Source organism: Trifolium pratense, linkage group LG5, assembly GCF_020283565.1.
Source record: "Trifolium pratense cultivar HEN17-A07 linkage group LG5, ARS_RC_1.1, whole genome shotgun sequence".
Classification (NCBI taxonomy): Eukaryota; Viridiplantae; Streptophyta; class Magnoliopsida; order Fabales; family Fabaceae; genus Trifolium; species Trifolium pratense.
The window spans coordinates 524,298-585,245 of NC_060063.1; the positions used below are offsets into that span (position 1 = coordinate 524,298).

Sequence of the window (60,948 nt, forward strand, 5' to 3'; positions counted from 1 at the left end):
GGGTTTCATCTAAGAACTCTTTTGGATATTTTTTTTTACATTGTCCATCCTTCATACATGGAGAGTTTTTGTTGAGTCTACCGCAAGGTCCATGGATCATATGTTTCAGTACTGCTTGATGTAAATGTGGTTCACATTCTAATTTAGGTATTTCAGCCCTGACAACACTATCGTACTCTTCTGGATCACGTAATTTGTCATTACTTTCTAAGACTAACAACATATGGACATGCGGCAATCCTCGTTTTTGAAATTCAGTTACATACATGTAACTTTTAACCTTTCCTAATACCCCTTTGTTGATGACATCGTCTTTTAATTGCTCAAATTTGGAACGAAAAATTCTTGTTAGCAAATCTGGACGATCTTGAGGAGTTTGAAAAGGTAGAAGTTCTGATGTTATCTCACTCCAAGAAGGATTGCATGTCATAGTAAGAAAAATATCCGGTTTACCGTCTTTAAGCACAATAGCCATGCCATCTTCATAACGCTGTGTCATATCACGACGACCGCCAATAAATGATGATGGCAATATTGTTCTTTTTCCGACATTTTCTACCATGATAAATTGAATGCATTAGTTTTGAAGAACATGACTAAATACAATAGTGTATTTACATTCAGTATGCTACAAATAATAGGTACCTGCATGGATTTCTCCAACATGCAAAGCATCTTGCAAACCTTGGTATACTTCAGCACGTATATCTTTTTGGTGTTGCCGGTACCACCTCAACTTCCCTGATTCAATCTTCACATAATTGTCTACAACATATTGTTGTAAAAGTCTTCCCGCCTTTAATAATATTGATTGATCATTTGGTCGAATCTACAATTCATGTAAAAAGTGGTGGATAAGAAATTTGATATTTTTCAAAGATTTTTTTAGCTCTATATAGTAGTTAAAATGTACCTGAAGCATGTAACAGTAATATTCTCGACATGTTACTTTTTGCCCATTTCTGCTTCTTGTGTTGATGTCCCAACCTTGCGTCCCAAAAGGTAACAATAAAGGATATTGTAGGGGATCATAATACCCTTTTGTTTCCAGAACCTTCTTTAGAGTTCCATTATGACGTATGGCATTTATATCCCTTCCACTTTCAATAGATTCATCATCTCCACCAACAATAATTGCCGCGACTTGCGAAGCAGATGGGAGATTATATTGAGGCTGGTTAATTGGACGCTCTTTAAGTAGGAGTCGACATTCACCAACATTTGGAAGTTGTGCAAGTTGTTTGAACTTTCTTACATAAGGATTGTATTGATGGAGCATCTGTTGTAGTTTATAAACTACAGTCTGATGTAGTTCAGGATTCTCCATCATCCTATTTTGTAGCTCATGTTCTGTATCATAGATATATAACTGCATGTATCTCGGTCTACTACCTTCATTTGGATAAAAACCTCCTATGTTGTGATAAAAAGAGCCTTGAGCACGAAATGTGTATATTCCACGACCAGTTGAAAGTATACTTTCATCGACATGTACACCAATTGAAGTGAATGAAAACACATGGTTGTAACTTCTAATATGTTGTCTAAAATGAATTCCGTCAGCAGAACCATCTAAAAATAGTTGTAGCAATTCTATAGGAGCACTAACTATTGAAAATGACACATTTCCACCATTACAGCACATGGCACGTGATTCATGGTAAAATAACCTTGCATTGCAATGTCTGCATGATGTTGGGGGAGGTAATTGACATGTTGTCATTCTGGCATTACTTTGAAAATTTCTCGCAGCATTGTGTCTGGCTCGGTAATTTCCCCACGAAGCTGTTTGTTGTGGAGTTTAATTGTTAATAATAATTGGTAAAGTGTAACTAATTGAACCTTTAATATGTAAATAATTGTTAATAATTGTTTGGTGTGTATATAAATATTTTCTTTTTAATAACTAATTCATTCATATGTTTTAGTTGTTATATTGTTTGTTTATTTATGAATTGATCTTTTGTGTGAATATGGGGAATTGTTTGGTTATCTATAAGGAAAAAAATCTATAAGGAAAAAAATTAATTTTCGTCTCTTAAGACTAATATATTTTACGAACTTTTTATTATTGGAGTTTTAATCAACTGTTGATTTTTTATTGTTAACAACCATATATGACCATCTATTTTTTTTGTCTGCATCATAAAAAATATTTGGATAGCACATAATTTTATCCCTGAAAAAGTGTGTGGTTAGTTTACAATTTATTTACGTTAATAGAATAGAAAATGCGGATCACACAAACAGGCGCGAAACGCGTCTGTTTGGCCGCTAGTAAGAAACTAAAAGGATAGACTAAAGTGAAATTATAAAATGGCATCTTTTAAACAAAGAAGAAGTAAACCAAACAACAAAAAGAAAAACATTAGTAAATTAATTAGTGTCAAAATTGATGAGTAAATCTTAAATAACGAATTGCTTTATTTTATTAGATTACATTAGATTATTTAAAGAATAAATTGTTATTATTGTTAAAAAAACGATATTTTGAGGGTGCATACTACTAAATTTCTTTATCATATCATATTGATCATGACATTTTTCTTTGTCATGAAAATGTGTAGTGAATGTATGAGTCCACAATTAATAGTTTTGTTAAAATGTTTTTGGTGTTCATAATTTCTTATTTTTGTTTATTTAAATATATTTAATATTTCATTATTAATAATAAACACTTAAATGAATTGTAGTATATCAAAATGTACTTTTTTAAAAATGAATTGGACCGGGTTGCATTGAGTGGCAGAGGTATACGTATACATACGTGAAAATAGTAATATATAGTTAAGTTTAAAAAATAAAAATAGGAAAAAGATGTCAAATAAAATTCAATGAAATTAGATAAATAGTGTAAGAGAATAGAGGGAAAGAAAAACTACAGGTTTGAGAAAAGGAGTAGGCTTTTAAAAACTAACACTAAAAAAATAGTAAATCAAACAGAAAAAAAAAAAATAATGTCAAAATTTATAATGTGGATTGCTAAATTTTATGAGATTATTATGAAAACTAAATATTTGTTGGAATGTGATTTTGTATGTCTTGATCAGTCCTCATTTACATGACCTTAGGATTTGTTGGAATGTGATGGTTTTGTTCCTAACATTACCTATTGAAAAAAGGAGTACTTGAAAAAAGGAAAGATAAGCAAAAAGTTTACATTCCTTGTCAAATGAGATTTTATTAATTATGGTGTTTTAAAATTTGTGTCTTTTAGATAGTGAGAGACCAAAGTATATATTATAAGTATAAATTGTAAGATTAACATTAAAAGGTACTAATTGTAAGTATAAATTGTAAATAAATGTTGAAAAATAAAGAATATTTGAGTATCTTAGGAAAAATTTGAAAATACTGAATAATGTACCTTGACGACGACGGCGTGACGATGTAACATTAGCGGCGCCTTCTAAAGCCACTTCAAGTATTTGAGTTTCATCAAATTCCATACTATCTGCTACAATAGTTATAATTAAATAAATAATTAAGTATCTCTAACCAAATTTCAAATATATTATAGGTAGGTAGATTATAGATTGGGGTAAAAGAATTGAAGTTACCATGTACAATGTCATTAATATCTATTCCGCTTGATGCTGCTTCATTGTCATCAGTTTCTTGAAAATTTGACGGAACACTACGACCTGCAATAGTGAAGGACCAAACTATATATAATTTTTAATATCTAAAGAGGTTCAAATAGATGATTGAACTTTATAATATTAAGATTAAAAGGTACTAATTGTAAGTATAAATTGTAAATAAATGTTGCAAATAGAGAATATTTGAGTATTTTTGGACAAATTTTGAAGTACTGAATATTGTACCTTGACGACGATGGCGTGACGATGTAACATTAGCGGCGCCTTCTAAAGCCACTTCAAGTATTTGAGCTTCGTCAAAATTTTCATCAAATTCCATACTATCTGCTACGATAGTTATAATTAAGTATCTCTAACCAAATTTTAAATATATTATATGTAGGTAGATAATAGATTGGGGTAAAAGAATTGGAGTTACCATGTACAATGTCATTAATATCTATTCCACTTGATGCTTCTTCATTGTCATGAGTTTCTTGTAAATTTGACGGAACACTACCACCTGCAACTTGTAATAATTCATATAGTTTAACATTTTAATCTTGAATATGATAAAAATAAATAATTTTTTATATCACTAACCAAGTGTAGCATCATTTATACGTGTAACGTTACTTGGTCCAGCTTCGTGGTCATGGGTTCCCTGAAAGTGAGATCTTGGAAAGTTCATAATTGTGAAATGTTGAGAAGGCACCCTAGGCTGAAGATTATTTGATATATTGACATTTGTTCGTCTTTCTTTTTGTTTCTTATAATTTTCCCGCCTTCTGAACAACCGTTCCTGTGTTTGTTCGTTGTTCATTCTTTCCTTTCTTTTCCTTTCATATGCTGCCCGTATTTGCCGTTGTTGTTCCCTTGAGAGTTGATTTCTGTTTTTCTCCATTTAGTTACAACAACTGGCAACAATATATGAGATTATTAATAATGTATAAGTAAACAAAAATCACCTGAAAATCTATATTAAAAAAATACATGATGCATTGACAACAAAAAAGAAAAGAAAAAAAAAAGTTGCATCATTGCAATGATGGATAAGAGATGAAATATGTATATCTATATATGCATGTGCCAATAGGTTTTAATGTCTATCCTCGCGGTGCCCTCCTATAGCTGTCAATGCTTCATATATATATATGTTTTCAGAGATATTAAAAACTCCATAAAATTAGAGGCATAAACTGTGAGTATAACGTTCATAAAAATAAAGATAAAAAAAAATTCTTCTCAAGTATGTTTTAGTATTGCTTAAGCTAATGTACACATAGTCGAGACACTGTATTGCGATTTCTAATGAATCTAAGTACGGTATCCAAAAGATTTCATCCTGAACAAATTTTTGGTGATTCGCATTATTCAAGCTATATTCCCTTATTGATGATATATATACTACTAATCTGTTTACTATATGGTCATAGATGGTGGGTCAAGTTAAGAATAAGATGGAAAACTATATGTTGGGATTCACATCATACGACAAATAGTTTATGATTATCATTATTGTCACCAGCAATAAAAAGTAGTAGTAGTTTTGGTGTGAATTGAGTACGGCACAATATATTTGCATAATGAAAGAGTATCGCACAATGAATTGAGGAGCAGTGTATGTTTACTATGAATTGAGTATCGCACAATGGATAAAATGTTTTTTTGAAGAAGACAATGGATAAAATGTTACTTTTCAGTTTAAGTAATTATAAGTGTCGGTGTCGTGTCGCCGTCTTAAAAATACAATATTAGCATGGACATTTCTCGGATTAGGCATATTCCGGTGTCGGACACCGACACAACAACGACATTTATAATTACGTTGAATATAGTGGGTAAATTTCTTAAATTATTATCGGTATCGACATGTCGGTGCTTCATAGTTATATTGAGTAGGTTCAACTATAATAGTCTATACAAATCATAGGCCACCCAGAGTAGTTATGTAATATTAACAGTAACTATATACTGTTATAGGCCACCCAGGTTTTTGTCTTGTTTTTCTTATTATAACTTTAAGATTGTGGTGACTGGATTAGTTGTTTGCTTGATTCTCTTTTCGTTGGTTGAAATTGAGGGGATGGAGGAAAATTGGTTAGATAGAGGGAGAGAGAGAAGCTTGGGTTTAGAAAGTATTTATCATTCACGCTTGCTGTAATATGTATTCTTGATTTTCTTAGGTGAAATTTAGGGGATGGGTGAATTTGAGGGAATTATGGTTCTTTATTTTTATTTGTACCCATGTTGTTGCAATAAAGAGAGTATGCCGGAGTTAGATCTACATATTTTGCTTGTACAGAGACCACTTGGGAGGTGAGGAGATTTCCGTTGCTAAATTTTAGTTTGGGAAGAAAATGAGGGAGGTCGATAAAATAGAAGTTTTCTTCTTGGCCAGTGTCGAGCTTTGCTTTTGAGTTTCTTCTTGTTTTGATGAATTTTCTACTATTGTAATTCCTCTCATAGGCAGAGACAGTCCTTTCACTATTTTGTTCCCTCATTGGCCAAGTTACAATCTTGGGACCCTTTTGCTTATTTGGGGTTTAGTTAGGTCCACTTCATTCTTAATTCAAATATTATTTCAGAGCCTATTATGTTTTTCATGCAAGGTTTTGTGTTAAGATCCTGCCTATATTTTTACTTATGAAGACTTGGTTAATCATCCTTCCTTGAGCAAACTTTAGGGATTTAGATCTAATTCATTCTCAAAATTCTATTATTTAGCAAGTTATCATTAGCTTTAAAATTAACAATGCACATTTATGTAGTATTTACTTGATTTATTTCTTCAGAACTCTTACTTCATCTTTACATTCACTTGTTTTTTTGCACAATTCTTTGGTATAATTGGTTACCATACACTTCTGAATTCTGAATTCTTTTTTTATTTCATCTGGTAAAGAAAAAAAATTAAAACAGGCATGTTCATGTCCAGTAGGTTTTTTTTTTTTGAAGCAGCAGTAGAAAAAAAAAATAAAACACACATGTTGAAGAAGAAATGGTTAAATACTACATCAATGAATACACATGTGCAAATTTTTAGTATATTAAACAAATAGTATGCACCTGTATTTGTATAATAGAGAGCAGAGAAAATTGGTTGATTTGATCTTCTTTAACTTCCACAAAGAAATTGTATGGCACAATGAATTGGGTTGTTTGAATTTTACAAATTTTTTCTCAATGAATACCTTGATATTTGGTTAAGAAGAAGAAGTATAACCAAAATAAGTATAACCTTGATGGGTTGTGTTTCAATTATCAGTGTATACTATTTGATGCAATTTGTATGCGGTTCTTTTCAATGAACACCTTGCTAGTTAGTTTGTTTACTTAAGTGCAATTTTATTAAACTTGAATAACACAACTGTGGTATGCAGTTACCATATTTGATGGGTGTGTAGTTTGATAACCAACCAAGTAAGTGAGGGTAAAATAGGTATTAATAAAAATCCAGCCCAAACTCTTGCATCCTTTTTATAATTGTTATAGACTAGAGAGAATATAGATTTGTTTTCCTACTATTTAGATACACATCTCTCAACAAACTATATTAAGTCCAGAAAAAAAAATCTCTCAACAAACTATTTGCCGAAAATCAATCAATCATTACTATATACTTCCTCCGTTCATTTTTACGACCCGTTTGGATTGACTTATTTTAAGTTTATGTGCGCTTATCTACCGATATAAGTGGTTATATTAGTGTTTGGGTAAATTAACAAAATTGTTTATCACAATTTCATAAGCCACTTATGTCATATTTTAGAAAAAAAATATTCTACCCCAATATTTATCACTCTACCCCTACAAACAAACAAATATTCCCATTTTACCCTTTCAAAAAAATTTTAAAAAATGAGTTTTGAACATTTAGCCACGGTTAAACTGTGGCTAAATGGAAGAAGAAGTCACCATATTTGAGTGATCAAGATTATAATCATCATTGAATTTGGGATTTCATGTATTTCCCTTTTTTTCTTCTACATAATCCTCATCTATGTCCCCTCTAATGTCAAGTTCAATGTAACTGAACCTTCTCTATCAAAGTTTAACCTCACAAGCAACAACACCTAACAAATTAGAAGCTAACATCACATCAAGAAATCCCAACCAAGAACGTCGAAGTGTACTATGGATGATCACCACAATGAGTTCTTATTAGGATTTCTTGAAGTGATGTTGGTTTCAAATTGATAATATAAAGTGTCGTGGCTTTTGAGGTCGATCTTTATGAGGGGTTTCATGAGTTATGTGGATGGGAAAATTATGGGTTTTGTGTAGTTTTTATTTTATTCAATTTAAACAGGCTGATCATTGGAATGGAAGTATTACTACTCTGAAGTTTGGAAGCAAAAAGATCCATTTGAAGTTTCATAATTTTGTGCTAGAAATATCTATAAATATAATATAAAGAGAATGGGGTACGCAGCACAGGACGAGAGAGAGGAGAATCTGCTTGCACTTTGGAGAACAACTCTTTCGACCATTCAAGTGCAATTGTGTAATTCTTAATTCCTCTTTTGATTGTTATGAGATTAGGGATGAGTAAATCTATATGACTATTCTTGTTCTATGATTTGATTTATGATTATTGAAGAAGTTTATTGAGTTATTTTTCTTATCTCTGTGCTTAATGCTTTTATCGCTTGGCCGCAGTTAAATTGATTTGTGGTTCATATTGTGATACAGGAGTTGAATTTATGAATGCTTTGAAATCAGAAATTCTTGCCTTTGTAGTCTAGGAATAGATGCAAACCCTTAATTCTAATCTTAAATTCACTAAGGAATTAGGGGTTATTTTAAAATTAACGAGTTTGTCACTAAGGAATTAGGGCACGAATAATTTAGAGAATTCGGTAATAATTTGATAAATAGATTCAATAGTTATAATCAAGTCAGAAACTCAAAATAAGTTTCTAGTGAAACTCATCCTTTACGGTTTCTTCATTATTAAAGTTCAACCAATTTTAGTCAATATAATTTCATTATTGCAAACGACCAACTCCGAACCTTTTGTTCAGTTAAGTTACAAAAATATGATTCGATGGTATAACGCGATCCTTGAGTTCGACACTCGGTCTTACCGTTTTAATATTACTACTTGCACGATTTCGTACACTTGCGAAAATCGCCATCATCACTACGCCATGCAAAACTTGAATTATTACCAAGACTAGACTCAATTAGAGAGGAACGGAGAAATTAAAATACCTAGCTTTGAATATACTCGCCACCAAAGTACTTGGCTTGTTCGTTAGATTCCACTCGTTTTGCAACCATCGCCATGTTGAGACTTTGGAAGTCCCGAAATCCTAATTTCCTCCTTAGGACATATCATTGTGTTCCAAGCAAGCCATCTTATGCCTTTATTATTACTACCACCACTCCACCAAAAAGCATTAACATCATTTTTATATCATTTATCAAAGTTTCAGGTAAAAGGTAGATATTCATAATATAAACTGGGATAGCTTGTAAAACCGACTTAATCATTACTTCCTTACCTTACCGGCTCTAGAGAGCGGACGACTTCTCCAAGAGTTTATTCTTTTCCATATCCGGTCCTTTATGTATGCAAAAGTCTCCTTCTTACTTCTCCCCACCATTGAGGGTAGTCCTAGATAGGTGCCACTTACTAATACATGTTTAACCCCATTATGTTAGAGAGTTTAAATCATACCGTTGAACACTGTTATCTATCCATTGATATTTTTGTGACATACTGAAACCAAACAACAAAAAGAATTTAAGACTCATGGACCAAAATTCTTGCATATTAATGTAGCAATGAAATAACCAAAGTAATGCCAAAATTATCATGCAACTCTCTTCATCAGAGAGATAGATTAGCCATTGGAATATCTATAACAATATATAAAGGGAATAAGGGAGTTTGGGCTGGATTTTTTTTGGTCCATTTTGCCCTTAACTTTCTTTATGATTTTTTAATTATTCCATAATTGCCCTTAACTTCCTCTCTTTTTTTTTATGGTTTTTTCACATATACTATAATATATAAAAAGAATACATGAGTTTTAGGGTAAAATTTTCATAATACCAACATTACCCTTGCTTTTTTTTAGTAGCAACAAAAATCTTTTATTAACAAACTCACCATAACATAAGGCGTATCTTTTTTTTTGGGTACATAAGTTAGACACAGGCAGGCGCGGAACGCGCCTGCCTGGCCCGCTAGTAAAAGTATAAATATTATTGGTCCATAAAGTATGACTCTTCATAACTTAATCCCTAACTACAGAAATTTAATAAATAATTCTAAAAAGAGACTAGTTTGATTGATTAATGGAAGTTTAGTAACTACATATTGGGCATGACACCAATAGGGTTGCTCACATGTTACCCATCTTGCTCACTTGGAGCTTAATAAGGCTTTGGCTTGAAGAAAGTTTCAAGATTTTTTTTGACGTCTCTCATATTTATTTCTAGTACGTTCTGTTCAATTACATTTTTATTTTTCCTGTTGACGTTATAAAAATTAGAAATTTAACACCCCTGTAATTCTACTTAAATTAAATAGCAGCTGCAATTCTACTTAAATAGCAAACGTGTAAATCTTAATTTTTTAAAATTTTACATTGTTTTCTACTTAAGTAGATAACGACATTAGCTATTTGACCTCTTAAAATTATAAGAGACCAATTTGATTCTTGATTTCTTGATTAAAAAGGAAGACTTGATTATAGTTTTACCCACTATTTTTACACACTCATGAAATTGGTCCCCTATTTTAAAATCGAGTAAACAGCCACTTTGGTCCTTGAAAGTGGCACTCGCTGTCATAATAGTCCCTGAATTATAAAAAAACATTTTAAAATCCTGAATGTAACTTCTGTTAGTCAGAATAGTCTCTGACGTTAATTTTTAGCAAAAAACCGTTTCATAATGCTGATGTGGACGATATGTTGACTTTGTTGACCAATAGGTGTCACTTCTCTTCAAAATTTGATGCCACGTAGGCAGGGACCATATTGAAGGCAAAATATAACAAAAAGGAAGATGAACGTTGAGGGATTAAAGTGACTGTTTTAGATGAATCTTGAAGGACTAAATTGACTGAAAGAGAAAATTACCCCCAAATATATAACCCCAAATCAATCTCCATCTTCTTCCTCTTCTCATCTCCATCTTGTTCCTATTCTCATTAAAATTTTATCAATCATAATCTCCATAACCATTTTTGAAATAAATGACATTAGTTTAAATTCATAATCCAGTGACATATGTTTAATTTAAACATATAAATTTTGGCTTTAGAAAGTTAGGATCAGATGCAATAGCAGTGTGTTAGCAAGTTGATATTGAAATTGCTTACCCAATTGATAATTTTCTCCATCCTAAGACATTTTGAAGTCCTAAAGTTGTTGTTTGGTTAAGCAAAGTTTGACCAAATATATAGGTAGTGACGAGTTTGCAAAATTTTGAGAGAATAGAAATTTGAACTGATTTGTGTTCTTATTGTTAAGGAATTGGTTTTAATTTGGTGGCTCTGTTAAGTCTAATGTAACAGTTGGAAATGGTGTTGATGCCGAGATAATTGTTATGTTTGATGAATAAAGAAGGATTGCTTGATTTAGGGTTTATATTTGGGGGTGATTTTCTCTTTCAGTCAATTTAGTCTCTCATCGTTCATCTAAAATGGTCAGTTTAGTCCCTCAACGTTAATCTAAAACAATCACTTTAGTCCTCAACATTCCTCTTCCTTTATGCTCTATTTTGCCTTCAATATGGTTCCTGCCTACGTGGCATCAAATTTTAAAGAGAAGCGACATGTATTGGTCAACAAAGTCAACAAATCGTCCACGTCAACACTATCAAACAGTTCTTTGTTAAAAATTAGCGCCGGGGACTATTCTGACTAACAGAAGTTACATTTAGGGATTTTAAAATGTTTTTTGATGATTTAGGGACTACAATGACAGCGAGTGCCACTTTCAGGGACCAAAGTGGCCGTTTACTCTTTTAAAATCACGCAGTTTTGATTTTTGTATTAAATTTTTATACTTAAAAATAGTGATTTAACATTTTTAAATTTTAAATAATGCAACATACAACCTTATGATATTGAATTACTAAAAGTCATAAAATTACAAGAAAACCCATTTAAAATTCTGGTTTGAATTATTTATTTCTATAATTTATTTAATAAATTGTAATACACATCTTATTTGAATAATGTAGCGGTACAACATTGAGGTGAATAATTTTAATAGATTTATAGTGACCTATCAAAATTATATACATCAACGGAGTACCGATACATAAACAAATAAGATGTGTACCAGAGTGGTAATCTATATAATCAGATTGTATGCGTCAATTAAAATACATTAAATTAACATTTTTTTAAATAGAACAATCTTATAGATGAACTAAAACTATGTGACTTTAATATAGGGGAGATCAATTTCGTGAATTAACAAAAATAAGGGAATTAAAATTATAATTAAGCCATTGAGCTCAGGTGATTAATGAGCTTCACCATAAAGTGCGGATCCCGAAAAAATCCATGTTTAATTCTTGGGTAGAACAATTTTTTGGTCATGCTTTACTTACCTCACAGCTGAACTCTGGACTACTAAAACCTTTTTTTCCAAAAGAATCAGAGGGTTATAAAAAATTATAATTAAGCCAAAAAAAATGTTAATCAATGCTCCTAACTCCTTTAGGAACTAGTTAAGAAACTAGCTAACATGATCTGTAAAAAATATTGGAAATGGAAATGAAACTAGTATCCGGACCCGTGCCAAGCACGGGTAAAATGAGACTAAAAAATTAATATTTTAATATTAAAATTTTCATCATTCTGAAATAAAAATGATGAAAAATGAAAAACTATAACATAAAAAAAGTAGGATCCCGTATTTGTCAAAAATAAAATAAATTAAGATCTCGTATTAATATATAAATATAGTCAATTAAAATAGTTTTAAAATCATTTACAATTCAATTAAAATTGTACCTCTGATTTTTTATTTTACCGAAAATTAAACGTACAATTTTAATATATTTCCCGCGTGAATCACAAAAAAAAAGAAAAAGAGTAGGTCCCGTATAAATTACAAAAAAATAAATCATGTCTCTTAATATATACGTAAAAATATAGACTCGTGTGTAAACTTTTTTAAAAAAAGCCCCCCAAACAAACAAAACAAAGTTAAAATAATCTCATAATACCCATAGTAAAATAAATATGAAACAAAAATACCCTAAAAAAATTATTTGAATATATCTTATATTAGTTAATTTAATTTCCACATCAAAATCCTCCAAATAAAATAAATATAGAACATCGTATAAATTATTGGAAAAAAATATGTCTTTGTGTTAATATATGAATAAAAATAACGTATTTATTGTAATATATTTTTTTTGGTATTAAGTAGTATTAACACTCTTGTTCTCATGGAAAAATTCGCTGATAATTCACAGTTCGACTATCAGGTAAGTATAGCCCCAAAGTAATACATGTGCAAAAATATATGCGCATGTAAATTATAAATACAAAAATCTCACGTAAATTATAAAATAAAAATAGATTTCCGTCTTAATATATGAATATAAATATATAATCTTCATATAAATCAACAAAAAAAAAAGTTATATATAAATAACAAAAAAAATGAACACAGACCCGATAAAAAATACAAAAAATAGATCAATGTATGAATATATGAGTAAAAATATAAAATCTCGTATAAATATCTTAAAATAAAGCCCCGGAGCAAACAGAAAAAGTTAAAGTAATTTCATAATATCTAAAGTAAAATAACTATGAAAAAAATAGGAAAATGCTAACTTGTTCCCTTAAAATTAATGTAACACATATAATGATTTAAATAAAAAAATATTTTATTAAAATTCATGCGGTTAATTCAAGTTTAAATTTTCATAAATAAAATGCAGAAAAATTTATTATATAAAAAAAATCCACAAAATTGAAGAGAATATTTTGATATTTGGATTCTTTAACATGTACTCTAAGAATTAACATGACCGAAAAAATTAGTCACAAATTGCGGACATAATTTTTTATTATTTAATCGTACACATTAATAGTCTACACTAATTTAATTGCGCGACATAATTTTTCTAATTTTGAGTTTTTAAGAGACTTGGGGTTGTTGTTGTTTAACTCCAGGAACACGATGTAGTGTGATGGGATCCTCTTCTTCTACTTTTATATTATATGACTTTATTGGACGGTGCGAGTGTTCCGATTTTAGCATATCTTATGCCTTGATTAATAAAACCACCTTATGTAATAAAAAATTATCATAAATAATGCATTCGACACAAACATTGAAATTAAAAAAAAAAAATTATATATGTCTACATCATAAATCAAATTACATTACATTGCAACAACTGAACATAAATCTCCAAAACGTAAAAGTAGCAAATTGAAAAGACAAACAAAACTAAAAAATGTAAAGAATTATTCTTCAATGTCTTAAACACATGCCTTAGATGAGTCCGTCATCATTCTACCAAACAGATCTACATATAAAATAGATTTAAAAATTAAAATGAGTAATATGAATTTACGATAGAGAAATCGTTTACCACCCCAAGCTTTTATTAATCCCTTAATTTTTGAAATTGCCTTAATTTATGAGGTTCATTCTATATTTAACATTTCCAAAAATATATTGCATTACCATATTTTTCAACTATTTTAAATATACTACGGTCAATAATTATATACTACTACGGTCAATTTTTTTTTAATGTATTCAGAAAAAGAAATTAGTGTTGCTATAATTATTTATAAAAAATATTTCATTTAAAAAAAATATTTTGATTTAATGTACCTATAGTTTTTTAAAAAATAAAATTATTAAAAAGCTTTTATTTACAATATAAAAATTAAAAACCTTTTCCTTACAATATAAAAAAATCATTTAGATAAATACTTCTTTTAATTAGTTTTTTTATTTTATGTCAAAGATTAATACAAAATTATTTAGAGGATTTTATTTTATTCTTTGAATTCGAATTTACTATAATTATAGAGATTGATATTTCTATTTTTATTAAACAAAACGTGTGGCTAATTTACGCCCAAATAAATATATTTCAATTTCAAATTCATTTTTTTTATTTGCTGAAAAAAATGAGCTAGTAAACATTTATTAGAATTAGAATTCTTTGAATTGTTGCCTTATATGATTTTAATTCATTCTATTTTATTGATGAGTGAATCAATTAATTAATATCAATCAATTAATTGATATTATAAATATAGAATTGAAAAATGTATTTGCATTAAAAATATGCTAAAAACGTATTTGCTTTAATTGGTTTAATAATCTTATTAATAGAAAATATGCTAAAAATATATTTTATGTCAAAGATTAATACAAAATTATTTAGAGGATTTTATTTTATTCTTTGAATTCGAATTTACTATAATTATAGAGATTGATATTTCCATTTTTATTAAACAAAACGTGTGGCTAATTTACGCCCAAATAAATATATTTCAATTTCAAATTCATTTTTTTTATTTGCTGAAAAAATGAGCTAGTAAACATTTATTAGAATTAGAATTCTTTGAATTGTTGCTTTATATGATTTTAATTCATTCTATTTTATTGATGAGTGAATCAATTAATTAATATCAATCAATTAATTGATATTATGAATATAGAATTGAAAAATGTATTTGCATTAAAAATATGCTAAAAACGTATTTGCTTTAATTGGTTTAATAATCTTATTGATAGAAAATATGCTAAAAATATATTTTATGTCAAAGATTAATACAAAATTATTTAGAGGATTTTATTTTATTCTTTGAATTCGAATTTACTATAATTATAGAGATTGATATTTCCATTTTTATTAAACAAAACGTGTGGCTAATTTACGCCCAAATAAATATATTTCAATTTCAAATTCATTTTTTTTATTTGCTGAAAAAAATGAGCTAGTAAACATTTATTAGAATTAGAATTCTTTGAATTGTTGCCTTATATGATTTTAATTCATTCTATTTTATTGATGAGTGAATCAATTAATTAATATCAATCAATTAATTGATATTATGAATATAGAAATGAAAAATGTATTTGCATTAAAAATATGCTAAAAACATATTTGCTTTAATTGGTTTAATAATCTTATTAATAGAAAATATGCTAAAAATATATTTGTAGTACAAATAAGCTAGTGCAACATAATGATATATATGGTAGTGCCAAAATAGCCTGTAGTACATTTTTTTTTTGTTGCATTATAATTTACTAGCGGCCAAACAGGCGCGTTCCGCGCCTGTTTGTGTGATTCGCGTTTTCTATTTTATTAATGTAAATAAATTGTAAACAATGGTTTATTAAAAGTTTGATTTTTATTTAAACTAATTTGTGCATTTTCAGGTTCCCTCAAAATAAAAATTGTAATATACGTGTATTAGTCCGCACCATAGGTAAAGTAACGTTGAAGAAAAAAAAATCATAGCAACATGAATTATGTAAGTTTGTTGATAAAAGTAAAACTAAAAGAAGACATTTTTTCTTGACAGTACCAAAAGAAGCATATAATAGATATATTGTGTTATTAAAACATAGTTACATAGAGACGTTGAATCCAATGTAAAAGTCCTTTTAATGACGAAATGTGACGAAATAAGACTAACATTAACACAAAATTTAAACATGTCTTAATTCAATCAAATAACCGGTAGAGATGATAGGCAATCTCAAATTAAACATCAAAAGTTGAAATTACACCATAATCATATATATATATATATCCGTAATAACAACGACAACATTTGGTTACAAACTTGGAATCCCTGCTACTGACTAATTCAGTCACTCTCTTGCTGACATAGTCATTTTGAAAATTCAATTCCTAAGCAGTCCATTGGATTTACTCAAGTATTCTACAACCATAAACATATATATATTACTTTGGTTTCATTGATTTTTATTAGAAGGCTAAACATGAAATATATGTTAATCAACCATTAACTTATTATTAAAGTAAAAAGACAATATTGTTAGAAAATAATGAATAATATGTAATCACTTGAGTATAGTGTTGTTTACCTTGCAAATATTCTCACCAGTTCTCCATATATTGCTTTATCAATGAACTGTTTACTCTTGAAAAACTACAAATTAAATCACAATTAATGATTAAAATAATATCATATTAAACATGTTATGGAAAAATATATATTTATTACATGAAATAGTATATATATAGATTTTGATATTAAAAAACCTGAAGAATGGAGATGTCTTGCTTTAATTTAAAAGATTTGTGTGAATGGTTACTAATACTTGCTGCAACATTTTGGATATTCCTAAAAAATGAGAAAAATAATTAGTATATTGTTATTGATGGATGATTAGTATATTGTTATTGATGGATGAGAGTAACTATATATATATATATATATATAGTTGTGTGTGTGTGAAAGTTAAATCATTTCTGAATAATAATGAATTTCATGTATAATAAGATATTTTTATAAATAACTGCAATAAATACCTAGTCGTCCTTTGAGATAATATTTCTCTTTTCACCATGTTCCACAGTTGTGTTTTATCTGTTATTACTGTGGCACCCCACCCAACAGAGTAAACTCTTAGACGATGAACCTTTTAATCAGAAAATTTAAGTATTAGTAAATCACACAGATATACTATTATAATAATTTTGTAATGTATACTTTAAACTTACCTTATTATCAACTTTGTTGATAGATGATATTGATTGTTCATCCTTCCATGTGTTCCATCTCTTTTGAAAGTCTCCCTCCTAAAAGTGTTATAATATGCTTTGATAAATAAATGGATCAAAAATATAAAATGAATAATGAAATATGATTAAGTATAACTTACATGGTTATCGAAATATGCGTCAAATTTTTTGGTTTTTAACTCATGACAAAGTTGGAAGATCTCGCGGTAACGTATGTTGTCTGTATATATAATCAAAATAAGACACTATTTAATTATTTAATAATCTATAACAATCTATAAAGACAAACTGTAATAGTGCAATATAATTTGTAAGAATTAAGGCATAAATGTGTAATTGGTGTAACAAATTTTAAAATATGAAAATACCTGTGTTTGTGATAAAAGAATGTTTTTAAAAACTACATTTTTTGTAAACTCTCCATCTTCACCTTGTAGTTTGCCATCTCTGATGAGTAGCTTTGTTGAATTTTGTGAAACACCTCTAGATAAAGCCACATATAGCTGGCCATGACTGAAAACATGGCTCGGAAGATAGATTCCGACATTTGGAATGGTTTGTCCTTGTGACTTATTTATGGTTATTGCAAAACTTAGTCTCACAGGAAACTGTTTTCTGCTAAGCACAAAGGGAAGACCTGAACTTGCTGATGTTTTTGATTTAATTCTTGGCAAAAAAGCTCTTTTTCCAGCATTGCTTCCTGTTAGAATCTCGACATCCAACATGTTCATAAACAAACCACGACATAATAACCGTGTCCCGTTACACAGGCCATATCTAGGGTCAAGATTCCGCAACAACATAAGTGGTGCACCTTTTTTTAATTTTAAAATATGCGGAGGTAAACCACCCTGGTTAATGGAGTTTAAGAATTCCTGTTGATATAAGTTGTGGGTGTCCCCTTCAACCTCGTCGAATGACAACAAATTATGTTCTTCTCCTGGAAACTGGTTGATAAGTATATCATTCAACTTTTGGACGTCATCGTTTTTAGGTGTAAGTATGGCTCTTTGTGTCATATACGATGCATCCCAACCATGCAATTCTAATTGGGGGAAAATATGGTCGATAAGAACTTGTATAGAATGTTCTCCTTCCCATGGTATTGCAATTTGGGGAGGTATCTTCACCATATCATCAGGTTTGGTAGGTTCAACTCCATCACCAATACGCATAAGAAATGATGCAAACTCATGATCATGCATCGATCGCATATTCTGACGCAAACGTAGGACCTTGGTATGAGCCCATAATTGAGACTTGATGATACATGCAGAAATCGTTTGTGCCTTAGTACCTTTAGGTATAACAGGAAGAACTTGGCGAAAGTCTCCACCCATGATCATAACTTTTCCACCAAATGGAGCATTGTTGTTTAATACATCCTTCAATGATTTGTCTAAGGCTTCTAAGCAATATCGGTTTGTCATTGGAGCTTCATCCCAAATGATTGCAGCTGCCACTCTTAAGAGATTTGCAAGATGGGTTTGTTTGCGTATATCGCAATAGGAACCTGGCGTTGCTTCAAAAGGTAGCTTAAATCTGGAGTGTGCGGTTCGACCACCAGGTAATAATGTTGCAGCTATACCAGAAGATGCAGTCGCTAGGACAATTTGTCCTCTACTTCTCAAAGTTGCCGTCAATGTTCGATAAAGGAATGTTTTACCTGTTCCACCTGGACCATCAATAAAAAATACCTGACTTTGTTTGCGTTCGATGACATCCATAATGGTTTTGAAAGCATTCATTTGGTCGTTATTTAATTTTGAAACAGCTTGAATGTCTTCAGCTGGGATGTGTACGGATAACTCTTCTTGTATAACACTTGGTATTGTATTTTCTTCTGTTGCATCTGTAGGTAAAGACGGAAGATCATAATCTTCAGTGCTTTTACCGTGTATTTCTAAGAGCTCATTCAAATCTTTCAACAACCTATGAGTTAAGTTTAACCCCACGACATTGTTATTAGTTTGATAATCTTCTGTCATGTGCGTGAAAAACTCATTCCAAAGGGATCTAACATCTGTAGGTTCACAAAAAATTAATATATGTGCAAACAACATCCTTATAGCATATGGCAGTCGGACACATGTTGCATCAACCAAACAATCTCGAATACTACTATCAGTCTCTAGAAATCCTCGATCCTCCGCAGCTTTTTTGAAAGTATTGAAGGGAATGCCATTATTTGTAAGAAGATCTTCCCAACTGGTTGGACCTTTTACATGAGATAACAATACTCGCAGGTAAAACTTTTCTCCTTCTGAAGGCGAAACTGTATAGATTCTCCCAATAACCTTTCTTGATGAACGTCTTCGTTTCCATTCCTTATCCTTACCGCTCCAGCAGTAATGCTCTGGAATCTGTCTATACAAATAAGTTCTTGATTGTGGATCTCTTCGGTTAAGTGCAAAGAATTGTGTCAGCATTGTTTTGGAGTTACGCTCATCATTGAGCACATCTGCAATCCTTTGGTGATCATAATATCGCACTTGTTGACGATTGGGCAAATGGATCTGTAATCTTTCAACAGAGGGATATAATCTGTAAAGGGTGAATCGAAATATTTTCCAAATTGCCTCAGGAGCACATATCCATCTTGCATCCACATATTGTTGAATCTCATCGATATTTGATCGTCTATGAACCTCCATTTCCACTCTATCAGGGCCTTTGTAGACATATTTATACAAATATTTTATGCTTTTAATGCTACTGCAAACCTCGACATTGATGTGGCAATCATATTTTAACAACAACCAAGGATTATATGGAACCACCCAACTATTATCGACAGACTTATCTCTATTTATAGAAATAGGTTCGTGAAACCTTCTTCTATATTGTGGATAAGAGTCGTTGCCTCGACGGGTTTCATCTAAGAACTCTTTTGGATATTTTTTTTTACATTGTCCATCCTTCATACATGGAGAGTTTTTGTTGAGTCTACCGCAAGGTCCATGGATCATATGTTTCAGTACTGCTTGATGTAAATGTGGTTCACATTCTAATTTAGGTATTTCAGCCCTGACAACACTATCGTACTCTTCTGGATCACGTAATTTGTCATTACTTTCTAAGACTAACAACATATGGACATGCGGCAATCCTCGTTTTTGAAATTCAGTTACATACATGTAACTTTTAACCTTTCCTAATACCCCTTTGTTGATGACATCGTCTTTTAATTGCTCAAATTTGGAACGAAAAATTCTTGTTAGCAAATCTGGACGATCTTGAGGAGTTTGAAAAGGTAGAAGTTCTGATGTTATCTCACTCCAAGAAGGATTGCATGTCATAGTAAGAAAAATATCCGGTTTACCGTCTTTAAGCACAATAGCCATGCCATCTTCATAACGCTGTGTCATATCACGACGACCGCCAATAAATGATGATGGCAATATTGTTCTTTTTCCGACATTTTCTACCATGATAAATTGAATGCATTAGTTTTGAAGAACATGACTAAATACAATAGTGTATTTACATTCAGTATGCTACAAATAATAGGTACCTGCATGGATTTCTCCAACATGCAAAGCATCTTGCAAACCTTGGTATACTTCAGCACGTATATCTTTTTGGTGTTGCCGGTACCACCTCAACTTCCCTGATTCAATCTTCACATAATTGTCTACAACATATTGTTGTAAAAGTCTTCCCGCCTTTAATAATATTGATTGATCATTTGGTCGAATCTACAATTCATGTAAAAAGTGGTGGATAAGAAATTTGATATTTTTCAAAGATTTTTTTAGCTCTATATAGTAGTTAAAATGTACCTGAAGCATGTAACAGTAATATTCTCGACATGTTACTTTTTGCCCATTTCTGCTTCTTGTGTTGATGTCCCAACCTTGCGTCCCAAAAGGTAACAATAAAGGATATTGTAGGGGATCATAATACCCTTTTGTTTCCAGAACCTTCTTTAGAGTTCCATTATGACGTATGGCATTTATATCCCTTCCACTTTCAATAGATTCATCATCTCCACCAACAATAATTGCCGCGACTTGCGAAGCAGATGGGAGATTATATTGAGGCTGGTTAATTGGACGCTCTTTAAGTAGGAGTCGACATTCACCAACATTTGGAAGTTGTGCAAGTTGTTTGAACTTTCTTACATAAGGATTGTATTGATGGAGCATCTGTTGTAGTTTATAAACTACAGTCTGATGTAGTTCAGGATTCTCCATCATCCTATTTTGTAGCTCATGTTCTGTATCATAGATATATAACTGCATGTATCTCGGTCTACTACCTTCATTTGGATAAAAACCTCCTATGTTGTGATAAAAAGAGCCTTGAGCACGAAATGTGTATATTCCACGACCAGTTGAAAGTATACTTTCATCGACATGTACACCAATTGAAGTGAATGAAAACACATGGTTGTAACTTCTAATATGTTGTCTAAAATGAATTCCGTCAGCAGAACCATCTAAAAATAGTTGTAGCAATTCTATAGGAGCACTAACTATTGAAAATGACACATTTCCACCATTACAGCACATGGCACGTGATTCATGGTAAAATAACCTTGCATTGCAATGTCTGCATGATGTTGGGGGAGGTAATTGACATGTTGTCATTCTGGCATTACTTTGAAAATTTCTCGCAGCATTGTGTCTGGCTCGGTAATTTCCCCACGAAGCTGTTTGTTGTGGAGTTTAATTGTTAATAATAATTGGTAAAGTGTAACTAATTGAACCTTTAATATGTAAATAATTGTTAATAATTGTTTGGTGTGTATATAAATATTTTCTTTTTAATAACTAATTCATTCATATGTTTTAGTTGTTATATTGTTTGTTTATTTATGAATTGATCTTTTGTGTGAATATGGGGAATTGTTTGGTTATCTATAAGGAAAAAAATCTATAAGGAAAAAAATTAATTTTCGTCTCTTAAGACTAATATATTTTACGAACTTTTTATTATTGGAGTTTTAATCAACTGTTGATTTTTTATTGTTAACAACCATATATGACCATCTATTTTTTTTGTCTGCATCATAAAAAATATTTGGATAGCACATAATTTTATCCCTGAAAAAGTGTGTGGTTAGTTTACAATTTATTTACGTTAATAGAATAGAAAATGCGGATCACACAAACAGGCGCGAAACGCGTCTGTTTGGCCGCTAGTAAGAAACTAAAAGGATAGACTAAAGTGAAATTATAAAATGGCATCTTTTAAACAAAGAAGAAGTAAACCAAACAACAAAAAGAAAAACATTAGTAAATTAATTAGTGTCAAAATTGATGAGTAAATCTTAAATAACGAATTGCTTTATTTTATTAGATTACATTAGATTATTTAAAGAATAAATTGTTATTATTGTTAAAAAAACGATATTTTGAGGGTGCATACTACTAAATTTCTTTATCATATCATATTGATCATGACATTTTTCTTTGTCATGAAAATGTGTAGTGAATGTATGAGTCCACAATTAATAGTTTTGTTAAAATGTTTTTGGTGTTCATAATTTCTTATTTTTGTTTATTTAAATATATTTAATATTTCATTATTAATAATAAACACTTAAATGAATTGTAGTATATCAAAATGTACTTTTTTAAAAATGAATTGGACCGGGTTGCATTGAGTGGCAGAGGTATACGTATACATACGTGAAAATAGTAATATATAGTTAAGTTTAAAAAATAAAAATAGGAAAAAGATGTCAAATAAAATTCAATGAAATTAGATAAATAGTGTAAGAGAATAGAGGGAAAGAAAAACTACAGGTTTGAGAAAAGGAGTAGGCTTTTAAAAACTAACACTAAAAAAATAGTAAATCAAACAGAAAAAAAAAAAATAATGTCAAAATTTATAATGTGGATTGCTAAATTTTATGAGATTATTATGAAAACTAAATATTTGTTGGAATGTGATTTTGTATGTCTTGATCAGTCCTCATTTACATGACCTTAGGATTTGTTGGAATGTGATGGTTTTGTTCCTAACATTACCTATTGAAAAAAGGAGTACTTGAAAAAAGGAAAGATAAGCAAAAAGTTTACATTCCTTGTCAAATGAGATTTTATTAATTATGGTGTTTTAAAATTTGTGTCTTTTAGATAGTGAGAGACCAAAGTATATATTATAAGTATAAATTGTAAGATTAACATTAAAAGGTACTAATTGTAAGTATAAATTGTAAATAAATGTTGAAAAATAAAGAATATTTGAGTATCTTAGGAAAAATTTGAAAATACTGAATAATGTACCTTGACGACGACGGCGTGACGATGTAACATTAGCGGCGCCTTCTAAAGCCACTTCAAGTATTTGAGTTTCATCAAATTCCATACTATCTGCTACAATAGTTATAATTAAATAAATAATTAAGTATCTCTAACCAAATTTCAAATATATTATAGGTAGGTAGATTATAGATTGGGGTAAAAGAATTGAAGTTACCATGTACAATGTCATTAATATCTATTCCGCTTGATGCTGCTTCATTGTCATCAGTTTCTTGAAAATTTGACGGAACACTACGACCTGCAATAGTGAAGGACCAAACTATATATAATTTTTAATATCTAAAGAGGTTCAAATAGATGATTGAACTTTATAATATTAAGATTAAAAGGTACTAATTGTAAGTATAAATTGTAAATAAATGTTGCAAATAGAGAATATTTGAGTATTTTTGGACAAATTTTGAAGTACTGAATATTGTACCTTGACGACGATGGCGTGACGATGTAACATTAGCGGCGCCTTCTAAAGCCACTTCAAGTATTTGAGCTTCGTCAAAATTTTCATCAAATTCCATACTATCTGCTACGATAGTTATAATTAAGTATCTCTAACCAAATTTTAAATATATTATATGTAGGTAGATAATAGATTGGGGTAAAAGAATTGGAGTTACCATGTACAATGTCATTAATATCTATTCCACTTGATGCTTCTTCATTGTCATGAGTTTCTTGTAAATTTGACGGAACACTACCACCTGCAACTTGTAATAATTCATATAGTTTAACATTTTAATCTTGAATATGATAAAAATAAATAATTTTTTATATCACTAACCAAGTGTAGCATCATTTATACGTGTAACGTTACTTGGTCCAGCTTCGTGGTCATGGGTTCCCTGAAAGTGAGATCTTGGAAAGTTCATAATTGTGAAATGTTGAGAAGGCACCCTAGGCTGAAGATTATTTGATATATTGACATTTGTTCGTCTTTCTTTTTGTTTCTTATAATTTTCCCGCCTTCTGAACAACCGTTCCTGTGTTTGTTCGTTGTTCATTCTTTCCTTTCTTTTCCTTTCATATGCTGCCCGTATTTGCCGTTGTTGTTCCCTTGAGAGTTGATTTCTGTTTTTCTCCATTTAGTTACAACAACTGGCAACAATATATGAGATTATTAATAATGTATAAGTAAACAAAAATCACCTGAAAATCTATATTAAAAAAATACATGATGCATTGACAACAAAAAAGAAAAGAAAAAAAAAAGTTGCATCATTGCAATGATGGATAAGAGATGAAATATGTATATCTATATATGCATGTGCCAATAGGTTTTAATGTCTATCCTCGCGGTGCCCTCCTATAGCTGTCAATGCTTCATATATATATATGTTTTCAGAGATATTAAAAACTCCATAAAATTAGAGGCATAAACTGTGAGTATAACGTTCATAAAAATAAAGATAAAAAAAAATTCTTCTCAAGTATGTTTTAGTATTGCTTAAGCTAATGTACACATAGTCGAGACACTGTATTGCGATTTCTAATGAATCTAAGTACGGTATCCAAAAGATTTCATCCTGAACAAATTTTTGGTGATTCGCATTATTCAAGCTATATTCCCTTATTGATGATATATATACTACTAATCTGTTTACTATATGGTCATAGATGGTGGGTCAAGTTAAGAATAAGATGGAAAACTATATGTTGGGATTCACATCATACGACAAATAGTTTATGATTATCATTATTGTCACCAGCAATAAAAAGTAGTAGTAGTTTTGGTGTGAATTGAGTACGGCACAATATATTTGCATAATGAAAGAGTATCGCACAATGAATTGAGGAGCAGTGTATGTTTACTATGAATTGAGTATCGCACAATGGATAAAATGTTTTTTTGAAGAAGACAATGGATAAAATGTTACTTTTCAGTTTAAGTAATTATAAGTGTCGGTGTCGTGTCGCCGTCTTAAAAATACAATATTAGCATGGACATTTCTCGGATTAGGCATATTCCGGTGTCGGACACCGACACAACAACGACATTTATAATTACGTTGAATATAGTGGGTAAATTTCTTAAATTATTATCGGTATCGACATGTCGGTGCTTCATAGTTATATTGAGTAGGTTCAACTATAATAGTCTATACAAATCATAGGCCACCCAGAGTAGTTATGTAATATTAACAGTAACTATATACTGTTATAGGCCACCCAGGTTTTTGTCTTGTTTTTCTTATTATAACTTTAAGATTGTGGTGACTGGATTAGTTGTTTGCTTGATTCTCTTTTCGTTGGTTGAAATTGAGGGGATGGAGGAAAATTGGTTAGATAGAGGGAGAGAGAGAAGCTTGGGTTTAGAAAGTATTTATCATTCACGCTTGCTGTAATATGTATTCTTGATTTTCTTAGGTGAAATTTAGGGGATGGGTGAATTTGAGGGAATTATGGTTCTTTATTTTTATTTGTACCCATGTTGTTGCAATAAAGAGAGTATGCCGGAGTTAGATCTACATATTTTGCTTGTACAGAGACCACTTGGGAGGTGAGGAGATTTCCGTTGCTAAATTTTAGTTTGGGAAGAAAATGAGGGAGGTCGATAAAATAGAAGTTTTCTTCTTGGCCAGTGTCGAGCTTTGCTTTTGAGTTTCTTCTTGTTTTGATGAATTTTCTACTATTGTAATTCCTCTCATAGGCAGAGACAGTCCTTTCACTATTTTGTTCCCTCATTGGCCAAGTTACAATCTTGGGACCCTTTTGCTTATTTGGGGTTTAGTTAGGTCCACTTCATTCTTAATTCAAATATTATTTCAGAGCCTATTATGTTTTTCATGCAAGGTTTTGTGTTAAGATCCTGCCTATATTTTTACTTATGAAGACTTGGTTAATCATCCTTCCTTGAGCAAACTTTAGGGATTTAGATCTAATTCATTCTCAAAATTCTATTATTTAGCAAGTTATCATTAGCTTTAAAATTAACAATGCACATTTATGTAGTATTTACTTGATTTATTTCTTCAGAACTCTTACTTCATCTTTACATTCACTTGTTTTTTTGCACAATTCTTTGGTATAATTGGTTACCATACACTTCTGAATTCTGAATTCTTTTTTTATTTCATCTGGTAAAGAAAAAAAATTAAAACAGGCATGTTCATGTCCAGTAGGTTTTTTTTTTTTGAAGCAGCAGTAGAAAAAAAAAATAAAACACACATGTTGAAGAAGAAATGGTTAAATACTACATCAATGAATACACATGTGCAAATTTTTAGTATATTAAACAAATAGTATGCACCTGTATTTGTATAATAGAGAGCAGAGAAAATTGGTTGATTTGATCTTCTTTAACTTCCACAAAGAAATTGTATGGCACAATGAATTGGGTTGTTTGAATTTTACAAATTTTTTCTCAATGAATACCTTGATATTTGGTTAAGAAGAAGAAGTATAACCAAAATAAGTATAACCTTGATGGGTTGTGTTTCAATTATCAGTGTATACTATTTGATGCAATTTGTATGCGGTTCTTTTCAATGAACACCTTGCTAGTTAGTTTGTTTACTTAAGTGCAATTTTATTAAACTTGAATAACACAACTGTGGTATGCAGTTACCATATTTGATGGGTGTGTAGTTTGATAACCAACCAAGTAAGTGAGGGTAAAATAGGTATTAACAAAAATCCAGCCCAAACTCTTGCATCCTTTTTATAATTGTTATTGTTATAGATATAGAATAGATAAATAAGTATAGTTTTTTTTTTTTTTTTTGTATGTCAATTTTCATGACTTGTTATTTGGTCTATTTATAAAATTTAAAAATACAGCATGTTTTAAAATAATAAAATAAGGTTCTTTATTTTTTATTTTTTTAAAAAAAAGTTCCTTATGATTTGAAGTGGAAGTGGAGATGTTTAAATGACTCGGATCATGAAATTATAAAACAACACTAAAATTGTATTTTGTTAGTAGTTTTATGGACTAAATTGATTAATACAATTGAATTAATTGATTGTAAATCACGTGTTTCAGTCTATTAAATGTCGCGTAGATGATGGTGGTCAGTAATAATTAGCTTGTTATATGTGATAATATTTTGGTACCGAAAAATAAACTTGTTTTTTTAGCAAAAAAAACTTGTTATATAAGCAAATTTTTGTAAAAAAAATAAATGCAAATTTCTATCATACTCCCTCCATCCCATAATATAAGCAAAAAAAAAAAAATTCACACTTATTAAGAAAAGTGGAATATGATGATTTGAAGTATGATTTTTTGTGTTTTTCTTGAAATAAGTTTCATGGGAAGATGTAAAAAGAATTTTTATTGGTTATTTATTATTGAGGAAAGAAGAGAGAGTAAATTAAATGCAATTTGCATTTAATTTTATGAGAATAAATAAAAGTAAATCTTGAAAATGATAAAAGTTAGTTTTTTTTGCTTATAATTTTGGACATAAAAAAATAATTTTTTTTCTTATAATATGGGACGGAGTGAGTAGTTGAATGTAAAGAGAAAACTTTCAATCAAATATTAAAGAGGAAACCTTTTTTTAAGGCACCAAAGAAAAAAAAACGCCAGAAATTGACCGATGTACACAAAAGTAATTTTTATTAATTAATATTTGACAACAAATGTGGTTTAGTTTTTTTTTTTATAGGCAAAATCAAAATAAGATGCAGGAAGATGTACTTCAACCCATTACAACAAATGATTAACAATGAAGACAACTAATATGATTATTACACTATCAAGCAAAAGAATAAACACTATTAGCATCCAAATTAAGAAGTTAATTTGAGGCCCCATAAAATGTTCTCAATATTCTTGCTTTCTCCCATGAAAATAACTTTGTTTCTCGTGTTCCACACATTACTGAAAAATAGAAGAAGAGAGAATGATCAACAAAATAATAGAATAAAGAAGAAAAAGTTGAAGAAAATTATAAAGACAACAAATATGATTGATAAAAGAGAGAATAAATTAAAAATTCAAGTAATTCAAGTAAATAAATAACAATGAAAATAACTAAGAGAAATAACCAAAAGAAAAGATTTGAAAAATTGTGAGTTGTAGTATTCACACAAAGATCGTATATATATATATATATAGAAAAAAATGGAGATATGAATAATTTTGTCTTTAATATGAAATTAAAATCATTAATATCAAATATGACCAATTAGTCAAAATAATAAATTACATGATTCATCAACAATCAAAAACAATCATATATTATCACATCTTTTTCAAAAAAGAAAATTCCATGATTTTTTTTTTTTTGGTCAAGCCATGATTCATTTTAAAAAAATATAAAATATTATTTTCACGTTTTTTCATTTTGTTTAAATCATTTCATCCACAAAAATAAATAAATAAATAAAAATTGGTTTTTAAAATTATTTGAAGTTAGTAAAAAAATAAAATATTTGAAGTTGAAATAGTAATAAATGAAATATTATTATTATTATTATTATTTTTAAATCGAATATTTTAATTAATTAGAATTATTTCATTATGAATTATTTCCTTTTTAAGTAGGCAATTTAATATAAGACATATTTCATTCCTTTTTGAAATAAGGCATATTAGAATATTACTGTTTTTAAAAAAAAGAATATAAGGCATATTCCATTTTATTATAAAAAATTGAATGTTTATGGAAAAAATTGGACGGGGGAATGTTTATGGAAAAAAATTGGACAGCTATATTTAATGTTTATGGAAAAAATTGGACAGCTATTATTTTTCAAAGTAATTATGGTCATTTTTCAAAGTAATTGGACAGCTATTGAATGTATATCAACATTAAATGTGAGGAATGAGTCTGGCTTATTACATATTATAGATAAGGTAAGCGAATTTTAATTTACATCGATTAACTCCTTGTAATATCAATATTTAATCCTTTTAGCATATGCTTAGTTTAAGATTTCTCATAATTGATGACGTGACATGTTTAGTCAGGGGAAAATCAAAATTTGCCAACATTTTAGGGGGGAAAAATAACGGAATCTCAAACCAACATATTCAATGAGGACTATACAGACATAATCTTAACATTACACGATGTAATCGAAAGACAAGGTAAATACTACTCCCTCTGTTCCTTATTAAGAGTCTTTTTTTTTAGAATAGTAAAACCAAATTAACAACATGTATTTTTGCACCATATCTTCCTATTATACCCTTATTTTAATTCACTAATAAATTTCTTTGTTTTTATTTGAATTTGAACGCACTTTATCTTTTCGATAAATTTAATCTATTATATACAAAAACAAAAATGTTATGTACCAAATTAATTTTTTAAAACAATAAACTTTAATTTTTTTAAATATAGAACATTAATTCGTCAAAAAAAATATAAAACATTAATTAATTTTATTGAAAAAATAAAAATAATCGACAAAAATATCCTTAAAATACCAAAACAACGATTAAATATAAACGCTCAATTCAACGTCATTTAAAAGGGAACTGAGAGATAATATTTTAATTGATGGGAATATGATTAAATCAAAATTAAAAGATTCAAAACTTAAATTAAAAATAAATAAATTTAAAAGAAGATCCAGCTTGATCTGTTAGATAGAAACCCAAACAAAACTCATATCTCTCACAAACAAAACTTTCTCTATCGTTCTCAGTAATCACAAAAAAATAAAAAATAAAAGTGTTCGTGAAACCCAAAACTCACTTCGTTCATTCGTTACTGATTCATTCATATTCTCGATCTCGTGTTCTCGATGCGAATAGTAACATTCATTCATTCGTTCATTCATAGCTATATGAACTAATCAGATTCGAATTTTCATTGCGGATCCAAAAAAATGTTCAAATTTCTCAAAGAAGTTGTTGGTGGATCTGGAACTGGTATCAAAGATCTTCCATATAACATCGGTGAACCTTATCCTTCTGCTTGGGGCTCTTGGCTTCATCATCGCGGTACATCCAAGGTAACAATCGATTAATCATCGATTATCAATTTAATCTTGTTTTACTTTCAATTTCAACACTAATTTTGATTAATTTTGCTTATGTGTTGGTTAATTAAATTGAGTTAGTTTGATAATTTAAGTTGTGTGAGTTATTTTGTTAAGTATATAGTAGTTGATTATCCTGATTCGGTTAATTAAATTGTGTTAGTTTGATAATTTACAATGTATGTTATTTTCTTAATTATATATAGTTGATAGTTGATTTGACGTGTTAATTTTTAATTTCAGGATGATGGTTCACCGGTTTCGATTTTTTCATTATCTGGAAGCAATGCTCAGGATGGACATTTAGCTGCTGGTCGTAATGGTGTCAAGCGTCTACGAACTGTAAATTCACTTTATCTAATCTAATTGTTGCAATTTTTTTAAGTAAACCACCGAATTCGTCACTCACTTTGCCGAAATAAATGAATAAACGTTCGTATGTTATTGTTTGCTTACTAGTTGCTGTTCTAACAATAGGATTATCATTTTGTATGATGTAAGCTCATAAGATGGAACATGATATTCCATATAGCTTGTATTATAATTTAGTATAATTGTTAGTTTAATTATGGGTCTAGTCTATGGTGCACATGTGCGACAAGTCTTTCACCATACACAAGCTTGTTTTTACCATTGGATCAATAAGTTTCACTATTAAATCAAATGAGATGTGATGTGACATATTGATCCAATGATGGGACTTATTCATCTAATGGTGAAAACAAGCTTGTGCATGGTGAAAGACTTGTTTCACTTGTGCATGTTAGGCAAAGCCTTAATTATCTAACTGCCAGTATGTCTAAATCCGATGATTTTCCGTAATAAATGTTCTTAAGTCGAAAGAGTATCAATGTATTCACCTGTATAAGAAGTTTTATACACTGTATCTGGAATTGCACAAGGAGAAAAAGCTCTGGTGCATAAGCTATTTCTAACATATACCATATAAAAATAAGTTGATTTATGTTCTATTTTCATATTCACATTTCAAATTGGAAAATAGGTTGTTTGTCTTGCATTGCATGGAATAAAACTGGTAGCCATATCACTAATGAAAATGTCATATGGAATATCTACAGTTCATACTTTCAAATTCCTCAAGAGTAGCAAATTAGTTTAATGGGCATTTATGTTGTATTGGTAATTCATTCTCTTGGAAATACAACCATGAATAGTTTGAATCTATCCGAAATAGGAATATTGAAAAAAAAATTAAAATCTTTATTCTCATCCCTTGTTCATATATTGTATAGGCAATTCCTTCTCATGAACGATGGAGAAGGGAAAGGCAGGGGCAATAAGCTGAAACAGATTTATAGTTGTGGACAAGGTTGATTGAAGTTTGAATTGAATAAAGTCCTTCAATGATAGTTAAACTTAAATTTTTTTTTTAAACATTTGGCAATTCTTAGTACCTCATTAGAAATTTTTAAATTAGAAGTATTGATTTAGAAAATGGTAAGGAAAATTTAAAGCTATAGGAGCCAACAAATTAATAAGAAACCATGGAAGGAAAACAGAAGATATTCTTCCCGTTTTGATAGATGGTAGGAATTTAGATCATAATTTGCAGCTTATTTCATAATTACCATAAAAAATTATTTGTTGTCGTGAGCGTAGAAACTTAGTGGGTTGTATACGATACGGTGGTTTCAGTGATAATAAAAGCAGTACGGTTCTAGCAAGTAAGCCAATCAGTGGTGCTGTTCTGTTCCTCAAGGTGTGTGCACAGGTTTATATGGATTGTGTATATAAATTCTAGGACATGATGCTTTAACCTTGTTTATTCTAGTTGTTTTCTGTTTTTATTTAATAGCTAAAATGGACTTGATTGGTATTTACATCACCAAAAAGTCACAAATTTAGAGATGGAAATGGTATCCCGAAACCATAGTGAGTTAGTGACAATGCAAATACTGACATGATAAAAAGCTTTTCTAACAAGTATACTGATAGGAATCAACTTAGTATCTAGGAAAATATAGTAAACAAACTGGAAATATAGAGGAAAAGAGCACTGTTATGTCAAGTAACTCATAGAATCAAGGTGATTCTATGGTGAATTTACAGTATATATGAAGGAAAATTGCAATGCAGAAAATGTAAAGGATAACAGGCACTTCGAGAGGCCTATGCTCTCCCAAGAATAACAACCAAATTCCAGTCTGAGCACTACTCAAACATGCTTCTATTACATATACTATCAGATCTATATTCTCTCTTCTCCCATCAATCACACCTGTCCACGTCACAGCATTCCCACTAAAACTGTTATAGTGCTAACAAATCATCTACCACTATTATTCTTGTGCTTCCTCACATACACCCTCCCATAACTATCATATACTCTGACAACTGTGTTAGATTTCTTTATCATCCCTTCATATTAAATACGATGGATTGGGTTTCTTGGTTTCCTCTTTTGGAACTTATCATAGGATTGTAATTGATTAGTTTATTCTATAGGCAGTTTGTTGGTATTTGTTACGCAGGAATTGTTGGTATGAAAGTATACATCAGTTAACTTGCATTGACTTTTGTAGCAGTGCTTTCTTAATAGATCACAATTTTATCCAGGAAACTTCCAAATAAATTCATAGAAAAGGAGCAATTCAAGGTGTAAATTTGAAGTTTATTGATTGTATGATTTCTATATGCTAGCAGTCTTGTTTTTATTTTTTGAGATAGAATCCTTCGTAGCTTGTATTAAATAGAAGCTTAAGCAACAAGGTTTAAGTGTTGGTCTGCTACTCTTCTAGGGACCTTTTTGAAATATTCATAATCTTAATGACCTATTTTTTTTTTTGAATCTGTAGTCAGAGAGTAATTTGGTTGTTTACTCTTTTTTTTTTAGCGGTGAATTCAGTTTCATTTTTAATGGTGTTTTTTTTTTCAGGTTAGGCATCCAAATATTTTGTCGTTTCTTCATAGTACCGAGGTCGAAACTTTTGATGGCGGTTCTTCTAAGGTTACAATTTATATTGTGACTGAACCTGTAATGCCACTTTCAGATAAGATTAAGGAGTTAGGTCTTGATGGTACACAAAGGTATTGATGGAATTAGTTTATGCTTATCATTTGTTTCAGTTGCTAACAAAGCATTGTTTGTCAGTCAGTTGAATTCAATCTTAAGCATGGGTACTCCTAAAATGGTGAAGTACCCGTACCGGGTACGTACCAGTACTGGGCACGCGCACCGCACGGTACTCGTTGGTACTTACCAATCCGAATCCATTTTTATTTAGTTGATTCGGGGTGGTGAATACGGCAAAACTGTGCAGGTGGTGGGAAAATGGCATAAAATATTTTGATTTTTTTATTACATTTTAATAATTTCTCTCGCTTTTGATGAAAATAGTAGAGGTGGTGGACAAATTCACTCAAAAAATATTTCTTTTGATATTTTGTATTAACGTACCCGTACCTTAGATTTTTAAAAAATGTCGTATACCCGCACCCGTACCGGGTAGCATACCCGTACCTAGGCATTTAAGGCCTGTTTTGTTTCCTATGATGCTAAGAGCATGTTTAGATTGACTTATTTAAGTTTTATCTACTGACATAAACAGCTGGGAGATTGTTTGAGAGAACTTATGAAAATAGCTCAATTTGACTTTAATTTTATCTTTTGTTATAGAATAGCTTATACATAAGCTCTTATATGATAAGCACTTCTGCTATGAGTGTTTAGTTAAACCATTTATCCAACAAGGCCTAAGACAGTGACTGCTGTTAGTGTGAGCAATGTTATATGTAGATTACAGAGCATGAGGGCATAAGCTTTGATTTCATTGTCAAGTATCAGTTGCTTACTTCTATTCACCTTGTGGTGTTGTAGGGATGAATATTATGCTTGGGGACTGCATCAGATAGCGAAAGCCGTGAGCTTCTTAAATAATGATTGTAAACTTGTGAGTACTTGAGCTAAAATGGTTTTTCTTCTCGTTAGTTTTTTATTTTATTTTATTGTATCTGTGTTTCTTGACAAACTTTGTCTGTTGCAGGTTCATGGAAATGTTTGCTTGGCTAGTGTTGTTGTGACACAAACTTTGGACTGGAAACTCCATGCTTTTGATGTTCTGTCAGAGTTTGATGGGAGTAATGAGACATCCTCTACGCAAATGCTGGTAATTTAGTTATAGATTGAAATTTCTTGTTAGCTTTAGCATTTCACATTGTTTTCCCCCCCTTTTTCTAGAAATTAAGGGTCTGTTTGGTTCGGGGGTTTTGGAGGGGAGGGGAGGGGAGGTGAGGGAATATTTTATATTTTATGTGTTTGGTTCATTTTTTTGGAGGGGAGGGGAGGGAAGAGGAGGGGAGCAAAATACCTCGTAAACTCATTTTTTGCATTCCCCCAAATTGGGGGGATTTGGAGGGGAGGGGAGGGGAGGTAAAATATGGTACTTAAATTTTTATTACATTTACAAAATTATCCTCGATCTTATTTTATAATTCCAAAATCAGCCTTATTATTTCTCTATATCATATACTCCTATTCTTTTATTTCTCTATAGTGTACTGTTCTTTTATGATACAGTGCAACTTCATTCTTTTTGCTATTATCGTAACTAGTATTCTTCCTTTCATGCAATTTTTTTTTATCAATACCTGCAAATTTTTTTACGTATACGTACAGTAGTACTTGTTACGATATATACCAGTAATTATTAGAATGGTTGAATTGCAATTCTTTTGCCTCTTTTTGTTATGATATGTTTATGTTTTTTCTTGTTTGTTTTTGTTTTATATTTTTTCTATTTCTTTGAATTATAAATTATAAATATATATAAAAATTATTAGAGTTTAATTTTATAAATAAATATTTTATTAAGTTAGATGAATCATCAAAATAAAAAATTGTTATTAACTGATAATTTGATTTGAAGAGGTTTTGTGTCAATTGAGTTTTCGTATTTAATTATTTTTGAAGTGAATAACGTTAAAATTATAAGATTATTTATAAAGTGAATAATTTTAAAACTATAAGACTTTTGTAAAATAATAAGGATAAAAAAGTAATTTAGTTTTAAAATCCCTCCCCTCCCCTTCTGAACCAAACATACATGCAATTAAAATCCCTCCCCTCCCCTCCCCTTCTGTCTTTTGAACCAAACATATAAATAATTAAACTCCCTCCCCTCCCTTCCCCTCCCCTCCCCTCCCCTTTATTAAAATCTCTCCCCTCCCCTCCCCTCCGTTGAACCAAACAGACCCTAAGATTTTTTTTTTTTGGCAAGAGAAATTAAGATATTTGAAAGTCATTGCAGTCATATAACCCCTTTCCACATAAGGTGAAAGTTCATTGTCAAAAATTTAGAAAGCCAGTACCTTTTTAAAATTGTCTCTTCTGCAGACTTAAGTTTGATTTTGTCTAGTTTCAGTCATGTGTTGTTTCACTTCACTGGTCTTTTTTAGCATGTGAGCAGCTCCTTTAAATGGAGGTTTATGCTGGCTTTCATCAGGCTTTTTATTTTTTAAATAAAAGTATATCATGTAGTGAAACCTAATATTCTTTCTGTACTTGAATGTTTTCCATTCAGCAATATGCATGGCTTGTTGCAACACAGTACAAATCAATGGAGCTGGCAAAATCCGACTGGGCTGCAATTAAGAAGTCTCCTCCATGGGCCATTGATTCTTGGGGCATGGGTATGTGATTTTATTTTCCTTTTTACTATAAATTTATAATGGATTATGATGGACATTTGGAATGAAGATCTTGGCACGACAGTTTAAGTTGTTGCCATGTGAATAGGACAGGAGGTTCTGGATTTGGGTTGTAGAACCAGTCTGTTGCAAATACAAATAGATCCGTAATGGGTTTGACTTTTCCCCTTTTGGGGGTTCACCATTGTGGGAGCTTTACAACACCATGTTTCCCTTTTATGATGGCAATTTGAAATATTAGGAGGGAAGATTGGAAAATTAATTCTCCAAATTGGGAGCTACCTCGCTCCTCTTAAGATTCAGTTTCAATCTCTCAGTTCTCTCACAGAATCCATGAGATTCTCAAAGTTCTAACAATGAGCTAGTAATCTTAGTTTAAATTATGCGAAGTGTGAAGATGCTGTAGATTCACAGAATAATTTTATTCCTGTCCTTTTCACTTTTTTTTTCTTTCCATGTAGACCTCTCTAAACCACTGAAAATTTGCATTTCATAGGCTGTCTAATCTATGAGCTATTCTCTGGTTTGAAGTTGAGCAAAACAGAGGAGTTACGCAACACTGCCTCCATTCCCAAGGTCAGATTTCCCAGGAATCAGCCTTTGTTTTTGTATTTAATACTGCATATAAATATTAAGGGAGGTTTTTTTTTTTATTTAATTCACCATTTAATTTTATTCTTAATGTAATGACATATCCATTCTTCATCTCTTTATCTTTTTTTCTTTGTCTCACAGTCTCTGCTTCCAGATTACCAGCGGCTACTCAGTTCCACGCCTTCTCGTAGATTAAATACATCAAAGCTTATAGAAAACAGTGGTGAGTGCTTCTTGACATTATAATCATCAATTGTTGAAACTTTGTTTAGTTTAGCATGGTTGTAGTTTTGCTGTTTTGTGGTTAGCTATTAAGCTATATAGGATGCACTATATTCATGTGCAAGGTTACTTAAAATTTTGACTTTTTATATCTAGGTATTTGAGTTCATTGATATTAGGCTTTAGGATTGTCATGGTCTGCAGCTGAGAGCTGCATGATAATATTTGGTAATTGGCTGTCTTTTGACAGTATGATATTGGTTTTAGATTAAATGGTTTTTGAGATGGATTAGTAGCATAGTATGAAAACAAGTTTCATGCTTTACTTAATTTGTTCAAGTAAGATTTTAGTTTATCAGATTGTAGTTAATACTGAAATGTGCTAGTAGTATATAACTCTTAACTTCCAGATGAGATTGTATTTGTACACTAGGGTAATTAATTTGATAGCATTGATCACATAGTGGAGAGAGAAAGTATTATACGTGTATCGTGTTCGTGGGTTATTGTTTATATAAAGGAGTGATGAGATATTGTGAGCATATTTTAATGTAAACTTTTTAGCTTTTCCACATTTTGGAGGGAAATCTTCTGCTTCATAACCAGTTGCAAGCAAAAATAAAAAACCACTTGAACAATCTCTACCATGTTGTTCTAAAAGTTTGCTTTTCTTGTTTTGAACTTTTGATGGTACCCATTTTTTATGGTTCTGATATAATTCTCTGCAATTCTTCCTGTTTGAGTTTGTTGGTAATTGATGTGCAGAGTATTTTCAAAATAAGTTGGTAGACACAATACATTTCATGGAAATTCTTAGTTTGAAAGATAGCGTTGAGAAGGACACTTTCTTCCGCAAGCTTCCAAATTTAGCAGAGCAGCTTCCTCGTGAGATTGTGTTAAAGAAGGTATGTCTCTCTGGAAGTTTTAATATTCTTATCCTTCGATTTTATCAACAGTGTATCCCAATTGATTATGTCGGTAATTTTTGGTTTCCACAGTTACTTCCTTTATTAGCTTCTGCCCTTGAATTTGGTTCAGCTGCTGCCCCTGCTTTGACTGCATTGTTGAAAATGGGTTCCTGGCTTTCAGCTGAGGAGTTCCGTGCCAAGGTAAATAATAATTTAAATACCAGCGTAAGTAAATTTCTCTCTAATTAGGACCCATCTCATGTATTGCATTTCAATACCAATATAATATATATAGGTTCTTCCAACAATAATTAAACTCTTTGCCTCCAATGATCGAGCTGTCCGTGTCAGCCTTCTCCAACATATTGATCAATTCGGAGAGTCATTATCTGCTCAAGCTGTTGATGAACAGGTATGTAGTCAGGATAAGATAAAGATGTTTAAATTTCCTTACTTCCCTACTGTTTTTCAATGCTGTAAAACATACAGAGATTCATGTTCTGCATTGTATTTGCAATACTGTTGACACTTGTGATCAGGTTTACCCTCATGTTGCTACTGGTTTCTCTGATACATCTGCTTTTTTGAGGGAGCTTACTCTCAAGTCTATGTTAATTCTGGCTCCGAAGGTACGTCTGTTTATATTCATGATATCAAGTCTTCCTTCGCTTTTTCTATTTGAAAAGTGAGAGATGTTATTGGTCTAATGAGAAAGTGTGGGGTAAAGGATAGTGCTTTGATCATTATTCATGATTAGTAAGCTACTGTCTTGTCTATTGAAGTAGAGGTCTCTGGATTGGGTCAGAGCATGGGAATTAGAATTATAGAGCTATCATTGCTATTACAACTATTTTCCTTTTAAATTTGTATTTCATTTTCGGTTCGAGACCCTTTGTATTTTGAAATCACTTTAAAACCTAAGCTAATCCAAGTCAAGCAGGTGGATCCACTGACGGGGAAAAAGTTTTCTAAGCATCATTTTTCTGTTCACAAGACTCAAACTCGAAACTTTATTGAACCAACCTCCTTGCCACTTAGACCTATAGGTGTTAGTTTTTCGATTTTCAAACAAAAGAAAAAACAGAAAAGCACCAACCAAGAAAAAAAATCAATGGAATAAACTGCTGAATCCCTCAATATATCTGCTAGTGAACCCCGTTAAAAAGGAAATGTTCTTGAAAGCTCAATTCTTTTATCTTCTCTGTTCAATGTTCATTTCATTTTTTTTCCCTGCTAATTTTTTTCTTCTTTTATTTGACACAGTTTTAGTTGGCAATTTTGTTTCCTTATTTAAAATATTGTTTATCTCATAATTGCAGCTGTCTCAAAGGACCTTGTCTGGGTCATTATTAAAGCATCTATCAAAGTTACAGGTACTGATTCACTTTAATGATTAATGTGTTAGGAGAAAAGGCTAATTGGTTATGCTGACTAATGAAGTGAAGAATAAAGGCTTTCATTTAGCTCTCATTAACACTTATGGCTCCTCAAATTTTTCGATCATCTAACTGGCAATTTTGAATTTTTTATTGAAATGGAGTCACATTAATGTTTATTTTGGGGGTGAGGGTCATGCATAATCACATATCGTAGGTTTTTTCTTACTTTTCATTTCTAGAATTTATAAGACTGACAATTTGTTTTGCAGGTCGATGAAGAGCCAGCAATACGAACAAATACAACTATCTTGCTAGGAAATATTGCAAGCTACTTAAACGAAGGGGTATGCTGAAATGATATCTGCAAGTTCAAATAGTTTGCTACATTTTATTTCATGACAGTAGCATATGTTCATCAATAAAGTAACTCCTCAGGACTATTTTTGCAGACAAGAAAAAGAGTGTTGATTAATGCATTTACAGTCCGTGCTTTACGTGATACCTTTCCACCTGCTAGAGGAGCAGGTATTAGATTCATACATATCTAGCTATTACTATTTTTCTTCAGTTACGCAATTGATAAATTCTTCAAACAGAATTTCCTCTTATCATTATGAATCTTGAATGTTCAGGCATTATGGCTTTATGTGCCACCAGTTCCAACTATGACATCACTGAAATTGCCACTCGGATTCTTCCTAATGTTGTTGTACTCACAATTGATCCTGACAGGTGAATTGTTATTTATGATGATATCCCCCTTTCCTATTTGTAGATGTGGAGTTGTCTTGTAAATTGATTTAATACATCAATTACTATTTTTAGTTGGTTAACTCTTTTAATTAGTCGAATTGCTCTTTTCTGACTAATCATATTGGTGCTTAATTCTGTTTTTTATTTTAATTTTTATAATTGGAATATTGAAATCTTTATTTATGTTTATATCTATGCTATACTCTACATGGTATGTTGGTTGTTTACAGTGTTCTGATTCCAAATATAGATCATTTTTATCATTGTACCTTTGAGTATTTCCATTTTCAGTGCCGTGATTAATGTTATTCCTGTCATGGTTCAAACAGTGATGTTCGATCCAAGGCATTTCAAGCTGTGGATCAATTTTTGCAGATGGCAAAGCAACATTATGAAAAGGTATAATATGGGGTTCTTTTTGGCTGTTACTAGATGCATATTGTGGTTTCTGAGGTTTAATGCACATATATTTGAGGAGAAATTAGATGTAATTTCAGAAATTACTTTTTTAATTCCAACTTCTGATTTCATGTATATGATGTCTTTATATATTAAATTAGAATATATTTTCATGAGAGTGACTTGATCTTAGTTTACTCTCCATCGAAGAATAACACATGTCATTCTTAACTTCTCCTTTCAATTTTAAAATAGGGTCTTGCTAACGAGTGCCCCCGGGGCACTCTTTAAGCATTCTATTTAAAGGAACTTTTTATTCAAAAAGTTAAACACTACAATTTCCAATGCGTTGACTTTACGCATTCCGATAAAAATTCTATAAAAAGTTTACTATTTATGGGCTTAAAGAGTGCCCCGGGGGCACTATTTAGCATTTGCCTTTAAAATAAATCCTTTTGAATCAATATCTTATTTGTAATTTTAAACACGTTCCTCTTTTAATTATATTTTTAAAATTCTACTAAAATTAGTTGTTCATATCTCCCTTATAATTTTAAACATGTCATTTCTTAAAATATATTTATTTTAATTCATAGTGAATTTTTTTCTAAATTTTAAAACACTGGTGCATATATATGGTAGGGAATACTTGCTAGTTCCTGTTTGGCCTTTACATGTCATCCCCAGTCACACATTTTTATTCTTAATTTCATTTATTTATTTATTTATTGATAATAAAGCATTTTATTAGAAGGAAAATTCTTGTGTGATCAGAGCACAATTATTCTGCATGTTTTTTGTGTTTTCTTCCCAATATCTGCATCACATGATATAGACATAACAAAATTAGTGATGATCTTCAGCTTTAAAGCTTATTAGTGACATTAAAGCATATTGCGACATTTTGTATTTTCATCTTTATTGGTTATTTGTGTTCCTCATGATCATGCTCTTATCTGTCATTCTGTTATAGACAAATATAGCAGAGACTACTGGAGGTGCAGGAATGGAAGGTTCATCAATTCCAGGAAATGCAAGTTTACTTGGGTAAGTTGGTTTAAACTTTTGTTGCCATCTATGATGCATACAGGTACAAAATACGGTAAATTTTAGGAAACGCAGGTACATTAATGTAAAATAGTAAAAAAAAAAAAAAAAACTTTTGAGTGAATTACTATGCTTCGGAGATTTTCTTTTTTTGTCCACCGTCTGCACTATTTTTCATCAAAATTAAGAGAGAAATAAAAAATGGTTACGAAATGGTACGTACGGTACCCGCAAAGTACCCGGTACGGGTACTTCACCATTTTAGGGGTACCCGTGCTTCAGAGATGGCCATGTAGACCACATGTTAAGCAACAACGAGTGCAAGAGTATCCATTAGATTTTTATATTAGATAATTTAAATTAAATAAGATGATGGTACTCCCTCAGGTCTTTGATTATAAGTAAAAAAGAAAAGCTACGTTACTGGAAACTTGTTCTTCATGGGAACTTGTTCTATATGAATAAAAGGAATACTGACTTGCTGGAAATTGGAAAATAGAATATAAATTACATTCTTAGAAATGGGTATTGGGCCTAACTCAACCCTACAAAACCGGCTTGTAAGGTGAGGATTGCCTCTTACTTATAAACCCTTGTCCAGGCCAACTCACATCCGATGTGGGACTTCTTAACATAAATGAAGGACATTTTAGGAATGATATCACTAAATAGAGTAGAATTAGTTCAAATTTGCTTATATTTTGGACCACTAAACATGGTTTTTTTGCTAAATTTGAGAACAGAGGGAGTGCAGTTTTTTGTTTTCCTGTTGTTGTCAATTAAGAATACATACTACAATAATTGCTCGGGGTTTCAAAGTGGGTCAAGTCTAGTGGGCCCTGTGGATAAGTTTGATATAGAACACAGGCTGAGTAAATGCCCAGAAGCTGTTATTTATTATTTCGTAGTACAGCTGGTATTTATTATTTCTTAGTTGTTATTGGTAGTACACTTCCTTTCATGCATGTGTATACACATTTGTATGTGTAGGTAATGTGTGATGGTATAGTATGGCACGAGGGATTTTGAGATTATATATAATTTTGGAGTTGATGTATAGATCGAAAATTTACTATATGTACAATGTACAATATAGTAAATGTACAATGTACTCTTTTTGTCCAAATGAGATGTTTTGATGCATGCCCACTCTAGGAAATGTACTTAATCAAGTTTAAAGACACCAGCTCCTCATTTTTATAGAGCTTTGCATCACCTTAGGGTGCCTGATTTACTAGCAGGGATTTAGTGTTTAGTCCTCTTTAACCGCATCTGTGCTGCTGATCAGTTTCTCCACATTTAACCCATCGGTTCTGACTTAACTCTTGTCACTATGTAGATGGGCTATGAGCTCCTTGACTCTGAAGGGCAAACCTTCTGATCATGCTCCAGTTCCTTCTGCGAGTTCTAGTACCCTCACACCAACATCTTCTAATGCCAGCTCAGGTATGCTTAATGATCAGTCTCTTTATTTAATTTAATTTTTTAAATGCGTAATCCTCTGAATATGTTATGGGATCTACATCTCCCCATTTTGGCCTGTTTTCCATCAATGTCTTGTTTCTTGTTTATTTTCACAACTAAATTTATAAATCATAGAAAGTGTAGAATGAGTTCAACCACTTGATCATCCATATAACTTTAGACGCTACTGATACTTCCTTACCAAGTTTAATAATTTACACTTATTTCATCTGAATAATGCTATCTCCCTGGCGAACAATTGTGAAGTAAATACAAAATCATTTTGAATGATAACTCTGTCTTTGCATTGGGAACAATGGAATCTTTCCCTTGAATAATGAAATCACAAGCAGGAGTGGCCACTGGTACTTGATTATTTGTTCATGTTCGAGCTTCACGTATAGTTCTCTCCATGTTTGAAGACAAAGGTCCTTTTTTTTTGTGGATGAAGGGGTTTGACTTGCAAGTGCTTCTTTGAAGTGGTTTGTCTTATTGGAGCCCCAAAATCAAACTTACTATACCTGGGTGTGATTTTATCTTAATTATATTAAATGAAAGAAAACTGAGAAACTGAGGGAAATGACAGCTGAAAATCCTATCCCTCATCTCCCTATCCACTGCCCTTGAGGCAAATATGTTAATTCTATTCCTTCGTCTAATCAGTTAATGCTGCCATAATTTGTTTTGCTTCATTCGGATATGGGTTCATTTTTACTATTTAATGTTTATATCATTCTCTTTTTTGGGTATTCTAGTTGTAGATACTCCTTCAACAGCACCTATCCGTGTAAATTCCACACCAGATTTCACTGAGCACCATGCCCCTACATCTCCTACATCAACGGATGGCTGGGGAGACCTAGAGAATGGAATCGATGAGGAACCTGAAAATGACAAGGATGGGTGGGATGATCTAGAACCACTTGAAGAAACAAAGCCAACTCCAGCTCTTACTAACATTCAAGCAGCTCAAAGGCGGCCAGTTTCTCAACCTGCTTCACATGTAAAAGGTATTAATCATTGAACTGTTGGTATTTTGGTAGTAATTTCGTTATTTCCATGTCTTCTAATTACTGTTAACAATTTTTAACATCAGATTGGAATATATTTAATTATGTTGAGTAAAAAAATCGTATGTTTATACCCATGGTTAATGACAACATCCTCAGAAGTGGGTTATGTGAGTGTAAGAATTCCTTGTTCAGTTATGCACATAATTATTGGGGATTTGCCGTTGAGAAAATCTGCAAATTTAGTCACCTTTCCCTAATAAATGAATTTTGAGCTTTTGTTTTATGCTAGGATTGGCTTGAAAATTCGACCGTTCCATCAAATGCAAAATTAATATACCAAACTCATTACTTAATTCATGTACCTGATTAATTATCTGTATGTACTCATGCATCAATTTGAAGGGTTTTGAATTTTTATTTGTAGCTCCAATTTTGCGACCCAAAAGTACACCAAAGTTGAGCAAGGATGAAGATGATGATTTGTGGGGTTCCCTAGCAGCTCCTGCTCCAAAACCACCATCAAAACCTTTAAATTTGAAATCGACAGCAACTGATGATGATGATCCCTGGGCTGCCATTGCAGCTCCTGCTCCCACTACAAGAGCCAAGCCCTTATCAGCTGGAAGAGGTCGGGGAGCCAAACCAGCCGCTCCAAAATTAGGTGCTCAGCGGATAAGCCGGACATCATCCGGGACATAAACCGAATTGCCACTTGCCAGGGCACAAAAGGAACAGCGAAATGTTGAATCTGTAGTTTCTTTTTTCTTCTGGTGGGTGGTCATCATGTTTAAATACAGGAACCCATCTAGTATATCAAATTACTTTTGATTTACAATATTCTTTTTAATGTCATTTTTTGTTTGGAAAAAAATCTCAAGTGCAGCAACTGTCTCTTGAAAAAAAGTGTGCAGAAACAGTTGAATCATTGTAACTTATAAGGCAACAAGGCTTACGTATATTTTTTTTTTTGGTGTGGAACATTTTCATATTTTAGGAGCAATGTAATTAGATATATACTATTTTGTTATAGGAAGGGTTTTTTTGGTTAAATCTTGATTTAATGCATCAATTACTCTGGCCATAAGGTTATTTTTATATTGGATTGCAAAGTTGTGGACAACATCTAGAACCGTAAAGATGTATCAGAGTTTAGATTTTAGAGTCATTATTTCTCAATATTATCGCATCTTATCTACCTTGTGTAACTGTTGAGTTCAATTTATATAGAGAGAAGTTCATATGTATTGTTGATTGCTTTTTTAAATTAATGAAATGAAATAGTTTTGCTTTGATAAATAAAATATAAATGTGTGAATTGTACAAACCTGTCATTTTGTGTTTATTTACAAAACATTTAAGTCAACAAATTAGTTTTTCAATTGTTAAAAATACATTGATTACTGAATTATCTTTCTTTGAAAAATGCATTGGTTGTCGAATTTCGCTAACTTTGGAGGGGATAAAGATAAACAGTCATTTATCCTATAAAATAAGTAAATTACTATATTTGAATTACTCATTGGTTATTTTTAATTAAATAAATAAATAACAATAGCATACTTAAATGAAATCAAAATTATTTGTTAATAAGGTATAACAAACAGCCCAAAAGTGATATTCATAAACTTAAATTGTTATTTCAGAATTGCATGGGCGAATGTACTTTCAAACATCAATATGATATGTTTAAATACATGTTTAATAATAAAGCATATATTCAACAACTCGTATTAAAAGAACATACCATTATATTTTTATTGTACATCAATTTCATTCAAATTGTACCCATATTTTACATACCGTAAGATATATATCAGTCCACGGCTTCACACACAATAACTTTAAGCGTATTTATGTATTGTTTCTCTAACCCATCATAGATTCTTGTGCAACAAAAATACAATAAAATTAATTTAAAATTGTTAACAAACTATTGAGTGAGAATAGCTTCAACTAGCCTTTCTCAATCGAATTAACGAGTCTGGGAGCCTTCCTATTGAGACGCAACAACGCTTTGTGTTAAAACCTGTTTACATATTAAAAGGGACTAAAAATATTAGTAATCCAGTCAGTAAAAAACAGATTTAAAATGGCCAATGAATTTTTTATTTTTGTAAATTGAATGATGAAAAGAGTACCAACCACATAGAATCAATTCTAACTAACGCAGGAGCTACATAAAGTTGCTTCAGATTAGACGCGGGTTTATAGGCAAAATCACTTCAAAAGATGAATATCCAAACATGTAGTTTTGGCTTGAAATTGAGTTTAGCATGGTAAACTCACGTTTGGTGTTTTCAAATGCCAAACCAAACAAGCATTCACTTCATGAGATAACAATATACACATATAAAACTGAAAACAAGCATACACAATGTCTTGTTTGAACCACCAATAATCAACATATACTTTTCTTCTTCTTCAGGTTTGCTCTTTCTTTGGGATACTATCACCAAATAACTCCTCTCAGTCGCAGCCACAATGGCATTGTAGGATGGATGTGGGGTGCATGCCATGATCATTTGAGAACAAAGTCGGCAGGTGTCGTTTTGGTTGACCGCCTCCACCATGCAATCCACATGCGATGGAGACTTGGGGCTATGATAAAAGTCTAATAGACGTATGTTTTTATTAATCGATATCACATAGATCAAACATGCATGCAACCACGAATGTTTCATATAGCAATATTGCCAAGTTTGGTTGTGCGGTAGCAAAGTGCGTCATTCGAAAAGCAATCGTATTGAAAATGTCAGTCCAACCATTTTTCGTGAGAAAAGCTAACTAGGAGGAGCAACAGGGATTGAACCTAATGGAACGAATACCCTTACCAAAAATAGCACTATGTGGTCGGGGCATAACAACAGAATTAGTAGCGCAAATGTCCCAGATATAAAAAAAATTATTTCTCCCGGCAGCAAAAATATTCTGATCTTGGGTATCGAACTGTATGCTCGATATGTAATCATTGCGTTTTATCTGAAGGATTAGTTGGCTTCCTTCTCTAGATTACTTTCAAGACCCTTAAAAAAATTTCCGCCAAACTGATACTGCTTCTTAAGCAATTTAAGGATATGAGTCAAATGACGATAATATCCCTCCTTCTCCGCAATTTTCCCCACCGTTTGTTTCTTTAGTAAATCCATTAGTTCCATAAGGTATAAAAAAGCTTGTGAAATATCACCTCCAGGGTGTACTCCCCCTGCACCCACAGAAAAAGTGATGGTGTTCTTTCTTAATAGTTCCAGAATTTCAGATGACTTTTCAACATCGTCGTAAAGTCGATTTAGTTGCTGGTCGGTGGGAAGATTTTGTGCCGCTTCCTTGGTGGGAAGATTTTGTGCCTCCGCATTATTAGTTGGCTTGCGATTTCGTTTAAACATCAATACGATATGTTTAAATACATAACATGTTATTTCAGAACTGCATGAGCGAACATACTTTTAAACATCCATACGATATGTTTGAATACATAACATGTTTAATAATAAAGCATATATTCAAAAACCCATATTAAAGAACATACCGTTATATATTTATTGTACATCTTCATTCAAATTGTACCCATATTTTACATACTGTAAGATATACATCAGTCCACGACTTCACACACGCTAACTTTAAGCGTATTTAGGTACCGTTTCTCTAACCCATCATAGATTCTTGTGCAACAAAAATACAATAAAAATTAATTTAAAATTGTTAACAAACTATTGAGTGAAAATAGCTTCAATTTGCCTTTCTCAATCGAATTAACAAGTCTATGAGCCTTCCTATTGAGACACAACAATATTAGTAATACAATTAGTAAAACAGATTTAAAATGGCCAATGAATTTTTTATTTTTGTAAATTGAATGATTAAAAGAGTACCAACCACATAGAATCAATTCTAACGAACGAGAAGCTACACAAAGCTGCTTCAAACGATCAACATTGTATAATAACACTCTCGATGTGCATAATGCAATCTGATTTTGATTGTTTCGGTTCCACATGACCGCTTTAGCAGCCGAGCTATAGACCATATGCAACCTAGGCTGAGAGTTATCTATAACATCAATCTCCTCTGGCTGTGGATTAAATTCATTTGCTTAATCGTAGAGTTTATGAAAATCATATACGGTGATGCAACCAGTGATTGTCCCAGAGACAATATGTCTGCCCTCATTATCAAAGTCAGTGAGTTGATCAAAAAATGGCCAATGAAATTTTTTCAGTGAAGTACCTAATTGAGGATTGAAATATTCAACGAAGTACTCATAAGAAATAAATTTATGCTATGAATGAGGTTATAAATTGCAAATTCTATTAATTTTTTGATCTGTAGATGAAAATTGAAAAATAAAGGTTAGAATAAGTGATTTCATCTTAATAAATAAATTAAGAAATATAAATAAAAGTGTCCACCTCAAAGAACGGATCAATGATATTCATGGTAGATGCGAAATGACTGGCGAACTTGTAATATATGGACTTGTGCGAAATGACTGACGAACTTGCAATACATGGACTTGTTTGAAATTAAATGGTAAAATACAGTGACTAAATTGATAAAAACTTCCAATACCATTTAATTATGATTTTTTCTTTGTTTTATTGAATTTTTACTTGTATTTTTCTGATTTTTTTACATGTAATTTCTTCTACTTTATAATAATTAAATGGTATTTTTTAATTTTTTTTAATTTTTGTTATTTTTATTAATATTATGACATATACTTTATAGAATATATGTCATAATACAGCTGAACAGAGTCACTGTATTTTATACATTTATTTATTGGCTTAAATGCAGTTTTACCCCCCCTATTTTAAAAAATGCGGAATTTTACCCCCCCTATTTTAAAATGCGGAATTTTACCCCCCCTATTTTATAATTTGTTGGATTTTGCCCCCCCACCAAAATTTTGCACAAAATCTGCTTCTGAGCCTCAAGTTCAAAGCTACGCACAGAACTCAATTTGGATCAATAATTCACCAAACTGGTACCGAAACGACCGCAATCGAGTTAGTTTTCCACATAATCAAACTCCACTAAATTTGGAGTTACAGAGAGAGATTAATTACTGTTTTAGTGAAGGTCTGTTCAAATTAATTATCGTATGAAATTACTACTGGTATTCTCGTCATTCCTCTCACCCTGTAGCTCATTTTTTAATACTATTTACATGTATGGAAATCTAACGAAATTACCCTTGTTGGCATTTCAATTTCGTCGAATTTGGAGTTACGATGTGTTCGGTAGACGATGTTGAATTTGAAGATCACAAGTAGATTTCTGCAGAATTAGTAATTGGACAGACCTTCACTAAAACGGTAATTAATCTCTCTCTGTAACTCCAAATTTAGTGGGGTTTGATTCTGTGGAAAGCTAACTCGATTACGGTCATTTCGGTAGCCATTTGGTGAATTATGGATCCAAATTGAGTTGTATGCGAAGCTTTGAAGTTGTGACTCGAAAGCAGATTTTTTGCAGAATTTTGGGGACATACCTTCACTAAAACGGTAATTAATCTCTCTTTGTAACTCCAAATTCAGTGGGGTTTGATTATGTGGGAATCTAACTCGATTACGGTCATTTCGGTAGCCGTTTGGTGAATTATGGATCCAAATTGAGTTGTATGCGAAGCTTTGAAGTTGTGACTCGAAAGCAGATTTTTTGCAGAATTTTGGGGGACATACCTTCACTAAAACGGTAATTAATCTCTCTTTGTAACTCCAAATTCAGTGGGGTTTGATTATGTGGAAAGATAACTCGATTACGGTCATTTCGGTATCCTTTTGGTAAATTATTGATCAAAATTGAGTTGTGTGCGAAGCTTTAAAGTTTTGACTCGAAAGCAGAATTTTAGGGGGGGCAAAATCCAACAAATTATAAAACAGGGGGGGTAAAAGTCCGCGTTTTAAAACAGGGGGGGTAAAATTCCGATTTAATCAAAACAGGGGGGGCAAAACTGCATTTAAGCCTTATTTATTTAACTGTAGCTGAACAGAGTCAAGGCAATGTAGGTCAATGTTATGTTAATAAAAAAACTAGAGGGCAGGAATGTATATTGATCGTTCTTGGTTGAGACCAAACATCAAAAAAACATTTGCCATAAATGGAGCCATTTTACCAAATTTGAGGAGAGGTCAATCCAAAAAAAAAAAAAAAAAGGAGAGGTCAATGTAATTTCTCTTTTAATTAATAACTAATTTCACATTTTATGTCAGATAAATAAATCTACTGCAACATCCGGTAATCCGTGTTAGAACTTCTTCACCGTGATGGAACCTATTTCAAGTCTCGACCATGTTTATCCTAAACAAGTAGAAAATTAGAATAGCGTCAATTTCTGTCGAGAACGCTTACAATCATACAAGGTTAAAAAAAAATATGAATTAATGTTGTGCATGCACTACCATTTACCACCATTAGTAAAAATGATGACTGAACAATTGCATACCACCAACACAGGCATAGCCATGGCTGATTGATAATATTTCAGCTCTAGAAAAGTCAACAATTTGTAATCAAATTATCAAAGTATCACCGTGAAATCTTCATCAATACCCCAACGGTACATCAGATTAAAATACGATGATCACACAATTATGTAGGTAAAAAAAGAGTATTTATTCATGTATATTGTTTCTCTCCCTTATGTTCCTCTCAAGGCCGCAAGCCTAGCAGCTAAATCATCATAATCAGGTAACTTGGGATGCACGTGTCGAGCTTCTTTAGATCTATCTGGCTGAAACGAAGCAGCTCGAGTAAACACTTTGTTGACTTCCGCCTCTTGTGTTTGATCATGAGGAAGGGAAACTGATCGTGCACGAGGGACCATATCTGGTGTCTTATCAGGCCCATCATCAATTTGGTGTGCATGGCGACTTTTAGACCTTCTTCTTGCTTTCTCATGCCCAGAGACAGATGATGGCTTTTTGCAATAGTGGAGCAGTAATCTATCTATTACCCTTTCCTCTTCATCTTTTTTATGTTGCTCATCGTCAAACAAAATTTGTAGGCCACGTTTTGATTCGTCTCGTCTCCTGCTCCTTGATTTTCTTGCAACTTCAGAATCTTCCTTATTGGCATCATTGTGTGTAGACCTTGATTTCGAGTGCTTCCGCCTCATAGATTTTTGTTTTAATACAGGGATTTCTTCAGCATCTTCACGGACAGGGGGTTCTTTCTCATAATCCTGTTTACTCAGTCGAGCATGTCTAGAGGCCTGCAAATCCTGTTCAGAATTATCCAAACTGGATCGGATTCTCTCTGTTGTAGAAGCAGCATCAGGCTTTTGATGTATTGAAGGAGTTGTTGGGATGCCATCATTGTCAATACGTGTGTTGTTTTTTAGTTTGGAATTAGGTTTTACATAAGGTGGTGGGATGGCATTACTGTATGGGATGGAATTAGGTTTTACATAAGGTGGTGGGATGGCATTTCTAGGAGTTTCATCCTTTTGAACTTTTCTCTGAGAGTTATCAAGATCAGGTAGGCCAACATGATTAACAGCAAATGGCTCGTTCAAACTGCTCTTTGAATGAATTCCTGCATGATTTGGAGACTTCCTAGCAGTGGCAGTGTCCTGGCTTTCTCTCACACGGGTGGCATTCCCCCATTTATTATGTAAATCAGAACCATTGTCGAATTGTTGCACTCTCTTATCCTGGGAAGAACACCCAAATGGTGGTTTTAGCATACTACCCTCCTTCCAATAGCCACCTTTCTGAGAAGTAAGCTCTTCTCTTCCTGGTAACGGATTGCCATGGCTATCCCTCGGCATACTGACTTCATCATGCCTACTTATTGGCTTGTATCCTTTTTCAGAGAGCTTGGATTTGAGATGAAGATGATTTTCATCTCCTTTTGAGACAGCAGCTTCCTTGCCATTCCGAAAATTGTGCCCGTCGTTAGAATAGTCAGGACTTTTCTGTAACAAAACCGCATCCTTGCCTTGTAATGATTTATTATAACCAACTGAATGGTCAGATTTATAAGTATTGTGGCCCTGCACAAGCATATGTATGTTATTGGTATTGTATATACACAAACATATAAGCATATGTTGAAATGGTTTCCCAACTGGAAAATAAAAAACTTGAGGAGGAAACTAATAATGTAAATAATGGGGGAAAATGTTAACTATATCAAGAATCAGACAAAATTTAAATTTGACAAACAAAAGTAATAGAAAGGCGTAAAAAGAAGCTGAGGACAACACCTGTGCGGAAGCAGAGGATTTTGACATCCTCAGTTCAAAAGCTTTGGAGTCCCACTTTATTGAAAACTCTGAAGAAATCTCTTGCATCAAGCGAACCTTCTGCTCCAAAGTAAAAGACTTTGGATTCAAATTTGCAGCAAACTGATAATTAACAATTTAATGAGTCAGTTCAGGAATAAGTCATAAATATGTATAATTGTAATGATATTAAAAAAAATAAGAATGAGAGTGACCTCTTGATTGACGTAACATTCTAGGGAGTTTCCGTATCTCTCCTGAAATATTTGCCGAAGGTCGCGTAACTCAGGTAGATCAGAAAATCTTGCAGCAGCAATAATCATACACGCTATAGCCTCCCTGCATTCCTCAGGGCATCCACTGCAAAAGAAATTGAAACAGTTTAAGTACATCAAATCAAGGGATATTTAAATACTGCGTGTGTCCAAAAATGCACATCAACAAACAAACAAAAAGTTCGACAACAGAATTTCACAGGAACTATTGGATAATGACAACTCCGGTTTCACTCGTATCAAAAGATTTACAGGGAAAACGGAGTAGTAGGGCCAATAATCAGATGATCGGCTGAAAATAATTATGACAAATAACAATATTGCCATAGTAAAATAATAAGCCTGACAGGTTCCTTTTATCAATTATCAACCATGATTCAAATGAAAAAAAAAAACCCTGAGAAATAAAAAATAGATTTAAAACAAAATCAATTTCTGCAAAATAGATTTATACCTCAATTTCTGCAGCACTGAGAGGTGCTTTAAAACAAAATCACACGTCCACTCAACAAAATCATAACAAGCTGTCAATGTCAACTCACCAATAAGTCCTTCAGCCTGTAAAACCATCTCATCAGGAAGATAAGAGTTAAATTAAGAAAATAGTGAGTTGCATACACAATAATCTTTGCCAAATTTAAAATTCTCACAAGTCCTAAGGTCTCTATCAATTCAAAAAGAACAGTCACAGTGGCTAAGAAATTCATATTTCCAATACATTAAACAAATAAAATAAAACAGTGAAAAACGCAAATCTCATCTCACTCAAATTCCATACTATTTCTAATTATCAATTAAATAAAACGAAATCTCAAATCGCGAAAACATCATGAAAATTCAGAATCCATTCTACATTCTTTGACTACCGGTAGAATCATGCGAGACCGAAACTCAGCATAACTATATTGATCGATTCCAGAGAATAATCTCTCGCAATTAAATCCATAAATTGTAACATCAACAAAAACTATTTCTAATTATAAATCGAATAATACAAATTCTCAAATTGCCAAAACATCATCAGAAATCATAATCCATTCAACATTCTTTGACTACCGGTAGAATCAAGCAAGAACAAAATTCAGCATAACTATATTGATCGATTCGGGAGAATAATCACACATAATTAAATCCATAAATTGCAAAAACAACAAAAACAGCAACAAAAACTATTTCTAATTATAAACCGAATAATACAAGGTCTCAAATTACGAAAACATCATCAAAATTCAGAATCCATTCTACATTCTTTGTCTAACAGTGGAATCATGCAAGACCAAAACTCGGCATAACTATATCGATCGATTCCGAGAATAAACCAAAATCCATAAATTGCAACAACAACAAAAATTAACAGCAAAAACTATTTAAAATTATAAATCGTCGAATAATAGAAAGTCTCAAATCGGCAAAAAATCATCACAATTCAGAATTTGTTCTATACATTCTTTAACTACCAGTAGAATCAAGCAAGACGAAAATGCTGCAAAACTATATCAATTGATTCCAAGAAATAATTTCTAATTATAAACCAAATTAAACAAAGTCTCAAATCATCAAAACATCGCCAGAATTCAGAATCCATTCTACATTTTGACCAACGGTAGAATCAAGCAAGACCAAAACGCCGCAAAACTACTTCAGTTGATTCCGAACAATAATTTCTAATTATAAACCGAATGAAACAAAGCCTCAAATCACCAAAATATCATCAAAATTCAGAATCCACTCTATATTCTTTAACTACCAGTAGAATCAAGCAACAACAAAACTCAGCAGCATAACTATATCAATCAATTCCAATAATAATAATCTCACATCTAAATCCATAAACCGCAATAACAACAACAAAAGCAATTGCCATTCCAAAAAAAAAAAAAAACAACACAACAAGAAGCAATTACCCTGCCATAAGCATTAACATCCAAACCATTCGCCAACAGATCAGCCATATCTTTCTTCAAAAACTTCTCCGTCGCTTTCCTCTTCCTCCTTATCACATCGATCCGATTCTTCGTCAATTTAATCAACGATTTACTGAAGTAAAAAAAAAACAAAAATCAACAAAAAAAAATATCAAAAAATCAAAAACCGCATCATAAGATTCATAACTACATTTTCAAACTCGTTCGATTTTTCTTCATAAGAAACTAAATCAAGCATGCAAAAAAGCGTAGAAAAAAAAAATCAAAAACCAAAATTCCGAACCATTTCGCGGCGAAACCACGACTGAGCAAACCGTCGAACATATTTGAAGAACGAAGATCTGTGAAGTTATGAAACTCGGTAGTTAGACTCAGTGAACGATTCAACTCGGAAGCTGATAATAGAAGATTCGGTTTTGGTTCGGAAGAGTAATGCGCAGAGTTCTATATAGTGGAAGACGACGAGGAAGAACTGAGAAAGAAAAAGTAAGAAAAATTATTTTTATACTGTTAATTAATGTTGATTCAATTACTAAAATGACCTTTGGATTTTGCAGGCATAAGCATAATTAACGCTTTAATAAGCATAATTAACATGATTCTCCGTCTCAATCGGGTTTTTTTTAATACGCAATGACTAATTTAGTTGATGTGTCCTACTAAGTCTTAACCTGTTTTAATTTAATGAGTGTAATGAGTTGACTACATATCAATTTTGAGACTAGTTATTACTCTGATTAATATTAATAGTAGTAGTAGATATTTAAGGAGAAATGCTAGGATTTTGAATAATACCATTATACCACTGTTAAGTTTTTATCAAATAGATTAAAGGGATATGCTGGGATCTTGGGTTTGAATCTGAATAAAGGTGTTCAATATAAAGATATAGATATTTATGAGTTGAGTTATGTCTTACGTACATTTTAGATTATATAGACACAAACTTCAGATTTGTATTAATTTGTGTGTTCTTGATAGTAGGTAAATCATGGTGCAAACTTGCTTACGAAACACGCTCTTACTATACCTACGGATATCTATATTCTTTATAATCCTCTGCCAGGCTGTATTAGCCTTTTATGATAGAATAGTGTTGTTGGCTTCCGTTTTAGTCGTAGAGTTCCTCTTTAGTTTGACCTAACGGTCTTCCTTTTAGAAAAAAATAATATTATGATGATAATAAACAATTAAATTATTAAAATATATTGTTTATAGTAGGTTATTAAACATAGTAAATTATTTTACCGTTACTCGTGAAATCAATAAATATCTACCGACATAAACATAGACGTATATAGAATAAAATAACACACAATTGAATTAGATATTCTGGATTTCTAGTTCACCGGAACTTAGAAAATCTAAAAATATCTACAAGTTTAAAGTGAATTTACAAAAGTGTTTATAAACTTTACTCGAGAACAAAATATTAATATAAATAGAGAATTTGTACACACAAATTTCTAAGTTCAAAGAGCATCTAGATAGGTGTTCATAAATTTTTCCCAACAACGAAGTCCTCATGTTAGTAAGAATTCAATTTTTTTTTATTTACTCTCTTATTTTCAAAATTCAACTAATGGTTTTTTAACCATTGAATCACTATTGGTGTCGATCTATTTAAATTTTATTTATTTATAAAATGCAAAAAGCAGATACAATACACATTTCTCTCATGATTCATTATACATTCATGTATTATCTATTCGCACTATATAGTAATTCTCTTCTTGTCTCCATGTGTGTATTTTTAGTTGAACAATTTTGTGAGATACGAGATAAATTCTTAACATATGATATTTTGTTTGAAATAATCATCATATTAGTCCTAAAAATATAAATAGTTGTCACATTGATCTCTGAATGCGTTAAAATTTCAAAACATTTACAAATATCTTTATTAGTCAATTTATTTTTCAAACATGTTTTTTACAAAAATAAAAATAGTTAATTTAATTTTCAAGTGTGTTTTTTATTCGTCAATTTATCCATAAAATTGTTTTTGAAAAAACTTCTAGAGATATTCTATACGATATAAAGACCGATGTGACAACGGAATGGTTGTTCGCACATAAGATGAGCTGGTTATCATTATAGCCTTTGGATTCACGACTTTTTAAGACTGAGAAACGTAATGAACGGTGTAGATCTAAAGTATGTGGAGTCAATGAGAATACTTATCCAACATTATCTTCACTAGACTGGTAAGAAATTAATTTTCTGACATTATCAGACTTTAATATCATGTACTGTATTTATTTATTTCCAATAAATATGTTGTATTTTAATCATATTGGAATGTTTTGGCAGTGTATATCATTAGACAAAATTAGCATAATTTTACATATTTGTCTTTTTCGATTAGTTATTTTCATATGTGATGTCACATTTTGATATATACGTATAACCTTGTAATTTGTCAGGGTATTTTTTTTAATGACACGATAAAGACAAATTGAGGTACGATATGTATGATCAAGAGATATGAATTATTTAGGAAAGATATGATTTATTTAGGAGTAATTCACAAGATAACAAACAAAATCATTCATTTTCACAATAAATACAGTTATTCTATTTTTAGTTATAGTGACGGTTATTTTTACTCAATTGTATCTTTAATGGGAAAAAACTAATTATACTTATTAATTGAATTTAAGTTTGATGGATAACATCAATCGATGTAACAAAAACAAAATAATGTTTAAGTAAGTTATTGGGCTCAGGTGGTTAATAATATGTTTCACTAAAAATGACGGATTTCGGGAGAACCCGAGTTCGATTTTTGGGTGGAACAATTTCTTGGCCAGACTTTACTTACCTCGCGACCGAACTCTAAACTACTAGGATCCCATTTCCCGAGGAACCAGAGGATTATAAATAGGGAATAAAAAAACAATGTTTGATATTGATAGTACTGGTGGTGATTGGTGCTGAATGCTGATAGAGATAATCACAGTTTGATTCCCCACAAGTTAACTGCGATCGAGAGAATGCTGGAACCACTTCATACAAAAATTGATCCTGAATTAAATTAGACGGTCCAATGAACTGAATACTAATGGTGAAAATCTAAAACAATGTTTCACAGTCGATAGTGAAACCACAACTAGAGAATTAACTGAAAATAAATTTAAGTCCAAAATATAATATGACAATAATTTTGTGTTAGAAAGGTACCAGACGACCAAATGTGTCCTACCCATTAGGGATGGCAATGGGCGCCCACGGGTGCGGGTTTGAGTGATACCAAACCCACACCCGAAATCAACACCCAAACCCAAACCCAAACCCAAATCTGTTCGGGTGGCAAAACCACACCCACGCCCACACCCATTGGGTTCGGGTTTTTTACACCCAAACCCAAACCCACAACACATTTTGTACTACTTTGCAAATTTAAGCAAAACAAGGTAAATTTAAGCAAAAACAATGGAATTTAAACATATTGTCAATCACTTAGCAAAAACATAGGTTTAAAATTACAAGGGAATTTAAAATTACAAAATAGTCTTTCAAGAAATTAAATTACAACTAAACCAAAATTAAGTTCTTGCAACTTTCAAGCAAAATTCAAACACAATTTTGGTTTGTGGTTTGTGAAAAACCTAATTTTACTTTTACACTTATATATATATGTGGGGGTATTTAGGTAATTTTAACATGTTTCGGGTGGGTGTATGGGTTTCGGGTGTGGGTTTGAGTGATACCAAACCCACACCCATATTTTCGGGTGTCACCCAAACCCAAACCCAAACCCAGTCAATTCGGGTTTCGCCCGTTGACTTGGGTTTGGGTTCGGGTGGGTCTCACGGGTTTGGGTTTTTCTGCCATCCCTACTACCCATGATCCCTTTGTGGAGAGGACCAAATATTCAACCAGTTGTTACAACTTCAACAACAGATATAGTAAACTATCTCAATAAAGAAAAGGACATTGCTTTACCAAAAAAAAGAAAAAAGAAAAGGACCTTGCTTTGATAGGCAAGCATAGTCTTCAATACCATAATTATTTTGTGATAAGACGAGGTGATTTCCTTATTAATTATGACATTAATTTTTATTTTTTTTTACAAAATTATGACATTAATTTATATGTTCTTCTAATGGTGTAATTTTTTTACACATATGTCCAATCAAATTACGCTAAGTTGATATTTGTATACATATTTTAGAAACTAATTTAAAATGTTGTATCATAGAATGTTTGATTGAAAACTAATTCAAAAATGATGTTCAATGCACTTTCTTTTTGAGAGAAGAAGTGAGACTTAATAAATATAAATAAAAGTGGAAAAAGAGTAACAACAAAGTAAAATTTTGTATATTTGTTTGTTGTATGAAAAAGAAAATTAAAATAGAGCATAAAATATTAATGAAATAAAATAATATGGATAAAAGAGAAAAAGAGTAAAAAATACGAGATGATTGTTTAGACATTGAGTAGTATAGGTGTGGGGGGAGGAACAAGTTGGAAAACGTCTATTTTCTCATTTAATTGTGTAGAAAGTAGGAGGAAATAAATGTAGTATATAAAAATGACATATAAATCCTTTAAAAAATGAGACATTATAAAAGAAATTAGCCAAATTTTCTTTTATGGGGCATACCTTTAGAAAGCTTAGACCAAAAATTGGTTTTAGAAGCTAAAGTTGAGTTCTCTACTATTAGCTTTTTTTATTTTATTTTTTTATTTTAAGCAATTCACTACTATTAGCTAAAAACACGGATTCACGCTGATTAAGTTCAAATAGTCTACAAAAAAATATAGATTTGAAGTTTGAACTGAATAGTGATTTTGGGCCTGTTTGTTTAAGTTTAAAAAAAAAATAAAAATTTGAAAAAAATCTAGAGAATTTTTTATAGCGATTTTGAAGAAAATCTAAAGCTATTTTCTATTTGTTTACGATCATAAATATCTATTTTCTTATAAAATAATTTTTAAAAGCCGTTTTTGTAAGGATGATTTAGGCCAAGTACCCAATTCTAAGATGATATCTGAGCATCTTAGAATTGGAAGGTGAGTCTAACTCGACCTTATAAAATCAGCTTGTAATGTGATGATTGCCTCTACTTTATAAACACATACATAAATGCTGGATGACCCGATCAGAAAACTGATAAGGTTAGAGGTGGGAACAGGCCAGGCCGGCCTACATGGCCTTAAGGCCTAGCCTACATAGGCTCAGGCCAGGCCAGCCTATTTCTTTAAATAGAGCAGGCCAATGCTTTTTTATAAGCCTATTTAGCTAAAAAGGCCAGGCCGCAGGCCATTAAAAAAGCCTTTGAGGCCTACTAGGCCGGCCTATTTAAGTTAACATGAATAATATTTTTATTACGATTATTATTTATATATTAAAATTTATACTTTGATTAAATTATAAATCTATTAACTTTTTAAGTAATTTAAGTTTATTAATCTACATTAGTTTTTAACATATATAAATGTATTATTATAAACTAGAATTGAAATATGATGACATATATAGTCAAATTCTCTAAAATATCAAATGGAACATTATTTTATTAGTTCATAAGTATATTTCAAAATAAATATAATTATTTATTTAAATATGTTCATATGAAATAGGCTTTTAAACAGGCTAACAGGCCACATCAGACTTTCAAAAGGCCAGGCTCAGGCCTAGAATTTAAGCCTATGATAGGCCACAGGCCAGGCTCAGACCTTCGATTTTTTGACAGGCCAGGCTCAGGCTTGGCAAAGCCTAGCTCGGCCTAGCCTATTCCCACCTCTAGATAAGGTGCGGCCCAGCGTATCATGAAGGAGGCTCTAATACCATATTAGAATTAAGTATTAAGCCTAATTCATCCTTACAAAACTGGTTTGTAAGGTGAGGATTACTTCATACTTATAAACCATTATCAAGACCAATTCACATTCGATATGAAACTTCCTAACACCTTATGCTTCTGATGTAACATTAAATGACTCTTTTTTATCATAAAAAGAAGCTTAAAAGACAAATCCAAAAAAAAAAGACAAAATTTATCAGTAATAATATATAATTTTGACTATATATATTGAGGCTTTTAGTCAGCAATGAAAATCATATACGTATATGGGCTGCTGGAAAACTAAAGTTACAAATTACAATATTATTCATAAATAAATTTCATTAATATTATTCTTTTTTTTATTATTAAAAAAAAGCAAACAATTTATTATCCACACTCTAGGCACAAGAAGTGCCAAGAGGGGAAGAGAAACAAAAAGATACAAGAGACAAAGCACCACCTGGGCCTGAACAGAGGGAAAAAATGACGCCCCCAAGAAACAACAACAGCAAAACAATTAGGCCTAAAGTATTAACAACTATTAATACAAATTCTAGGCTCCCTACTCCATTCATAATAGAGCTAATGGCAAATCTTCAATCTTTCCGAGCTCCATTTTCACGACGTCACTTTCACCTCCTCAATAATGTCTAGGGGCTCCGTCACTTTCTCCTTCATGCTTTCTCCAATTCCCCTCATAAGCAAATACATTGCTCTTCCTAAGTTTGAGGTGTTTGAATAGAGT

At 31.5% G+C, this 60,948-nt stretch overlaps 4 protein-coding genes across 6 annotated transcripts in view; 1 reads left to right on the plus strand and 3 right to left on the minus strand.

The window, feature by feature from the left end:
- LOC123884300 overlaps nt 1-4,485 on the minus strand; it is a 7,097-nt gene extending 2,612 nt beyond the window's left edge. The window contains exons 1-8 of the mRNA XM_045933374.1: nt 4,185-4,485; nt 4,021-4,104; nt 3,828-3,926; nt 3,561-3,644; nt 3,368-3,454; nt 914-1,785; nt 646-829; nt 1-555 (exon numbers count right to left, since the gene is read on the minus strand). The exon at nt 1-555 is cut by the window's left edge and continues 2,501 nt beyond it. Of these exons, the coding sequence (XP_045789330.1) occupies nt 1-555; nt 646-829; nt 914-1,785; nt 3,368-3,454; nt 3,561-3,644; nt 3,828-3,926; nt 4,021-4,104; nt 4,185-4,485 (2,266 nt within the window). The remainder of the gene's footprint in view (nt 556-645; nt 830-913; nt 1,786-3,367; nt 3,455-3,560; nt 3,645-3,827; nt 3,927-4,020; nt 4,105-4,184) is intronic.
- An 11,875-nt stretch (nt 4,486-16,360) lies between these two features.
- On the minus strand, nt 16,361-27,121 carry LOC123885165. 3 transcript variants are annotated; one of them, XM_045934429.1, is made up of 12 exons: nt 26,841-27,121; nt 24,375-24,688; nt 24,211-24,294; nt 24,018-24,116; nt 23,751-23,834; nt 23,558-23,647; nt 17,462-17,541; nt 17,301-17,378; nt 17,109-17,218; nt 16,839-16,920; nt 16,661-16,725; nt 16,361-16,494 (listed from the first exon to the last, which is right to left on the minus strand). In XM_045934429.1, the coding sequence occupies exons 2-12, from the start codon at nt 24,673-24,675 to the stop codon at nt 16,482-16,484; spliced, it is 1,086 nt and encodes a 361-aa protein (XP_045790385.1). In that variant the 5' UTR covers nt 24,676-24,688; nt 26,841-27,121; the 3' UTR covers nt 16,361-16,481. The 3 variants fall into 3 exon arrangements, with proteins under 3 accessions (XP_045790385.1, XP_045790386.1, XP_045790384.1); XM_045934430.1 differs by lacking the exon at nt 26,841-27,121 and having other exon boundaries at nt 23,558-23,644; nt 24,375-25,018; XM_045934428.1 differs by lacking the exon at nt 26,841-27,121 and having other exon boundaries at nt 24,375-25,018.
- A 2,897-nt stretch (nt 27,122-30,018) lies between these two features.
- On the plus strand, nt 30,019-45,031 carry LOC123884168 (probable inactive serine/threonine-protein kinase scy1). Its single transcript, XM_045933195.1, has 21 exons — nt 30,019-30,502; nt 30,773-30,871; nt 33,426-33,577; nt 34,368-34,440; nt 34,534-34,656; nt 36,070-36,178; nt 36,693-36,772; nt 36,932-37,013; nt 37,778-37,917; nt 38,011-38,121; nt 38,216-38,332; nt 38,460-38,549; nt 39,240-39,293; nt 39,569-39,643; nt 39,749-39,824; nt 39,932-40,031; nt 40,382-40,451; nt 41,425-41,498; nt 42,838-42,944; nt 43,718-43,972; nt 44,400-45,031. The coding sequence occupies exons 1-21, from the start codon at nt 30,377-30,379 to the stop codon at nt 44,672-44,674; spliced, it is 2,388 nt and encodes a 795-aa protein (XP_045789151.1). The 5' UTR covers nt 30,019-30,376; the 3' UTR covers nt 44,675-45,031.
- A 5,303-nt stretch (nt 45,032-50,334) lies between these two features.
- LOC123884169 lies at nt 50,335-55,019 on the minus strand. Its single transcript, XM_045933196.1, has 6 exons — nt 54,689-55,019; nt 54,385-54,517; nt 52,935-53,038; nt 52,421-52,565; nt 52,188-52,328; nt 50,335-51,974 (listed from the first exon to the last, which is right to left on the minus strand). Exons 1-6 carry the CDS (start codon nt 54,727-54,729, stop codon nt 50,619-50,621), a joined length of 1,920 nt encoding a protein of 639 aa, XP_045789152.1. The 5' UTR covers nt 54,730-55,019; the 3' UTR covers nt 50,335-50,618.
- Between the last annotated feature and the right edge of the window lie 5,929 nt (nt 55,020-60,948).

Coding starts and splice junctions, on each gene's coding strand:
- LOC123884168 (XM_045933195.1), top strand. CDS start 30,377: ATGTTCAAATTTCTCAAAGAAGTTGTTGGTGGATCTGGAACTGGTATC. Junction 36,179..36,692: donor CATTGATTCTTGGGGCATGG/GTATGTGATTTT, acceptor TGCATTTCATAG/GCTGTCTAATCTATGAGCTA. Junction 38,550..39,239: donor TGTTAATTCTGGCTCCGAAG/GTACGTCTGTTT, acceptor TCATAATTGCAG/CTGTCTCAAAGGACCTTGTC.
- LOC123885165 (XM_045934429.1), bottom strand. CDS start 24,675: ATGGAGAAAAACAGAAATCAACTCTCAAGGGAACAACAACGGCAAATA. Junction 24,117..24,210: donor TATTAATGACATTGTACATG/GTAACTCCAATT, acceptor CTATCGTAGCAG/ATAGTATGGAATTTGATGAA. Junction 23,835..24,017: donor GTCACGCCATCGTCGTCAAG/GTACAATATTCA, acceptor TCACTATTGCAG/GTCGTAGTGTTCCGTCAAAT.
- LOC123884169 (XM_045933196.1), bottom strand. CDS start 54,729: ATGTTCGACGGTTTGCTCAGTCGTGGTTTCGCCGCGAAATG. Junction 52,329..52,420: donor AATGTTACGTCAATCAAGAG/GTCACTCTCATT, acceptor GTTAATTATCAG/TTTGCTGCAAATTTGAATCC. Junction 51,975..52,187: donor AATCCTCTGCTTCCGCACAG/GTGTTGTCCTCA, acceptor ATGCTTGTGCAG/GGCCACAATACTTATAAATC.